We start from the raw sequence: 60,948 nt of genomic DNA, 5'->3' as shown, positions 1-60,948 counted from the left end.
AAATTAAAGTAAACAAAGGTAGAAGGCAACTTCTTTGAGTACGGCCCATACATAGCATAATATTCAGGGTCTAATTTACTATTCCTTACTAGAGACAAACTCTAGAAGTTTCTCAGGTTCAAAGAAAATATAGTTCTGGGAATTAAAGGCTACAACACATCGACAGGGATACTTAAGTAGGAAAGTTCCTTCTATATTAAGCAATCTAGTTTTAAGCTGTAAAAAAGCTTTCCTCCTTTTCTGACCATCCCTGGATAAGTCCGGGAAAATTTGGATCTTCGCGAGTATTGTGATCTTTATTGTGACCCTCATTTAACTGTCTGCCAGATTTTGCACTATATCAAGCCATAAATAATCTGTGTCTGTAACTCGATATTCAGTGCCTATGGCTGCACATGGCCAAGAAATGAATACCTGGGGCTAATATAGCTGGAGATAGTGTTTCAAAAAACGTTGACCACCGGAGGCTGAATATCGGGTGGAATGACTCTATCTACCTTCATATTAACCCCTCAGTTTGTCTACATCTGGCCTCTTTTTTCTCAACATTTCTACTCCTTTTTGCTAGTATTTCATTAATTTTAACATCTACCTGTCGATTGCTTTTTACCTTACTATGCCTTTTCTATACATATTCCACTGAAGTCCCTTCAGATTTCTTCATTTCAGTGCTTTTCATCTATATTTCCCATCCTACTTTCCTCTTCCGGTCTTCACATGCAAAATGCCTTTTCACATTTGAGAGGAATTCCATCCCCTGTATCATTTTGGTCGCTCTTCTTTAAACCTTTTCTAATTTCGTCATATACTTTTTGAGATATGGTGACAAGAATTGAACACAAAACTCAAGGTGAGGTCGCACCATGGAGTGATACAGAGATATTATAATATTCTTGGTCTTATTTACTATCCATGTCCTAATATTTCCTAGTATCCTGTTTATTTTTGTTGGCCACCGCCGCACACTGCATGCATTGATACAACACCCTGATTTTCAACAACAAAACTGCATTGCTATAAAATGATCAGCATCCCTTCAATTATATTGTAATTACTAGTTTCCTGCAGATATACTATTGGTGCTCTAGAAAATTTCCTGATAAACTTCTGTATAAATAGAGCATGTTCATGTGAGAAGGTAAAGCTCAGAGTGTCATTCTTCACATCTTTCTTCTCAGCACTACCGTACCAGAAATCAAGAATGGCATATTGGGGCCGTCAAAGACAATGCTGTCCTCCCAGCCCAGACTGCTATCCCGTCCAGGATCCATGTTGTAGACAAGACCCATGTAATAATCGTAAGTAATGCTTCAGTCTGATAATACTTTAAATTATATCTTTTATGAGCCTTATCTGCTTTATAATCTTCTGAACTCTATAAGTTGAGGGTGACAGTTACCACTTGCATTATTACATACTAGGAAAAAATGCCCATTTCTGAGCGGAATGAAACGGGCGCTAGCAAGGGGCCCCCTCCCTCCGTCCCTCGAAGCTACTTGCCTTGTTCGCTGTGGGCCGTTTCGGCCCTCGAGTGTCAATAGCTCCGCCCTCGACGTCATGACGTTTTGACGCGAGGGCGGTGCAGACACTCCAGGGCACAGCGGATATCTCGGGCGCCTCAACTTCCGTGGAGGCTTCAGAACATTGGGGTTGCCTTTTATATATATAGATATTCCAAGAGAACTTCAAAACATGAATTAACATTGAAAATGTGCCAGGGTATACCAAGCAGTTTGAACTGTAAAAAATTAACATAAAAATAAAATGCAGTTTATAACTATTCAAAAGTTTGGATTTCAGATTTAGTATTCACTTTGTCCAAATTCAAGCTCAAGAAGAGTTAAAGTTCAGGTACATGAGGTTGTTCTCTACTCATATGGACTCACAGTCTAAGTGAGTGTTGTTCACTCCCAGTCATCAATGGCTACCAGTATGTCAGGTTTTCAGACTATCCCTATTGAATATTCATAAAAGAGATTTGCTTAAAATGGAGGTAATACACTAGTGAAAGCCTGACCTGTTGGTGTCCCTCAATTATTGCGGTGAATACCCTAGATCTAAGTTGTAACTGAGTCAATAGAGGGTGAAATGATTTGTCCAAAATCATAGAGAATATGAGTAGGAAAACCTGAAACCATTGATTATCTAGTTATTTTCCTGTTTTTCTATGAAGTGGCTTTTCTATAAATGTTCAGAGAATGTTTCTATTTCTTCCAAATCCTTAGTTGTAGGGTCAGATCGTTAACTATACAGTAAAGAGGGCTTGTGCTAGAAATGCAGGGTCCTGGGCAGAAACTGGGAAAGGGTCCACAAAGCCCACCTTCAGGCTATATTTCCTTCAGATTGTGGGAAGCTCGGGGGCCCTCTGTAGCATAAGAGGCTAGGACAGTTGCTCATGTTACCACCCCAAAAAGCCAGACCTAATCAAAGGTACTTCATAGGCTAACTCTTTTTCTTCTCTTCTTTCTTATTTTCAGTTATTACTCTGTTTTACATCTTTAGTTTCTAGAATTTCCATAATTTATTTGCCTCATTTTCCAGTACTATGTACTGCTCTATATTGGCATAATGCCTTATTAATAGATATGGGGAATAAATCGTATTATTAATGATTACAAACTTTACAGGATTTAACTCATGTCTTTTCAATAGACGCTCCAGGTGGGATAGACTTTCATACAGGAGGTATTTCTTTGTTCCCAGAGCAGTGGCGTAGCCACAGGTGGGCCTGGGTGGGCCAGGGCCCACCCACTTAGGGCTCAGGCCCACCCAACAGTAGCACACGTTTAGTGGTAGCTGGTGGGGATCCCAAGCTTTGCCACCTGAAGAATTCCCCCTGATGGCAATGAAAATGCTACTCTCCATGATACTGGCACCTGCGCATGCTCAGTTTTCAGTGCATGCCTGCTTCAGACACCCAAAGTGGAAAGAAGCTTTTTCCTGCCAGCTGACATATTTTTTTGGTGGTGGTGGAGGGGGGGAGGGAACGCTTGGTGCCCACCCACCTCTTGCCCAGGCCCACCCAAAATGTATTGTCTGGCTACGTCCCTGCCCCAGAGAGATTATAATCTAATTTTCTAGCTAAAGCAAGGGAGGGTTAAGTGAGTCAGCCAAGATCACAAGGAACAAAAGTAGAATTTGAATCCTCCATTTCCATCCTCCATTTCCATGGTTGTCAGCTTTCTGTTCTAATTACAAGGCTATTCGTTCATCATTGACCTCCTTTTTATGTATTTGTAGAAGTTTATCGGTCTTGAATAGTTTTGATTATTAAACAAATATTATCAATGTTAGTAGGAAGTAAAATTGGTAAAAAAAAAAAAAAAAGAAAAAGGTTTCTTTTCAGAGGCCACCTGTATCTGATTTTCTTCTGTTTTATATCCAATAAAGAATTTACAAACAAAAACAAAACAAAAATATAAAGCAGTTGAACAATAGGCAAAAAGGGTAGTGGTAAACAAAGTTCACTCCTACAGAAGAGAGATCATAACTGTATTCAGAATTTGGTACACAAATCATACTGGATATAACTGAAAATTAGAAAATAGAATGAATGCCCGTTTTCAACATTTGTTTTTCTATTCTTAATTTCAGCCTGCAAGCCTGTCCAGTGCTGCCCACAGAATAATCAGTATTCGTATTACCGTTCAGTAGGTATGTAAAATTGCAAATGTGTAGTCTTTTTTTCCAAACGGTATCTAGGTCAGCAGTGGAATGCACAAGTTGGGATATTCACAGTCTTCAGCCAATTTTACCAAGTGCCTGTGGAACATGGAACCTTTATTTAAGTTAGGTGTAGGGCTGTGGAATATACATATGTATTTCTTCAAATGTGCCACTGGAATAATATTATAGAGATATACGTAGAAAACAGAGTGGCATCTTTGGTTGCTTCTACATGAAAACAGCGGTACTTATGCATGTAAGTGCAGATTTTTATAATCTACACATGCTAAGTCCAGTATTTCACAAATTTTCATGTATGAGTCACCATTCAAGGAAGCAATCATCCTGTAGCCTGTACACGTGTATAATGCAGAAACTGAAGTTCAAAATTTGCATGTGTTTGCATTCTAGTTTTTACATGTACATGTGCAACTACTTACAGTACATGAGTAAATACTGCTTCCTCCTTCTAAAATTACCTCCTTTATCTATCGAGCAATTAATTTGCTATATACAATTCAGATTCAAAACTATTTTACTTAAACTTTTAAACATTCTGTTTATTAGGAAGTGAAATTCTTTCATTGAAATTCTTTTTGAAGACAAACACACCCAACAACATTGGTGTTTCTTTAGTAAAATCTGTCTATTTTATAACACTGAACAAAACAAAGAAGTTTGTCCTAGAATGGAAATACACCACTTTCCTCCTTTTTATAGTTTTCCATCATAAGATTAGTTTTTCCTGTGGAATTCAGTGCAAAAAAATTAAAAAAAAGAAAAGAAAAGAAACCTCCAGAAAGAAAATGAAAAAAAAATTCTGATCATTTTTTAATTAATTTATCAAATCAGTAAAATTGATTTTTTTTTTAGTAATTAAAAATAAAATCCCATCAACAATACAGTACCAGTTACTAGCCAAATTCAGAATGGTTAGTTTTTATATAGGTTACCCCTATAAGTCACTGAAACAGGACAACAAAAGAAATGAACTAATATTATTCTTCCCTAACCCTGCCAGTCTAGTTCCTCTAGACAAACAGCAGCACCAGCTCAAAAAATTGTACTTCTCCCTCCCTCTCTGTGGTCCAAAAAAGCACTGATTTTGTATTGGAAGTATTTTGAAAGGGATGGGGAATTCTATACAATTCTGTGCTTTACAGTATGTAGAATTCTCCCCAAAGTGATAAATGCACCTATAAATAAATCATTTCTAAATAACTTAGCTCATCATCATCACAAGACATTTTAGACTTGAGGAAGCCAGTGATTTAATCCTTGACACATTCTTCTCTAGCAGAACCATGAATGAGTTTTTGATATGAGCACTTTTTCTTGAGATTTGGACTTATCAATAACTCATTTTCATTAGTTATGCAGAAGTAATTTTTATTACAGGACACCTAAGTTAATTGAGCAAAAAGGTGCCTATTTTAGACCTATTTAATAAAATCCATAGGAACAATAATCCTATATAATGTAACCAGGTCACCCTTCCAGGTGGAAGCCAGAGTCAACCCTGCTTAGCTTTCACTGGCTTCCCTCCACTTTCCTAGTCAGCCACCATACTTTTGCTTTCTCTCTCACCACCTTGGCAGCTGCTGAGAAACTCAGTCCCACTCCGACAGTAAGAGCAATCCAAGTTCTTTATTGTTACAGATGTCAACCTTATTGAAACACCTCCAACAATCAGCAAACTTCAATTCATTTCCAATTACAGGCTTTTGTTTTAAATCCTCCCCAAACCTCCAGCCGCACTATCTTCACAGCAGATAGTTTTGGAGATTTAGCTGGAACCACCTCCTCTCTCACCTCCTACAGTTTAAGTTCCAAAATGCACATGCCTTTCTGTCTTAAATCCCTTCCCACCTTCCACAGCACTACCTCTTGGGAGCAGACAATATGGTAGCAAGTTGTGCTTTCCAGTTGCTTCCCCACAGCTTCCCCCAACTCCACAACTGGGGCAATGCTGAGGCTACAAAAGCTCTTACCCTGTCTGCACGGGTTAGAGCCAAACCACCCACCTCCATACATTCCTCCCTACCTTCTCCTTCTGTTCCCCATCTCCAGGATCAGACCTCATCTTCCAATCAGTCATTCCTCCCTCCCCCTCCTGGGAATTCAGCTGACCCTGCACTGGCTTCTGGGGAGTGTAGTTTTTCTCCTGCATTACAGCTTTCCCTGGCAGTTTGATCCCTAGAGGGCGCACTGCTCTCTTCGCTGAGCTGAATGACTGGGGATGATGCCGGCTGAAAGAACCACTATCCCTTTTCCCTTGCACCCGCTCTCCGGAGTGCTCACAATAATAAAACGCACCTCCAACATTCTGAAGCTGACTGCATGGCTGAGGCATTCCTGCTCTCTGTATCCATCTCCTGAATTGGCATCACGTACTTCCGGGTTCGTCACAAGCAGAAGTGACCAACCACACGAGGTTTCTCAGCTTCAGAATGTTGGAGGTGCATTCTATTAAATAGGATTGGTCAGGTCCTTGAAGCACAGCCAGAGCTCAGTGTCCTGCACAGTAACGCTCAGACACCAGAGAGAGGGAGGGAGGGGGGCCTGATACCAGAGAGGGGGGGAGGTATCTCTGTCACACACACACACTCTCTCACAATGTCTTTTTCTCTCTCTCACTCTCACACACTGTCTCTCACACACTCTATGTCTCACACTGTATCACATTCACTCTCTGTGTGTCACACAGTCGCTCACACACTCTCTTGGTCTCATACACTCAGTCTCACAGAGAGTCTGTGTCTCACACACACACTCTCTCGCACATACTGTACCTGTGTGAAACACACTCTCTCTCTCACACACATGCAATTGCACACACTCTCATTCTCACACACACTCTCTCTCACAGACACACTCGCACCCAGACTCACTCTCTCTCTCTCTCTCTCACACACACACACTCACACATTCACTCTCTCTCACACACACAGTCACTCTCACATACACTCTCTCAAACACACACACTCCGAGGAAAACCTTGCTAGCGCCCATTTCATTTGTGTCAGAAACGGGCCTTTTTTATTAGTGTCTTTATAAAATACTAGCAGAAGTCCAGCAGTAACAGGGCCTACATTAAAAGTGCAGATATTGTGCCTGCTCGACAACAGTCTAAATATTAGAGCATAGAGTATGCAAGTACACATGTAGACTAGTTTGTAATCAACCTGCATATTTTATGACTCTATCTACACTCCACACAGATTGTGTGTATATTATCCCATATGTGCTCAAATGACTTCATAAAATTACTCCATAAATGTATTTCAGCAAGTGGGCAAAACATGGAAAGGTTTCCAAATTATGAGCGTATCTTATAGAACACAATAAGTTATCCGCAGATCAGGAAACACTTTGACATGAATATGTATGCCTACCATTGGTCTGGCATGACTTAAGTATGTCAATGCAAGCCTTGCTAGTATTCTCTAACTGTATCTTAGTGCACAGATGCCATTATAGAATTGGCACTCAGCATTAGTGTGTCTACCTCAAGGAGTACAGTCATAGAATTGCCTCCTAGATCCCTGAAAACATTTTAGAAAGAACATTACACCCACTGAGTCAGGCTATAAGACTGGACAGGTTAAATATGAGCAGAGAAATAAGTTATTATTTTATAACAATGTCATGTGCTTCACTCATCTTTAATTCTGGCTTTTCTTTAATTTGCTGTAGGTTCATATTCCCAAGACAAATGTTGCCAAGGCCCTGTGAGAAAATGCAAGAAGTGAAGATGCTGTAATGAAAGCTACAAATCAGCAGTGTTGTACCTCCAATTAATCAAAAACCTCTCTCTCTCTCTCTCTCTCTCTCTCTCTCTCTCTCTTAATATCCATTCTTTTGTGAAAACATGACCCTTCCTTATTAAACTTTTTGTGATAATCAAAGCATCTTTGGCTTCACTGTTTTTCTTTTAAATTTAGCCTACAAGCAAAATGTACACTTTCATTTTTTCAAAATTGCCTTATCTTTTGAAAACATCTACAGATGCTAGATAAGTCATTGGCTGGGGCAGTGAAGTTCAAAATTATGAGCTAAAACCCGATAGAGAAAATTAGAAGGGCATTTTTGATATGACATATAAATCCAACTTTGCATGTTTTCCTAAAAATATCCAAAATTCAAGTGGCAAATATAGTGATTATTGAAACAGAAAAAAGCCTTTTTGTTTTGAAAATGGCCATAGTGAAGAATATGAAACACTAAACTCTAGTCTTCACTCAATATCCAAAATAGTGGAATCACTGGTAATTATCACTGAGGAATCAATGTATTTCATTCATTACACAAATTTACATTATTTGGAGAAAAAAAGCCTTAGTTCCCACTGGAAAATTTTCTTAGTGGATCAGAGAGTTCCATAACTCTGTCCACTTCAAGCTATTTTTTATCATTGGCTCTAAAAAAAAAAAACCCTTTAAAATCTTCTTGATTTTTATCTTTTATTTATCTTTTATACTTTCATAATAAAGATTATTATGTGAACATCATACATACTTCTGTGGTACTGAATGGAATACATTGATTCCTCAGTGAAAATTACTAGTCATTCCATTCTCTTAGATGAGTGCAAGAGTCTCCAGAAAAGAGGTGGAAGAGGGTAAGCGTAAAATATGTTTTGAATAAACTGCAAAAGAAAATCCACAGACGTGGAGAACTCAAAAAGTCCCACAGAGAAACTCAACTAACAAAAGGAAGTGGGAATGGAAACCTGGATTCCCAATGTCTGGACCACAATGGTAGTAAAAATAAAATAAAGTTTATTAACCAATAAAATGACTCGACACAACGTTGTGTTTCGGCCTGAAGGCCTATATCGGAAGTCTACAAATAAAAACAAATTATAAAAAACAAAAAAGTAATATAAATAGCTTACAACAATAATTGATGTCTATTTGTATGACATGCATATACTATTGAAAATAATGAACAAACTTGCAATAAAGTATTAAAACATGAATTTATAACTGAAATATGATTTTTATTAAAACAATTGTATTTGTAGAAAAAGATGAATAAAAACTGAAAAATGTAGATAAAAAATATATATATATGACATAAGATAATCAGGGTGTGAAAAGGTAACCATATTTATCTTTGCATTCGAAAATTGAACAATAAAGTGAAGAATTAATTAAAAATTTAAAAAATAATAAAAAAATAATTAAAAGGATAAAGAATAAATCAGAAAAAATACATATCAATTATATAGAGTCTGACTATGAAAACAGAATATCATAGTGAAAAATGAATAAAAATGAAACGAAGGGCTTCTCAAAATCTATTCCTTTTAAGACCGGTTCCTGACACAGAAGGTATTTCAACATTTGGAACTCCCCACGACCTGCCTCTGTCCACTTTAGGACATTAGGGCACCTTTTCCTCAGCATGTCAGTAAGGGTGCTTGACCTCTCCGCAAATCTAGGAATGAATCTGCGATAATATCCTATCAGCCCCAAAAACCCCCTCAATTGTTTTTGGTGTCCTGCGCAAACGCCGTGACCCTCTGAATCCTTGCTCTTAACTCCCTCAGGTATGTACTAACCTCTCTGGGCTCTTCCTCTCTCTACCCATGCCTCCTGAATTATGTCCAGAATGCCCCGCAGCAATCGTCCAAAGACCAATTCAAAGGGGGATACCCCTAGGGATGCTTGGATATTCTCCCTACATGCATATAAAGCATAGGGTAACAACTGGTCCCAATCCTCATATTTCCCCTTCAAGCCTTTCCTCAATATCTGCTTAAGGGTTGTATTAAATCGCTCTACCATCCCGTTTGTCTGGGGATGGTAGGCAGCTGTGGTAATGTGGCTTATGTTAAAAGCTTCCCACAGTTCTCTTAAGTGTCTAGATTTGAAATTGGACCCCTGATCCATAAGCATTTCTCGTGGGAATCCCATTGGAAAAGCTTGACCAATTTGGTCGCTATACCGGTAGCTCATATAATTCTCATTGGGAAGGCCCAGGGAAACCTAGTGGCCCTATCCATGACTACTAAAATGTATGCAGAACCCCTAGGTGTTCTGATGAGGGGGGTCCCACAATGTCCATAGCCATACTTCGCATAGGTTCCCCAATAATAGGCAATGGTACCATAGGTGCCCTGGGAGGGTATCGGTCCACCAACCGCTGACAGGAGGGGCAACTTTGGCAATAATTCTGGACTTCCCTATGTACGCCAGGCCAATAAAAATGCTCCAGCACCTGTTTCAACATACTCTGGGAGCCCTTATGCCCTGCCAAAGGATGATCATGGGCCCCTTTTAGAATAAGGCTCCTAAAGACCCTGGGAATTACCAGCTGGCCTCGCACGGGTCCCCCCCACCGGATTATGTATTCCCCGGTACAACAAACCCTCCACCATCTGAAACCGGGGAAACCCGCCTGAAGGCCCCCCTTCCACTTGTTCCCAGGCCCTTTTTAATACCGGGTCATCTCTCTGCTCCTGGCCAAAAGCGGGAAATCTCTCCACCACCTCTTGTGGCCTCCATGGCATAGCCTCTCCTTCCACTGAACGCACCCCTTGCTTAATGAGCCACTCGTGCACTGGGGTGGGTATGGCAAACAAAAACTGTTCCACTATAATCTCCTCCACAACCTGTTCTGCAGTCTTCTGTTGCGGCTCCAGCCATTTATAGGCTAAGTCTTTCAGTCTCTGGGCAAAAGCCCGGGGCCGCACTTCCCTCACCGTAGTAGTCTCCCTAAACAGTCTCCTATAATGGTCTCTAGTAAGACCTAATCTATTTTTAATGGCCGCCACTACCTGCTCATAATCCATGGAGCTGTCCGCATGCATGGCCCTGTATACAGCCATAGCTTCCCCAGCTAGGCTTCCCGCCAGTCGAACAGCCCACTGTTCTTTCGGCCATTGCACTGCCCTTGCGATCCTCTCAAATATAGCAATAAAGTCATCCACATCATCACCCTCCCGCATTCGTCCCAAAGAAAAGGGTCCAAACGGAGGGGTTCCTACCCCATGGGTAAACCGGCCACTGTACCCGGGGCTGCAACTTTATCCAACAGGCTCCCTATGGCTTGCATCTGACCTTGCACTGCCTGGAGCAGAGGTACATGCTGTTCCTTGGCGGCTTCCACCACTTGCTGCAAGGCCTGTTCAGCCCCCTCCTGCTGCTTCTGAAACTGCGCAGCCATCCAGTGAAGCATTTCTTTCTGCACCATCCTGCCAGTCTGGAATACCCTGAAAAGAAAACCAAAAACACCAAGTGCGATACCACTTTTTTTTTTTCCACTAATTACTAATTTGTACTTCTCTTCTCCCACCACTCCCCTTTTACACGACCCCACCTGGGTTCCTTTGCATGACCTGTATTCCCCCCTTACCTTCACACTTCAATCCAGCATTGATCCCCCTTCAGGTACCTCTTACCTGGGGTAACCGCTGGTCTTCGCTTTGCTAAGGGTGGCCTTGTCAGCTTCACTCCTGCTGCTCTGTGGTAGCTTCAATCGAGTCCCATCTGCGGTGCCACTGTAATCACTGTAATCCCAGTAGCAAACCTTCAGGGGGTGGTAGGCTCCCTTCAGCAGTCCACAAACAAAGTCCTTCCAGACAACACAGCTTTTAGTTCCAAACAGTTTATTTCCCCTCCTCCACAAAATCTCAGTTCAAGGGGGTTAAAGTCCCATTCAGTTTCCAAAACAACGCAACAAGAAAAAAACTTCCCTTTAAATCCAAGTTCTCCCCCAGTTCAACAGCCTGGGTTTCAGTTTTAAAAGTCTTTCCGCTTGGGTGGTTGCAAAATGGCAGTACACCGCCCACAACATAGCTAATTGACTCCTGTGACCACCCACTGCCTTCAGTCCCTGCAACTCTGCCCCAAAGTACAATTACAGTCCATGTCAACTGGCTCCTCCAAACCTGGTGTGCTGGTCCCTCCAGACTCTCCTTCCTTCAAGCACTCCATTAACTCTGCTTCTCTGCTAGGCTGTTGGTTGGAGACCTCCTCCCCTCCCAAGTGGAAGGAATCTTGTACTGATTTCTAACCCAAGGGAATTGAGCTCTGTCATCCCTGCTCCCCCTTCTGGCCCTCGTCTGCCATAGCAGCTGCTCTTTCCAGTCCTTTTCCCCCTCCCTTCTACGTGGGGGCCATACCGGGTTTTGGGACCTACCCCCCGATCCCTTCTCTCATGGCCTTGTGGGGAATGTAGTCTGGCCCCATACCTCCTCCTGACCTGCTTAGACCCTACAACCTCATTACTATATATATATATATATATATATATATTTAAACCGTCTGAAGAAGAAGGCGAGCAAACAAATCAAGTCAGCTCTCTGGGCTTAAGGGCAAGATGCACTAAACTTTAACGACCCTTTAACGAATAAATTTTCAACTGTAGCATGCATTAAAGGCCTTTTTCCGACAAAGCTAGCAGCTAACGAAAACAGAATGCAAACGAGTAACTACCATTGAAATGTGGGCGATACGGAATGCACTAACCATACCGACGATTGCACCGATTCATTTGCCGCAAAATATTTAACTTGAGGTCAGAGCTTTCGTTAAGGCCTGAGCTGTCACTCCCCGCTTCCCCCTGCAGCATACAAATCCAAGCTGACATATTTAAAAGTGAGATTAAATAAAAACGCTACCAATAAAGAACGACAAGGTGGATGCAGTACTTCCTAGGCTTCCCCCTGCATTAACAAAGCAAAACAAAAATCGAACAGGAGGGGGCAAGGGCGCTCATCAGGAGCGTCCTGTATGGATGACCTTGCCCCCCCTGCTCCCCACTTCCCCCTGCTTCCCCCTGCACGAAAACTCCAAATTTTAGCAGTCCCGGCCCCCTCCCTTCCTGTTCCTTTCTCTCTACTCTCCCACAGCTCCGCCTCCCGCCATCCCCCCCTGAGGTCTTCGCCGCCGCTCCCCCCCCCCTCCTCCGGGCTCCCCCTCCACATTACCGGGCCTGCGCAACGTCTCTCACCTCTGTGTGAAGGTGCTGCATGGGCAAGAGGAACAGCAGATCACCGCCAGTCTTCTTCAGGACGTCTCTCTCCTTTCCTGACCTGGGCCCGCCCCATCTGACGTAGGTTACTTATGTCAGACGTGGGAGGGCCCAGGTCAGGGAAGGAGAGAGACATCCTGAAGACTGGCGATCTGATGTTCCTCTTGCCCGTGCAGCGCTTTCACACAGAGGTGAGAGGCGCTGCGTGGGCACGGTAATGCGGAGGGGGGGCCCGGTGGAGGAGGGAGCGGCGGTGATGACCTCAGTGGTGCGGTGGGAGCGGGGCATGGGGCGGAGGATGGCAGGAGGCGGAGCTGTAGGAGAGTACAGAGAAAGGAACAGGAAGGGAGGGGGGCCGAGGCTGCTAAAATTTGGAGTTTTTGTGCAGGTGGAAGCGGGGGGAAGCGGGGATCTGCGGGAGGGGGGCAAGGCCGTCCATACAGGACGCTCCTGATGAGCGCCTTTGCCCCCTCCCGATCCTTTTTTGATTAATGTTTTCAGTTTTCTATTTAATGCAGGGAGAAGTGGGGAGCCACGTGTTTGTGGTTTTTGTTGTTGTTGTTGTTTTGACGTTTGTGGCATGCGCAGAGCAGCCAGCATCACGCTTGGCTGCTCTGCGCATGCTTTAGGGGCCGATTACTGACGAGGATTACGAATCTTTGATACATTCTACTTTTCAATATCGTACCGAACATATGCGACTTGTTTTTTTGGTGCATTCTTCGTTTTTTCAAATTCGTTAAGGACTTTAACGTTTTAGATTTTTTTACGTCTGGTTGATTCATCTTGCCCTAAAAAAGAGGAAGGGCATTGTGTCACAGATCAGCAGTCATGCTGTAAACTGATTGCCAGATAAAAAGACTTGCTAATGTGTCTGTAGGAGATGTGAATAAACAAATCAAGTCAGCTTTCTAGGCTTAAAAAAGAATAATAGTAATAAATTAATAACAATTTATCAAATTAAAAATATAAAGAATACAAAAAAGTGATGAAAAATGATAATATAAAATATAAAATAATAATGAATAAAAATGAAAATCATGAAAAGAAACATTAGGAAAACATGGTTATGTAACAATTAAATGTGTTATAAATAATTTAAAATACTAACCATTTTAAATTAGCAAAGAAAAACAGTTGTTATCAAATCGTTATACTTAGTAAAAACCATATAAAATGTCAGTAATGTTGCAATAGGGGGATATGATATGCGATTGTTGCACTGCCATATATATAACAATGTCATGTACATAAATTTAAATTTAAATGTACGTAAGTTAACACTCCTCATATTCCTAACGATTGTTAATAACATAAAATATATAGAATAATTTTTAAACCTTAAATTTTTGGAATGTAGGTCATTCAAAAAACTTAATGTAGGCACATAACAACAATAGAATATCTAAAGAAAATAAAATTGTGGTTTACAACATAATTCTTATGTTATCCATTATTGTGTGATGATGTATGTAACCACATTAAAATACAAAAATATGCTCATAAGTTATGATCATATCTACTATAATAAAACTCACCCTCAACGTTCTGAGGACACTGACGTCAGTGAAGCCAAGCCACTGACTTCAGTTCCTTCAGGTTCCAAGGTTCATGGTGGTGAAGCCACCGGGCCCCGCCCTCGCGTCAAACGTCATGACATCGAGGGTGGAGCAAACGTTGAGGGTGAGTTTTATTACTGTACCTGTGCTCCGCCCTCGCGTCAAAACGCGATGACGTCGAGGGCGTCCCAGGAAAATCGCCACCCACACAGAGCTATGACAACGCTAACGGCGGCGCACGAACCAGCTACAACCGTGACGAGCAACAGGGCGGCCCAAGAAAATCGCCACTGTTCTCCGAATGTGAGTCATCCCCCCCCCCTAAAAAAAAGCTAGCGCCCGTTTCATTGCTCTGAGAAACGGGCCTTCTTTCCTAGTATAATATAAATGAATAGAACATTTATGGACCTGAAGAAACATTGCATAACATATACATAAATGATTACACAAAGATAAATAAGAGTATCATAAAGTTAATACTCAACTAAAGTTTATACTTAAGTATACATAAAAAATATATATAAAAAATATATGAGAGTAAAATTATCAATATATTATATCATGAAAATAAAAAGACATAAAATGCATTGGATAAAAGAAATATGTATATAGACATTGTGTATATGTGTATGAAATGTGCTCAAGGTGACTGTCATGGAGTATATATGGATTCAAAACCTAAAGAAATGGACGGAAATCGATTTCATTGTTAAGATCATGTGGATTAAATGTGTTTAACTGAAAGATCTGTTTCTGTTCTTCCTATAGTAGGAGTTTGTCAAAGTTTCCTCCCCTCCACTTTTTAGTAAAAGTCTTAAAGACAATGAAGCGTAAATCCGCTTCATACCAGTGTTCAACAAGAGATGCAGATTCTACTTTCCTGTGTGGCGTAGCCAGACCTGACATTTTGGGTGGGCCCAGAGCTAACATGGGTAGGCACTATGTATATAGATTATGAGTAGCCTTTCTTGGGATACATACAGAACATAGCTAGAATGTTTCCTCTAACAGCTTTCCATAGGAAAAATGTATTCAAATTCTGATAACACCTCAATAATAGCAACACAAAATCCCTTCACTGCCAGGTACTTTGTGAAGTAACACTATATCCTGCAAAGAAGCTTCTTAGAGCCTATGCTGCAAACCTTAACACCAATTCTGAATAAGAATACCAGTAACAGTACCTTTAAAAAGGCAGCAGTGAATATGCACAACAGCAATACACATCCCATTGGAATAGCCAGACAAGTCAGACTCATAGATCCTCACACAAACCACATGGCAGCAGAATCTCTCACCTGCTTGATCACAGGTAGAACACAGACCAACCTTATCAATTACAAAATAAAGGACCAAAAATTAAAATTTGTCCTGTAGTCCTTCCTTTCCCTACCCCCCTCCCATCCATCCCAGTGGACCAGCATCAGCCCTCCCCTACTCTCCCCATCCATCCACATAGCACAGCATCAGCCTTTCCCTTCCTCACCATCCTTCCCCTAGCAAGGCATCAGCCCTATCCTACCCCCACCCCTCCCTATAGCCTCAGCCCTGCCCTACTTCTACCCATCCCCTGCCCTTCCCATTCTCACCCTCCCCCGCCCTGAAGCACACCAGCATTAAATATAAAACATTTTGGGTTTTTTAATGTCCTTTGCACTGTAGAGTCCACCCCTACCCAGAAACCTGCCTACATTAAATACAAAACTTGTTTTTAATTTTAACCTGGGCACTGTAGAGCCCACCCCACCCAGAAACTCCCCTGCTGTTGATGCATCTCCTGTGTTCTATGATACGTGTTTTAATTACTCTAATTGTTTTGCACAAGTACAAAAGAGGACATGGGCATTGAATGACATAAATTACTGAAGCAGTATTGCAGTCAGATGTGTGTTTCAGAGAGAAGGTTTTACTCCTGATGGGATGAGTGAAAACATTAGCCTCAAGGCACAAATTACAGACACTGCAGAGTCCACACTTCCTGTGTCCTAAATGTGGAGTGTCAGGTGTAGTTATGTTTTCAGACTCAATAAAGCTCTTTTACTAAGCAGCGCTAAAAAGTGGCCAGCGCTATCCCCAGCGTGGGTTCTTCCTGTGCACAGAGGTCACTTTTAGTACATTTCCATTATTCCTATTAATGGCATGTGCTAATTTCCCTATTAGCTTGTGGTCATTAGCATATGAGCATTTACCAACACCTATTTTCTAGGCAGCAAGAGCACAACCGCTAACCACGCACTAAACACTTAGCTCACAGTGATGTAACTACATTAACTCAGTGGCGTAGCAAGGGGGGGCGGGGGGCGGTCCACCCCGGTTGTCAACTCAAGGGGGTGCTCCCTGCCAGCTCCCCCCCCCCCTCCGGGTGCAGCACGATGACACCCGCCACCTTGGCGCATCAACACCCCAAGACCCCTCAGCTCCATCCAACCAGCTCCCACACCCTACCTTTAAAGAAATCTCGGAAGCCGAGGCAAGGCACAGAGGAGCTGATGCAACTTCCTATTTCCGCAAGGGCGGAACAGACAGAGTGAGGGAAGGCCCGATGAGACGATCCACACTTCTTTTACATGCAGGCGCGAGGCGCTGCGCCTCGCCTCGGCTTCCGAAATTTCTTTAAAGGTAGGGTGCGGGAGCTGGTTGGACGGAGTTGAGGAGGGTAGGCACTGGGTCGTTCACTCCTCAGTCTTCTTTCAGAAATTGTGCTATTCCCCTGAGTAATGCATTTTTAAATGTGCCTATTCATAGTAAAGTCAGATACATTCTTAAGTGAAGAGTGATGTCATTAATGGTCATGGTGGCACTTACTAGTACAAATAATAATAGATATGAGAACAGCTTTTAAGTATGTTCTAGGACAGTACACTATCATTAATCACTCATCACCCTTACACCCCCTTATTCTCCCCCCTACACACACCACAAACATCACTCACAGACACATCTCCCACATAGCCCAAAAATACACACATGTTGAAACATATGCCATTTATACAAAAGTTACCCCACTTATCATGCACACAAACATCTTCACACACAATCTACCAAATTTTTTTTAAATACCCTCAAATGTCCTCCACACTCTCCAAGGAGCACGTATCTTGAATGGATGGATGTACAATCCCGTCAGAATTGTGTGTAGATAAGTGCCCCTTTTCCTTGCGTTTAAGAGATAATGGGTTGCGAGCTTGTTGAGGGATTTGTTGGACACATGAGATAAAAAAAAGAAGAAAATACTAAAAAAGAGTCAGAATTATTATTAAAACAAGTAATCACAGAGGTTTTTAAGAGCCTATGACAGAGTGAAGCTGGAAGGAGAGTAATGTCATATACAGCTCTTTGATAAGAAGCCATATTCCCAGCACTAACTGAGGCTCATTTTCCTCTGTGACAAAGGATCCCTAAACATGTTTTGTATATTTGATCACTATCGTGGATATAGAGTGTAAACCTTCATATTAGTAGGACATAACAAATAGCAGTCCCAATTTAAAGAAATAGGATCACTGAATATCAGGCATAAAAATAAACCAATATGAGGCCGCCAGGAAAATGAATATCACTCTATTATTAATTAGGTCAGAAACTAGAGATTCTATAACCAATATTCTCTTATGAAATTATTTTAAAAAAAATCATTTTCACTCATCAGTCTTCTTTCAGAAATTAACTGTGCTATTCCCCTGAGTAATGCATTTTAAATGTGCCTATTCATAGTTAAGCCAGATACATGTGAAGAGTGATGTCATTAATGGTCATGGTGGCACTTACTAGTACAAATAATAATAGATATGAGAACAGCTTTTAAGTATGTTCTAGGACAGTACACTATCATTAATCACTCATTATTGCTATTCTTGTCACATAATTAGAAAGGAATAAACATATGAGGAAACATAGTAGAATTGGCACTTATGACTAGATAGGTAACTTCCAGTAGCTTTTGAATAGCAGAACTAATCTTACACCTAGAAAGAGGGTGCATATTTGTAAATAAGGGTATTACCTTCAAGAAAGGACAAAGTTGAAAGTTAGTAACAGGAGAAGGCAATCTGTTTTTAAAGGAAAACAACTTCTATGTGTTACCATGACATCCTTATGATAGTAAAAAAAAAACTTTCCTGCAGAGAGACCATTTCAGAAATGTTAATAAGAGAACCTTTTTGAAAATTACCGAAGGGGATTATACACATACACGTACATCCATAGGAGCCGACTTTTTAAAATGATTGGGGGTGCTCAATTTTTTTTTTTTTAGAGGTGGTGCATTCCTCCTCTCTCCTGAGTTCCAGGGCCCCCTCCCCGCCCGTCTGTCCATCCCTCCCTCCCTCCGAGTTCCAGAGCCCCCTCCCCGCGTTCGCCCCTCCATCCCTCCCTCCCTCCATCCGTCCAAATTTTAAAATCCATCTTCTTACCTTGTCGAGGTGTTAAGGTGCCAGCTGCACGTAGTGAAAAGCGTGCATGCTTGCGCTTCAGCCTTCCTTCGTCTGTCTCTGAGATCTGGTCCCCCCAAGCGGAAACAGGAAATGAGGGCGGGACCAGAACTGAGAGACAGATGAAGGAAGGCTGAAGCGCGAGCATGCATGCTTTTCACTACTTGCAGCTGGTGCCTTAACACCCCGACGAGGTAAGAAGATGGATTTTAAAATTTGGACGGCGGAAGGATGGAGGGGCGAACGCGGGGGGGGAGCGGCTCTGGAACTCGGAGGGAGGGAGGGATGGACAGAAGGGGGGGGCCCTGGAACTCGGAGGGAGGGACTTTGAGAACTTCCAGTCAGCAAAATATTGGGGGTGTTCGAGCACCCACAGCACCCACGGAGTCAGTGCCTATGCGTACATCTACACATTACAACATACAAATCTGCATATTTTCAGTACTATGTACATAAACCCCCAACCCTTCCCAATGCTCATTTTGGCTAAAGTTATCCCCCGGATTCTATAAAGGTTGCCCAAGTTTGGCATGGATTCCATCTCCACACAGAAACTAATTATTAAATGAGACTTAACAATCAATTCTTGGCATTAATTAGCACTAATTAGGACTTACGCACAGATCTGCCTTTGTGTTAATCTATAGATAGTGTGCACCCAAATTGTCATGTGCGCAATTCAATGGGGCATGGGCAGGGGAGGGGCATGGGCAGGTTGGGGTGTTCCCAAAATTTAGGCACAGTATTATAAAATATGGTCATTTAAATGCCAAACTAACATTAGTCTTGTGCCACCATTTATTCCAGGTTTCAGCAAGCATAAGCATAAGCTGTGCAGTGGACATGAATAATTGAACAGAATGTATGAGCCAAATAGTCTTTTTCCATAGTCAACTACTATGTTACTAGGTTATATCTGGTCCCCAGGTTCTTCAGCCAGTGCCCAGCAGGCAGGTAGGCATCTGCATGGCCTCCTCAGAAAGGATTGTCTTCAGAATAGGGTGTTTTGAGCTGTGGCCTCTTTCAGAGGGCAAGTGCTTCCCTGTTCCCCTTATCTCCTCTATCCCTAGCAGGGGTATCCATAAGTGGTGATCATGATGGTAAATTAGGAAATTTTGGGGCTTGTCTGAATATTATACCTGAATATCGCAGGTATGCATGGTATCCAGCTATCAGATTGCAAATGTCATGCAGTGAAGCTCTGCTTCATAACTACCAGCTACTGCTCCGAATTCAGATAGACCAGTCAACTTCAATTTTCATAGAATGACAAAGGAAACTTCACAGGTATCAAGTTCAAAAACACCTAATTGTAGATAAATGATCATTCTAATAAGCTGAAGTCTATCATTCAGAAAGTCTACCCACAACTGTATAATCAGGAGCACTCCCTATAACAACCTTTTGGTAGATGTGCTACTGAAAATTGATCCCTTTCTGTTAGCTTGCTGTCTAATCAAAGTTCAAATTCTTCTCTTTTCTCTAATTGATACATTGACCACGCAATATTCAAAGTGATGTTATAGTGCAGGAAGTGCTCCTGCCTGCTTAAATTGCTTGGAGCCACCTTACCTCCAATATTCAGTGGCACAAGCTTAGAGGTGGGGACTGCCTGGAAGGAGGGGGACTGCTTTGGGAGGAGGGAATAGGAAAAAAAACTCTGCAGATACTGGTTGATATTCAGCCGGAAACTAAATAACAGCCATATGTGGGTTCTGGTTGAATGTTGATCAGGACCTGCATATGTTCCGGTAGCTGCAACTGCTTTGTTCTTCTTTTGTAGGTATGTTTAGAAGATCTTTCTTATTTGTATGGATTTCCTTTCCAATTTTATGTATTGTGATTTTTATTGTGACCCTCATTAACCTGTCTGCCAGATTTTGCACTATATCAAGCCAAAAATAATCTCTAACTGTAACTCGATATTCAGTGCCTGTGGCTGCACATGGCCAAGAAATGAATACCTGGGGCTAATATAGCTGGAGATAGCGTTTCAAAAAATGTTGACCACCGGAGGCTGAATATCGGGTGGAATGACTCTATCTACCTTCATATTAACCCCTCAGTTTGTCTACATCTGGCCTCTTTTTTCTCAACATTTCTACTCCTTTTTGCTAGTATTTCATTAATTTTAACATACCTGTCGATTGCCTTTTATCTTAATATGCCTTTCCTATACATATTCCACAGAAGTTCCTTGAGATTTCTTCATTTCAATGCTTTTCATCTATATTCCCCATCCTACTTTCCCCTTCCGGTCTTCACATGCAAAATACCTTTTCACATTTGAGAGGAATTCCATCCCCTGTATCATTTTGGTCACTCTTCTTTAAACCTTTTCTAATTTCGTTATATAATTTTTGAGAAATGGTGACCAGAATTGAACACAATACTCAAGGTGAGGTCGCACCATGGAGTGATACGGAGACATTATAATATTCTTGGTCTTATTTACCATCCATTGAACCTGCCAAGGAGTGGGAAAGTGCAGGTATAAATGTAACAAATAAATAAATAAATAAATACAGAGACATTATAATATTCTTCGTCTTATTTACCATCCATGTCCTAATAATTCCTAGTATCCTGTTTGCTTTTTTGGGCCACTGCCGCACACTGCATGCATTGATACAACATCCTGATTTTCAACAACAAAACTGCATTGCTAAAATATGATCAGCATCCCTTCAATTATATTGTAATTACTAGTTTCCTGCAGAAATACTATTGGTGCTCTAGAAAACTTCCTGATAAACTCCTGTATAAATAGAGCATGTTCATGTGAGGAGGTAAAGCTCAGAGTGTCATTCTTCACATCTTTCTTCTCAGCACTACCGTACCAGAAATCAAGAATGGCATATTGGGGCCGTCAACGACAATGCTGTCCTCCCAGCCCAGACTGCTATCCCGTCCAGGATCCATGTTGTAGACAAGACCCATGTAATAATCGTAAGTAATGCTTCAGTCTGATAATACTTTAAATTGTATCTTTTATGAGCGTTATCTGCTTTATAATCTTCTGAACTCTATGAGTTGAGGGTGACAGTTACCACTTGCATTATTACATATATTCCAAAAGAACTTAAAGAAACATGAATTAACAGTGAAAATGTGCCAGGGTATACCAAGCAGTTTGAACTGTAAAAAATTAACATAAAAATAAAATGTAGTTTATAACTATTCAAAAGTTTGGATTTCAGATTTAGTATTCACTTTTTCCAAATTCAAGCTCAAGAAGAGTTAAAGTTCGGGTACATGAGGTTGTTCTCTACTCATACGGACTCAGTCTAAGTGAGTGTTGTTCACTCCCAGTCATCAATGGCTACCAATGGGTCAGGTTTTCAGACTATCCCTATTGAATATGCATAAGGGAGATTTGCATAAATTGAGGTAATACACTAGTGAAAGCCTGACCTATTGGTGGCCCTCAATTACTGTGGTGAATACCCTAGATCTAAGTTGTATCTGAGGCAATAGAGGGTGAAGTGATTTGTCTAAAATCATAGAGAATATGAGTGGGAAAACCTGAAACCCTTGATTATCTAGTTATTTTCCTGTTTTTTTATGAAGTGGCTTCTCTATAAATGTTCAGAGAATGTTTCTATTTCTTCCAAGTCCTTAGTTAAAGGGTCAGATTGGTAAATATACAGTAAAGAGGGCTTGTGGTAGAAATGCAGGGCCCTGGGCAGAAACTGGGAAAGGGTCCCCCAAATCCCACCTTCAGGCTATATTTCCTTCAGCTTGTGGGAAGCTCGGGGGCTCTCTGTAGCATAAGAGGCTAGGACAATTGCTGATGTTACCACCCCAAAAAGCCAGACCTAATCAAAAGTACTTCATAGGCTAACTCTTTTTCTTCTCTTCTTTCTTAATTTTACATGTTTAGTTTCTAGAATTTCCATAATTTATTTGCCTCATTTCCCAGTACTTTGTACTGCTCTATATAGGCATAATGCCTTATTAATAGATATGGGGAATAAGTCATATTATTAATGATTACAAACATAACTGGATTTAACTCACGCCTTTTCAATAGATGCTCCAGGTGGGATAGATTTCCATACAGGAGGCATTGGAGCTGACTCTATGGGTGCTGTGGGTGCTTGAGCACCCCTAATATTGAGAAAATTCCTTGTATGTGTCCAGAGAGGGGTCATTTCCATTGGGCTTAGCACCCCCAATAATTTTGAAAAGTTGGCTCCTATGACAGGAGGTATTTCTTTGTTCCCAGAGAGATTATAATCTAATTTTCTAGCTGAGGCAAGGGAGGTTTAAGTGAGTCACCCAAGATCACAAGGAACAAAAGTAGAATTTGAATCCTCCATTTCCATGGTTGTCAGCTTTCTGTTCTAATCACAAGGCTATTCCTTCATCATTGACCTTCTTTTTATGTATTTGTAGAAGTTTATAGGACTTGAATGGTTTTGATTATTAAACAAATATCATCAATGTTAGTAGGAAGTAAAATTGGTAAAAAGAAAAAAGAAAAAATGTTTCTTTTCAGAGGCCACCTGTATCTGATTTTGTTCTGTTTTATATCCAATAAAGAATTTACAAAACAAAACAAAAAAATAAAGCAGTTGAACAATAGGCAAAAAGGGTAGTGGTAAACAAATTTCACTCCCACAGAAGAGAGATCATAACTGTGTTCAGAATTTGGTACACAAATCATACTGGATATAACTGAAAATTAGAAAATAGAATGAATGCCCGTTTTCAACATTTGTTTTTCTATTCTTAATTTCAGCCTGCAAGCCTGTCCAGTGCTGCCCACAGAATAATCAGTATTCGTATTACCGTTCCGTAGGTATGTAAAATTGCAAATGTGTAGTCTTTTTTTCCAAACGATATCTAGGTCAGCAGTGGAATGCACAAGTTGGGATATTCATAGTCTTCAGCCAATTTTACCAAGTGCCTGTGGAACATGGAACCTTTATTTAAGTTAGGTGTAGGGCTGTGGAATACACATATGTATTTCTTCAAATGTGCCACTGGAATAATATTATAGAGATATACGTAGAAAACAGAGTGGCGTCTTTGGTTGCTTCTACATGAAAACAGCGGTACTTATGCATGTAAGTGCAGATTTTTATAATCTACACATGCTAAGTCCAGTATTTCACAAATTTTCATGTATGAGTCACCATTCAAGGAAGCAATCATCCTGTGGCCTGTACACATGTATAATGCAGAAACTGAAGTTCAAAATTTGCATGTGTTTGCATTCTAGTTTTTACATGTACATGTGCAACTACTTACATGAGTAAATACTGCTGCCTCCTTCTAAAATTACCTCCTTTATCTATCGAGCAATTAATTTGCTATATACAATTCAGTTTCAAAACTATTTTACTTAAACTTTTAAACATTCTGTTTATTAGGAAGTGAAATTCTTTCATTGAAATTCTTTTTGAAGACAAACACACCCAACAACATTGGTGTTTCTTTAGTAAAATCTGTCTATTTTATAACACTGAACAAAACAAAGAAGTTTGTCCTAGAATGGAAATACACCACTTTCCTCCTTTTTATAGTTTTCCATCATAAGATTAGTTTTTCCTGTGGAATTCAGTGCAAAAAAAGAAAAGAAAAGAAACCTCCAGAAAGAAAATGAAAAAATTTCTGATCATTTTTTAATTAATTTATCAAATCAGTAAAATTGATTTTTTTTTTTAGTAATTAAAAATAAAATCCCATCAACAATACAGTACCAGTTACTAGCCAAATTCAGAATGGTTAGTTTTTTGATATAGGTTACCCCTATAAGTCACTGAAACAGGACAACAAAAGAAATGAACTGTGTCCTTCTTCTCTTTCCCAACCCACACTTTCCACACCATTCAAGCTATTTTTTCCTTTGCCTACCCCATTTTGCCCTCTCTCGCTCATACATACACACACACACACACACAAACAATATAATACAATACAATACAGATTTCAATGACCACTTAATCCCAACAGAGAGATCCGAGGCAATTTACAGACAAAACTTAACCAATATAAGAGTGCCCGCAGGCTAAACCTGAGGACATATAATATGGTCAAGCCTACGTTAGTGAGCAGAAGTAGTTTGATTTATGTGGCCAAAGGGGGGTTTGGAGGAAGGGAATTGGCTAAGGAAAATGGGGAGGGTTGAATATATGTGATATTGGGGCTAATATCTCTTTGGAGATGTGGTATTGGGTATCAAGGGGTCAAATGAGATGTGGGGAGGGAGCACTTGGAAGCTGTTCGGGTTAAAATGACAAAGTAGTTTGTTCCTGGGGTATTGGAATTGCTGGGAATGAAGGTGTGGGCAGAGTTGGGTCAAGGGGCTTATGGAATAAAATATTTCAGCAGGAAGATGTTTTGTGGAAAAGGCAGGAGCTGTGAGGGACTGTTCTTTCGCAGCAGGAGAGTGGAAGAATCTCCCTTGGTAAGTTAGTGGGTTGGGTTGGGCAGTTGTATCAATCCTTTAGAAACTGGATATTTGTTTTGGGGCACCACCATGAGTGTGTAAATTACCCTGCAGCACCACAAGTCATGTAATTACTAAGAAAACAATGTGCCAGGCATTTGAGTTCTCATAGGTGGCTAGTTCAATACTGGCTAGCTACAAGGTGGGGTGGAAAATATATTATGATATCTGTTAAGTAGTTTATATTTGTACTGATTACCTGCTAACATGTTTATTGCACAAGAAAGCTATGGCCAAAAAGGTCTTGTCATGACCTAGACATGTTAGTTTCTTAATTGGGGCAGGGTTATTTTTGTTTGTTTGTGTGGTGATGCAGCAAAGAGATAGTGCAAGTGCCAATGTTATCATTGGGAGATATGATTGAGGTTTACAAAACATTGAGTGGTGTAGAATAAGTAGAATGATTTGATTTTTTCCTCATTCAAAAAATTCAAAGACTAAGGGACACTCAAATGAAGTAACATGGAAATACTTTTAAAACAAATAGGTGGAAATATTTTTCACTCAATAAATTGTTAAGCTCTGGAACTTTTTGCTGGAGGATGTAGTAACAGCGGTTAGCATATATGGGTTTAAAAAAGGTTTGGACAAGTTCCTGGAATAAAAGTCCATAGTCTTTTATTGAGATAGACATGGGGAGCTAGTGTTTGCCTTGGGATTAGTAGCATGGAATGTTGCTGCTATTTGGGTTTCTGTCAGGTACTTGTGACCTGGATTGGCCACTGTTGGAAACATGATACTGGGCTAGATGGACCATTGGTCTCACCCAGTATGGCTATTCTTATGTTCTTATTTTCTTATGCACCTTAGTAGCCATATGTAAATTATTCAAACTTTTGTCAAAAAGAAAAGTTTTTAATTTCTTACAAAAGAATAGATAATTTCATTCTAGTTTAATGGCATGGAGGGGCATAATCGAACGTGAACGCCTATCTCCATGTTCGTCTATTTCCGAAAATGGGTACGTGAAGAGGCGGGACAGACCATATTTTCAAAAAAATGGACATTTTTCAGCTGGGCGTTTGTTTTTTTTTTTTTTTTTGCGATAATAAAAACACCCAGCTCAAAAACGTCCTAATCCAAGCCATTTGGTCATGGGAAGGGCCACGATTCGTAGTACACTCGCCCCCCCTGACATGCCATCTCCCGATTTGGGTCGCAATATAGGCGTTTTTCTCTTTCGATTATAAGCAGGATAGTAAGCTATTCCAACAAGTGCTGCTAGATATGAGAACAAATAATTAAACAATTGCGTATAGTGCAAACCTTTACTAGAAGAATACAATAACAAGTATTGGGTCTGCATGCGAGAAGAACACCTATACAGTGGCCTTTCTGACAAATTAACCACATTACCCCTCCTCTCTCTCTTTCTGCCCAGCCTTACCACTCTCCTTCTTTCCTTTCTCTTTCTCCTCATCTCTCCACCACTTTTTCTTTTCTACAGTTTTTCGTTCATTTCCTCAGTCCATCTCCACCACACATTCTTCCTCACAAACCAGTCCCAGTTCTAAACACTATCCAACCCCCCCTTTCCCCCAGCCACTCTCTCTTCCATTCTTGGTTGTCCCTACTAATATTCTTCCCTAACCCTGCCAGTCTAGTTCCTCTAGACAAACAGCAGCACCAGCTCAAAAAATTGTACTTCTCCCTCCCTCTCTGTGGTCCAAAAAAGCACTGATTTTGTATTGGAAGTATTTTGAAAGGGATGGGGAATTCTATACAATTCTGTGCTTTACAGTATGTAAAATTCTCCCCAAAGTGATAAATGCACCTATAAATAAATCATTTCTAAATAACTTAGCTCATCATCACATGACATTTTAGACTTGAGGAAGCCAGTGATTTAATCCTTGACACATTCATCTCTAGCAGAACCATGAATGAGTTTTAGATATGAGCACTTTTTCTTGAGATTTGGACTTATCAATAACTCATTTTCATTAGTTATGCAGAAGTAATTTTTATTACAGGACACCTAAGTTAATTGAGCAAAAAGGTGCCTATTTTAGACCTATTTAATAAAATCCATAGGAACAATAATCCTATATAATGTAACCAGGTCACCCTTCCAGGTGGAAGCCAGGGTCAACCCTGCTTAGCTTTCACTGGCTTCCCTCCACTTTCCTAGTCAGCCACCATACTTTTGCTCTCTCTCTTGCCACCTTGGCAGCTGCTGAGAAACTCAGTCCCACTCCGACAGTAAGAGCAATCCAAGTTCTTTATTGTTACAGATGTCAACCTTATTGAAACACCTCCAACAATCAGCAAACTTCAATTCATTTCCAATTACAGGCTTTTGTTTTAAATCCTCCCCAAACCTCCAGCCGCACTATCTTCACAGCAGATAGTTTTGGAGATTTAGCTGGAACCACCTCCTCTCTCACCTCCTACAGTTTAAGTTTCAAAATGCACATGCCTTTCTGTCTTAAATCCCTTCCCACCTTCCACAGCACTACCTCTTGGGAGCAGACAATATGGTAGCAAGTTGTGCTTTCCAGTTGCTTCCCCACAGCTTCCCCCAACTCCACAACTGGGGCAATGCTGAGGCTACAAAAGCTCTCACCCTGTCTGCACGGGTTAGAGCCAAACCACCCACCTCCATACATTCCTCCTTCTGTTCCCCATCTCCAGGATCAGACCTCATCTCCCAATCAGTCATTCCTCCCTCCCCCTCCTGGGAATTCAGCTGACCCTGCAATGGCTTCTGGGGAGTGTAGTTTTTCTCCTGCATTACAGCTTTCCCTAGCAGTTTGATCCCTAGAGGGCGCACTGCTCTCCTAGCTGAGCTGAATGACTGGGGATGATGCCGGCTGAAAGAACCACTATCCCCTTTCCCTTGCACCCGCCCTCCGGAGTGCTCACAATAATAAAATGCACCTCCAACATTCTGAAGCTGACTGCATGGCTGAGGCATTCCTGCTCTCTGTATCCATCTCCTGAATTGACATCACGTACTTCCGGGTTCGTCACAAGCAGAAGTGACCAACCACACGAGGTTTCTCAGCTTCAGAATGTTGGAGGTGCATTCTATTAAATAGGATTGGTCAGGTCCTTGAAGCACAGCCAGAGCTCAGTGTCCTGCACAGTAACGCTCAGACACCAGAGAGAGGGAGGGAGGGGGGCCTGACACCAGAGAGGGGGGGAGGTATCTCTGTCACACACACACACTCTCTCACAATGTCTTTTTCTCTCTCTCTCTCTCTCACACACATACACTCACACATTCACTCTCTCTCTCACACACACAGTCACTCTCACATACACTCTCTCAAACACACACACTCCGAGGAAAACCTTGCTAGCGCCCATTTCATTTGTGTCAGAAATGGGCCTTTTTTATTAGTGTCTTTATAAAATACTAGCAGAAGTCCAGCAGTGACAGGGCCTACGTTGAAAGTGCAGATATTGTGCCTGCTCAACAACAGTCTGAATGTTAGTGCATAGAGTATGCAAGTACACATGTAGACTAGTTTGTAATCAACCTGCATATTTTATGACTCTATCTACACTCCACACAGATTGTGTGTATATTGTCCCATATGTGCTCAAATGACTTCATAAAATTACTCCATAAATGTATTTCAGCAAGTGGGCAAAACATGGAAAGGTTTCCAAATTATGAGCGTATCTTATAGAACACAATAAGTTATCCGCAGATCAGGAAACACTTTGACATGAATATGTATGCCTACCATTGGTCTGGCATGACTTAAGTATGTCAATGCAAGCCTTGCTAGTATTCTCTAACTGTATCTTAGTGCACAGATGCCATTATAGAATTGGCACTCAGCATTAGTGTGTCTACCTCAAGGAGTAAAGTCATAGAATTGCCTCCTAGATCCCTGAAAACATTTTAGAAAGATCATTACACCCATTGAGTCAGGCTATAAGACTGGACAGGTTAAATATGAGCAGAGAAATAAGTTATTATTTTATAACAATGTCATGTGCTTCACTCATCTTTAATTCTGGCTTTTCTTTAATTTGCTGTAGGTTCATATTCCCAAGACAAATGTTGCCAAGGCCCTGTGAGAAAATGCAAGAAGTGAAGATGCTGTAATGAAAGCTACAAATCAGCAGTGTTGTACTTCCAATTAATCAAAAACCTCTCTCTCTCTCTCTCTCTCTCTCTCTCTTAATATCCATTCTTTTGTGAAAACATGACCCTTCCTTATTAAACTTTTTGTGATAATCAAAGCATCTTTGGCTTCACTGTTTTTCTTTTAATTTAGCCTACAAGCAAAATGTACACTTTCATTTTTTCAAAATTGCCTTATCTTTTGAAAACATCTACAGATGCTAGATAAGTCATTGGCTGGGGCAGTGAAGTTCAAAATTATGAGCTAAAACCCGATAGAGAAAATTAGAAGGGCATTTTTGATATGACATATAAATCCAACTTTGCATGTTTTCCTAAAAATATCCAAAATTCAAGTGGCAAATATAGTGATTATTGAAACAGAAAAAAGCCTTTTTGTTTTGAAAATGGCCATAGTGAAGAATATGTTACACTAAACTCTAGTCTTCACTCAATATCCAAAATAGTGGAATCACTGGTAATTATCACTGAGGAATCAATGTATTTCATTCTTTACACAAATTTACATTATTTGGAGAAAAAAAGCCTTAGTTCCCACTGGAAAATTTTCTTAGTGGATCAGAGAGTTCCATAACTCTGTCCACTTCAAGCTATTTTTTATCATTGGCTCTAAAAAAAAACCCTTTAAAATCTTCTTGATTTTTATCTTTTATTTATCTTTTATACTTTCATAATAAAGATTATTATGTGAACATCATACATACTTCTGTGGTACTGAATGGAATACATTGATTCCTCAGTGAAAATTACTAGTCATTCCATTCTCTTAGATGAGTGCAAGAGTCTCCAGAAAAGAGGTGGAAGAGGGTAAGCGTAAAATATGTTTTGAATAAACTGCAAAAGAAAATCCACAGACGTGGAGAACTCAAAAAGTCCCACAGAGAAACTCAACTAACAAAAGGAAGTGGGAATGGAAACCTGGATTCCCAATGTCTGGACCACAATGGTAGTAAAAATAAAATAAAGTTTATTAACCAATAAAATGACTCGACACAACGTTGTGTTTCGGCCAGAAGGCCTATATCGGGAGTCTACAAATAAAAACAAATTATAAAAAACAAAAAAGCAATATAAATAGCTTACAACAATAAATGATGTCTATTTGTATGACATGCATATACTATTGAAAATAATGAACAAACTTGCAATAAAGTATTAAAACATGAATTTGTAACTGAAATATGATTTTTATTAAAACAATTGTATTTGTAGAAAAAGATGAATAAAAACTGAAAAATGTAGATAAAAAATATATATATATGACATAAGATAATCAGGGTGTGAAAAGGTAACCATATTTATCTTTGCATTCGAAAATTGAACAATAAAGTGAAGAATTAATTAAAAATTTAAAAAATAATAAAAAAAATAATTAAAAGGATAAAGAATAAATCAGAAAAAATACATATCAATTATATAGAGTCTGACTATGAAAACAGAATATCATAGTGAAAAATGAATAAAAATGAAATGAATAAAATAAAATAAAAAATTAAGTAAATAAAAAATATAAATCATAAATCAAAAATTATAATAAAATATGTGTATGTTATGCCAAACAATAATAAGAAAGAGAACTGACCTGTATTTTCTAGTCGAAATTGAAAATCCAAAAGTAGGCACTATTCAATTGTGATGGTCTAGAGAAATAAAATAAGCTGTCTGTGTAAATTTAAAAGAACAAGAACAAGTGGCAGGGAACACAAACAGATTAGCAACTAATGGTGAAAATATATATATGTATTGTAATCACTGTAATCCCGGTAGCAAACCTTCAGGGGGTGGTAGGCTCCCTTCAGCAGTCCACAAACAAAGTCCTTCCAGACAACACAGCTTTTAGTTCCAAACAGTTTATTTCCCCTCCTCCACAAAATCTCAGTTCAAGGGGGTTAAAGTCCCATTCAGTTTCCAAAACAATGCAACAAGAAAAAAACTTCCCTTTAAATCCAAGTTCTCCCCCAGTTCAACAGCCTGGGTTTCAGTTTTAAAAGTCTTTCCGCTTGGGTGGTTGCAGAATGGCAGTACACCGCCCACAACACAGCTAATTGACTCCTGTGACCACCCACTGCCTTCAGTCCCTGCAACTCTGCCCCAAAGTACAATTACAGCCCATGTCAACTGGCTCCTCCAAACCTGGTGTGCTGGTCCCTCCAGACTCTCCTTCCTCCAAGCACTCCATTAACTCTGCTTCTCTGCTAGGCTGTTGGTTGGAGACCTCCTCCCCCTCCCAAGTGGAAGGAATCTTGTACTGATTTCTAACCCAAGGGAATTGAGCTCTGTCATCCCTGCTCCCCCTTCTGGCCCTCGTCTGCCATAGCAGCTGCTCTTTCCAGTCCTTTTCCCCCTCCCTTCCACGTGGGGGCCATACCGGGTTTTGGGACCTACCACCCCAATCCCTTCTCTCATGGCCTTGTGGGGAATGTAGTCTGGCCTCATACCTCCTCCTGACCTGCTTAGACCCTCCAACCTCATTACACCCCCCCCCCCCCCCCCCCCGTCAAATAATTGCGACTCCCTGCTTCCTCCAGGCTACTTGCTGGGGAGTTCTCAATTCGGGACAGGGCGTCAGCGTTCCCGTGAAGCCTCCCCGCCCTATGCTGTATTTCAAAGGAAAAAGCTTGTAACGCTAAATACCAGCGGGTGAGCCTGGCATTCTGCCCCTGCATTTGTTGGAGCTATTTCAGAGGTGCGTGGTCAGTAATCAAAACAAAAGGATTGCCCTGCAGATAGTATTTCAGAGTTTCTATAGCCCACTTTATAGCCAAACACTCCTTCTCTATAACAGCGTAATGCTGCTCTGCCGGGTGCAGTTTCCTACTCAGAAAAAGGACAGGGTGCTCCTCCCCTTCAAACTCTTGGGATAACACAGCCCCCAAGCCCGTCTCTGAGGCGTCTGTTTGTAACAGGAAGGGCTTCTCAAAATCTATTCCTTTTAAGACCGGTTCCTGACACAGGAGGTATTTCAACATTTGGAACTCCCCACGACCTGCCTCTGTCCACCTTAGGACATTAGGGCACCTTTTCCTCAGCATGTCAGTAAGGGTGCTTGACCTCTCCGCAAATCTAGGAATGAATCTGCGATAATATCCTATCAGCCCCAAAAACCCCCTCAATTGTTTTTTGGTGTGGGGCAGCAGAAAATCACGCACTCCCTGCACTTTATCTCTTAGGGGTTTGATAACTCCCCCTCCCACAATGTATCCCAAGTATTTTACCTCTTTACTAGCAAACACGCACTTCTTTGGGCTCACTGTTAGGCCTGCCCGCCTGAGGGATTCTAGCACAGTTTTGACTTTGGGCAAATGGGACTCCCAATCGGAGCTAAAAATGACAATATCATCCATATACGCGGCTGCGTAGTCCGAATGCCACCTCAGCAACTGATCAGCCAATCGTTGGCAGCATGCCGCTGCCCCATTTAACCCAAATGGCATTCATCTAAATTGGAATAACCCTATAGGGGTGCCAAAGGCTGTTTTAGGCTTAGCCTCCTCTGTTAGCGGCACTTGCCAATACCCTTTCGTAAGATCTAAGGTAGTTAAATACTGAGCACACCCCAGTTTGTCCAGCAAGTCATCTATCCGGGGCATGGGATAAGCATCAAACTGGGATATGGCATTCACCCTTCGGAAATCTATACAAAACCTTTGAGACCCATCACTCTTTGGTACCAATACCACTGGACTGGACCAGGGACTAACTGATTCCACTATGATACCTAAGTCCATCATTTCCTGTACCTGCCTTATAATTTCCTTCCTCTTAAATTCGGGTGTTCTATGGGGCCTCTGCCTTACAATCCTACCAGGCTCGGTGATGATATCATGGGCCACCAAATGGGTTTCCCCAGGTAGGGGATTGATAACATCCTGAAACGCCTCTATCATTTCCCTTACCCGTTGCCTCTGCCCATGGGATAGAGACTCGGCAATAACAGGTTTCCCCCCCTCCTGTACATCACTTAGTTGAGGACCCAACTCCTCTTCAGGGACCACCACAAACCCTTCTCTCTCTATCCACGGTTTCAATATATTTACATGGTAGGTCTGAATCCTACCTTTCACATGCCTTACCCAATATGTCCATGGGCCTACTCTGGCTGTCACCACGCAGGGTCCCTTTCACTGAGAAGTAAACTTATGGGGGTCTGAGGCCACCATGATGAGCACTTTATCTCCCACTTGAAATTTCCTTACTTTTGTGCCCCGGTCATAATACCCTTTCTGGCTCTCTTGGCTCTGCCCCAGGGTGTCCTGCGCAAACGCCGTGACCCTCTGAATCCTTGCTCTTAACTCCCTCAGGTATGTACTAACCTCTCTGGGCACTTCCTCTCTCTCTACCCATGCCTCCTGAATTATGTCCAGAATGCCCCGCGGCAATCGTCCAAAGACCAATTCAAAGGGGGATACCCCTAGGGATGCTTGGATATTCTCCCTACATGCATATAAAGCATAGGGTAACAACTGGTCCCAATCCTCATATTTCCCCTTCAAGCCTTTCCTCAATATCTGCTTAAGGGTTGTATTAAATCGCTCTACCATCCCGTTTGTCTGGGGATGGTAGGCAGCTGTGGTAATGTGGCGTATGTTAAAAGCTTCCCACAGTTCTCTTAAGTGTCTAGATTTAAAATTGGACCCCTGATCCATAAGCATTTCTCGTGGGAATCCCATTGGAAAAGCTTGACCAATTTGGTCGCTATACCAGTAGCTCATATAATTCTCATTGGGAAGGCCCAGGGAAACCTAGTGGCCCTATCCATGACTACTAAAATGTATGCAGAACCCCTAGGTGTTCTGATGAGGGGGGTCCCACAATGTCCATAGCCATACTTCGCATAGGTTCCCCAATAATAGGCAATGGTACCATAGGTGCCCTGGGAGGGTATCGGTCCACCAACCGCTGACAGGAGGGGCAACTTTGGCAATAATTCTGGACTTCCCTATGTACGCCAGGCCAATAAAAACGCTCCAGCACCTGGGAGCCCTTATGCCCTGCCAAAGGATGATCATGGGCCCCTTTTAGAATAAGGCTCCTAAAGACCCTGGGAATTACCAGCTGGCCTCGCACGGGTCCCCCCACCGGATCATGTATTTCCCGGTACAACAATCCCTCCACCACCCGAAACCGGGGAAACCCGCCTGAAGGCCCCCCTTCCACTTGTTCCCAGGCCCTTTTTAATACCGGGTCATCTCTCTGCTCCTGGCCAAAAGCGGGAAATCTCTCCACCACCTCTTGTGGCCTCCATGGCATTGCCTCTCCTTCCACTGAACGCACCCCTTGCTTAATGAGCCACTCGTGCACTGGGGTGGGTATGGCAAACAAAAACTGTTCCACTATAATCTCCTCCACAACCTGTTCTGCAGTCTTCTGTTGCGGCTCCAGCCATTTATAGGCTAAGTCTTTCAGTCTCTGGGCAAAAGCCCGGGGCCGCACTTCCCTCACCGTAGTAGTCTCCCTAAACAGTCTCCTATAATGGTCTCTAGTAAGACCTAATCTATTTTTAATGGCCGCCACTACCTGCTCATAATCCATGGAGCTGTCCGCAGGCATGGCCCTGTATACAGCCAGAGCTTCCCCAGCTAGGCTTCCCGCCAGTCGAACAGCCCACTGTTCTTTCGGCCATTGCACTGCCCTTGCGATCCTCTCAAATATAGCAATAAAGTCATCCACATCATCACCCTCCTGCATTCGTCCTAAAGAAAAGGGTCCAAACGGAGGGGTTCCTACCCCATGGGTAAACCGGCCACTGTACCTGGGGCTGCAACTTTATCCAACAGGCTCCCTATGGCTTGCATCTGACCTTGCACTGCCTGGAGCAGAGGTACATGCTGTTCCTTGGCGGCTTCCACCACTTGCTGCAAGGCCTGTTGAGCCCCCTCCTGCTGCTTCTGAAACTGCGCAGCCATCCAGTGAAGCATTTCTTTCTGCTCCATCCTGCCAGTCTGGAATACCCTGAAAAGAAAACCAAAAACACCAAGTGCGATACCACTTTTTTTTTCCCACTAATTACTAATTTGTACTTCTCTTCTCCCACCACTCCCCTTTTGCACGACCCCGCCTGGGTTCCTTTGCATGACCTGTGTTCCCCCCTTAGCTTCACACTTCAATCCAGCATTGATCCCCCTTCAGGTACCTCTTACCTGGGGTAACCGCTGGTCTTCGCTTTGCTAAGGGTGGCCTTGTAAGCTTCACTCCTGCTGCTCTGTGGTAGCTTCAATCGAGTCCCATCTGCGGTGCCACTGTAATCACTGTAATCCCAGTAGCAAACCTTCAGGGGGTGGTAGGCTCCCTTCAGCAGTCCACAAACAAAGTCCTTCCAGACAACACAGCTTTTAGTTCCAAACAGTTTATTTCCCCTCCTCCACAAAATCTCAGTTCAAGGGGGTTAAAGTCCCATTCAGTTTCCAAAACAATGCAACAAGAAAAAAACTTCCCTTTAAATCCAAGTTCTCCCCCAGTTCAACAGCCTGGGTTTCAGTTTTAAAAGTCTTTCCGCTTGGGTGGTTGCAGAATGGCAGTACACCGCCCACAACACAGCTAATTGACTCCTGTGACCACCCACTGCCTTCAGTCCCTGCAACTCTGCCCCAAAGTACAATTAGAGCCCATGTCAACTGGCTCCTCCAAACCTGGTGTGCTGGTCCCTTCAGACTCTCCTTCCTTCAAGCACTCCATTAACTCTGCTTCTCTGCTAGGCTGTTGGTTGGAGATCTCCTCCCCCTCCCAAGTGGAAGGAATATTGTACTGATTTCTAACCCAAGGGAATTGAGCTTTGTCATCCCTGCTCCCCCTTCTGGCCTTCGTCTGCCATAGCAGCTGCTCTTTCCAGTCCTTTTCCCCCTCCCTTCCACGTGGGGGCCATACCGGGTTTTGGGACCTACCCCCCGATCCCTTCTCTCATGGCCTTGTGGGGAATGTAGTCTGGCCCCATACCTCCTCCTGACCTGCTTAGACCCTACAACCTCATTACTATATATATATATATATATATATATATTTAATCTGTCTGGAGAAGAAGGCGAGCAAACAAATCAAGTCAGCTCTCTGGGCTTAAGGGCAAGATGCACTAAGCTTTAACGACCCTTTAACGAAGAAATTTTCAACTGTAGCATGCATTAAAGGTCTTTTTCCGACGAAGCTAGCAGCTAACGAAAACAGAATGAAAACGAGTAACTACCATTGAAATGTGGGCGATACGGAATGCACTAACCATACCGACGATTGCACCGATTCATTTGCCGCAAAATATTTAACTTGAGGTCAGAGCTGTCGTTAAGGCCTGAGCTGTCACTCCCCGCTTCCCCCTGCAGCATACAAATCCAAGCTGGCATATTTAAAAGTGAGATTAAATAAAAACGCTACCAATAAAGAACGGCAAGGTGGATGCAGTACTTCCTAGGTTTCCCCCTGCATTAACAAAGCAAAACAAAAATCGAACAGGAGGGGGCAAGGGCGCTCATCAGGAGCGTCCTGTATGGATGACCTTGCCCCCCCTGCTCCCCACTTCCCCCTGCTTCCCCCTGCACGAAAACTCCAAATTTTAGCAGTCCCGGCCCCCTCCCTTCCTGTTCCTTTCTCTCTACTCTCCCACAGCTCCGCCTCCCGCCATCCCCCCCTGAGGTCTTCGCCGCCGCTCCCCCCCCCCCTCCTCCGGGCTCCCCCTCCACATTACCGGGTCTGCGCAACGTCTCTCACCTCTGTGTGAAGGTGCTGCATGGGCAAGAGGAACAGCAGATCACCGCCAGTCTTCTTCAGGACGTCTCTCTCCTTTCCTGACCTGGGCCCACCCCCGTCTGACGTAGGTTACTTACGTCAGACGGGGGAGGGCCCAGGTCAGGGAAGGAGAGAGACATCCTGAAGACTGGCGATCTGATGTTCCTCTTGCCCGTGCAGCGCTTTCACACAGAGGTGAGAGGCGCTGCACGGGCACGGTAATGCGGAGGGGGGGCCCGGTGTAGGGGGGAGCGGCGGCGATGACTTCAGGGGTGCGGTGGGGGCGGGGCATGGGGCGGAGGTTGGCAGGAGGCGGAGCTGTAGGAGAGTACAGAGAAAGGAACAGGAAGGGAGGGGGGCCGAGGCTGCTAAAATTTGGAGTTTTCGTGCAGGTGGAAGCGGGGGGAAGCGGGGATCAGCGGGAGGGGGGCAAGGCCGTCCATACAGGACGCTCCTGATGAGCGCCTTTGCCCCCTCCCGATCCTTTTTTTATTAATGTTTTCAGTTTTCTATTTAATGCAGGGAGAAGTGGGGAGCCACGTGTTTGTGGTTTTTGTTGTTGTTGTTGTTTTGATGTTTGTGGCATGCGCAGAGCAGCCAGCATCACGCTTGGCTGCTCTGCGCATGCTTTAGGGGCCAATTACTGACGGGGATTACGAATCTTTGATACATTGTACTTTTCAATATCGTACCGAACATATGCGACTTGTTTTTTTGGTGCATTCTTCGTTTTTTCAAATTCGTTAAGGACTTTAACGTTTTAGATTTTTTTTACGTTTGGTTGATGCATCTTGCCCTAAAAAAGAGGAATGGCACTGTGTCACAGATCAGCAGTCATGCTGTAAACTGATTGCCAGATAAAAAGACTTGCTAATCAGGGGCGTATCTGGACTCCGGCGGTAGGGGGGGCCAGAGCCAGAGGGAGGGGGCACATTTTAGCCCCCCCCCGCCGCCGCCGCCGCCGCGCCCCCACCGCCGAGCCCCCACCGCCACCAATGACTCTCTCCACCCCCCTCCCGCCGCCAACCCTCCCCCGCTGCCGTTCTTACTTTTGCTGGCGGGGGACCCCAACCCCCGCCAGCCGAGGTCTGCTTCCACCTGCCGCTGCCGTAAAAACTTCTTCTTCAGCTGGCGGGGGACCCCAAACCCCCACCAGCCGCCCCGCGGTGTTTAAAATTCATCTTCGGCCTCCGTGGCCGTGCTGCTGTGATAGGCGCTGTTGAAATCCACTTCGGAGTCTGACGTCGTAGCACGTACAACGTACAACGACGTCAGACTCCGAAGTGGATTTCAACAGCGCCTATCACAGCAGCACGGCCACGGAGGCCGAAGATGAATTTTAAACACCGCGGGGCGGCTGGCGGGGGTTTGGGGTCCCCCGCCGGCTGAAGAAGAAGTTTTTACGGCAGCGGCAGGTGGAAGCAGACCTCGGCTGGCGGGGGTTGGGGTCCCCCGCCAGCAAAAGTAAGAACGGCAGCGGGGGAGGGTTGATGGCGGTAGGGGGGTCCAGGGCAAAATCTGCGGGGGCCCAGGCCCCTGAGGCCCCACGCAGATACGCCCCTGTTGCTAATGTGTCTGTAGGAGATGTGAATAAACAAAGCAAGTCAGCTCTCTAGGCTTAAAAAAGAATATAAAAAGTAAAAAAATAATAATAATAGTAATAAATTAATAACAATTTATCAAATTAAAAATATAAAGAATACAAAAAAGTGATGAAAAATGATAATATAAAATATAAAAATAATAATGAATAAAAATGAAAATCATGAAAAGAAACATTAGGAAAACATGGTTATGTAACAGAATTAAATGTGTTATAAATAATTTAAAATACTAACCATTTTAAATTAGCAAAGAAAAACAGTTGTTATCAATCGTTATACTTAGTAAAAACCATATAAAATGTCAGTAATGTTGCAATAGGGGAATATGATATGCGATTGTTGCACTGTCATATATATAACAATGTCATGTACATAAATTTAAATTTAAATGTACATAAGTTAACACTCCTCATATTCCTAACGATTGTTAATAACATAAAGTATATAGAATAATTTTTAAACCTTACATTTTTGGAATGTAGGTCATTCAAAAAACTTAATGTAGGCACATAACAACAATAGAATATCTAAAGAAAATAAAATTGCGGTTTACAACATAATTCTTATGTTATCCATTATTGTGTGATGATGTATGTAACCACATTAAAATACAAAAATATATTCATAAGTTATGATCATATCTACTATAATAAAACTCACCCTCAACGTTCTGAGGACACTGACGTCAGTGAAGCCAAGCCACTGACTTCAGTTCCTTCAGGTTCCAAGGTTCGTGGTGGTGAAGCCACCGGGCCCCACCCTCGCGTCAAACGTCATGACATCGAGGGTGGAGCAAACGTTGAGGGTGAGTTTTATTACTGTACCTGTGCTCCGCCCTCGCGTCAAAATGCGATGACGTCGAAGGCGTCCCAGGAAAATCGCCACCCACACAGAGCTATGACAACGCTAACAGCGGCGGCGCACGAACCAGCTACAACTGCGATGAGCAACAGGGCGGCCCAAGAAAATCGCCACTGTTCTCCAAATGTGAGTCATCCCCCCCCCCCAAAAAAAAAAGCTAGCGCCCGTTTCATTGCTCTGAGAAACGGGCCTTCTTTCCTAGTATAATATAAATGAATAGAACATTTATGGACCTGAAGAAACATTGCATAACATATACATAAATGATTACACAAAGATAAATAAGAGTATCATAAAGTTAATACTCAACTAAAGTTTATACTTAAGTATACATAAAAAATAGTATTCTACATTTGTACACGTCCTTTTGGAGAGGAGTAAAACCAGGTTGTTCCGTTTTTCAAAAATTTTTTAAAAGAGAGAAGACCCAAGAGAGTTCCTTCTTATTACCTTCCTTGGAGTACACATCCCAAGCCATACTCTCTGAGGTTTTAAAGACCCCTGAGGCAGGCCTCCGGGCCGAAACACGGCCATGTCGGGTCACTTTTAATGTTAATTACGTCATTTTTTATGTGAATAAATAAACTAATTGGTATCCTCGTCCACTCTCCTCACTTTTGTTTTTATACATTAAATACAAAACTTGTTTTTTATTTTAACCTGGGCACTGTAGAGCCCACCTCACCCAGAAACTCGCCTTTATTAAAATTTATTGTTGGTGGGTTTCTGGGTGAAGGTGGGCCCTTCACTGAGGAGCATGGGGGGGGGGGGGGGGGAATGCATGGCAGGCAACCTGAGAATATCAACAGCCCATACTCATTTTGCATGGTGATCCTACCTAGTATTTATTTCCTTCGTTGAGTGTGGGGTTGATCGATATAAACTCATTCAAAATCCTCCCTAATTACTCTGTTGCCCATGCCTTCCTGCTGGATCCACCAGCACATGACCCCTTCACACTTCAGTCGCCACCAGTATAGCGCACATAATTAGGGTTGGGCTTTTATATAACTTTCACACACCTAAGAGGTGGTACCAAGGCAGTGGTGTGCTGGTAAAAGTTTAACAACAGGCTCTCTCCCCGGGTATAGCCTGCAATGTTTTTGTTGGTGGGGCGCAGAGGCCCCACTCTACCTCTGCGCCCCCCCCCCCAAATTGCAAGGCTGGCTAAACCCAGGGAGAGAGCCTGGGAGGGGGCAATGCATTACTCTCTCCAGAAAAAAAGAAAGATTTTGAATGCTCCCAGGTTCCAATCTAATTCATGTTTAATGTGGGATAAAATCCCAAAAATAAATAAATAGATAGATAGAAACTCTGAATGTTGAGCACCTGATTCTCATCATATGATGTCTGTTTTAGTGGACCTTTTACCAGGAGAAAAAAAATCTCTGCAAGTATATAACACATGCTAGGTTGTCCCTGTAACCAGCCCCTCCCTCCAAATGACACACTAATTACGATTTATAACAAATTACTACTCTACCTTTAAAAAGTTATACTTTCTCTAGTACATCCTTATGCTGCAGCAGCTGGCTGGTATGTCTTAAAATATAAATAAAATTAAATAAAAATGCTGTCCTACAATTAAGCACAATGTGGTTGCAGCAGCTCTTATCCAATCCGATCTGCTCCAGATCCCTCCAGCCTCCATCCCCCATCCCAGAATCACACTTTTTGTGGCTCCTCCGGCTCCGTACTCTCTGGTGGCGCTGCAGGTCCCTCTCTCCTGATGATCTGCTCTCTCTGACAATAATAGCAGATCGGGAGGGGACCCTCCACCAGAGACACCTTCCATCTGGCGTCTGTTTCAGCACTGCAGCACAGCCAAGAGGACCAGGCCACGTGAAAAAGCTGCGATCAGGGGGGCACAGAGACCACCACTGGCACTACCGGCAACAAGTCAAAAAAGAGCGCAAGTGAGCACACACTCGGCCACTGCGCGTCGCGCGATCAGTTTTTTTTTTAAAGCAGTGCTGCTGGTATACGTTGGCAGGGGACAGGCTACTTCAGCCAATCCCAGGGGCCTTCCTTCAGCTTGTCCCACCCCGGAGGGTTGAAGAAAGGCCCCAGGATTGGCTGTTCCCTGCCATTCTGACCCAGATTTAAAAATTAAGCAAGTCACAGGTAGGAGAGCTGCTGTTTTTGCTGCCAGTGCCAGCTGCCTACATTTATGTAGCTGCGCAGCGGCAGAACTGACATGCGACTGCAGTCTATCTAGCACCTAGAAGATCCTCCTGATTGGAGGATTAGGAGAAAGTGGGTGGGCCTGAACCGAGGCCCACCCAGGCCCACCCGTAGCTACGCCCCTGCTGTTGATGCATCTCCTGTGTTCTATGATACGTGTTTTAATTACTCTAATTGTTTTGCACAAGTACAAAAGAGGACATGGGCATTGAATGACATAAATTACTGAAGCAGTATTGCAGTCAGATGTGTGTTTCAGAGAGAAGGTTTTACTCCTGATGGGATGAGTGAAAACATTAGCCTCAAGGCACAAATTACAGACACTGCAGAGTCCACACTTCCTGTGTCCTAAATGTGGAGTGTCAGGTGTAGTTATGTTTTCAGACTCTATAAAGCTCTTTTACTAAGCAGCGCTAAAAAGTGGCCAGCGCTATCCCCAGCGTGGGTTCTTCCTATGAACAGAGGTCACTTTTAGTACATTTGCATTATTCCTATTAATGGCATGTGCTAATTTCCCTATTAGCTTGTGGTCATTAGCATATGAGCATTTACCAACACCTATTTTCTAGGCAGCAAGAGCACAAGCGCTAACCACGCACTAAACACTTAGCTCACAGTGATGTAACTACATTAACTCAGTGGCGTAGCAAGGGGGGCGGGGGGCGGTCCACCCCGGGTGTCAACTCAAGGGGGTGCTCCCTGCCAGCTCCCCCCCCTCCGGGTGCAGCACGATGACACCCCCCACCTTGGCGCATCAACACCCCAAGATCCCTCAGCTCCATCCAACCAGCTCCCACACCCTACCTTTAAAGAAATCTCGGAAGCCGAGGCGAGGCGCAGAGGAGCTGATGCAACTTCCTATTTCCGCAAGGGCGGAACAGACAGAGTGAGGGAAGGCCCGATGAGACGATCCACACTTCTTTTACATGCAGGCGCGAGGCGCTGCGCCTCGCCTCAGCTTCCAAGATTTCTTTAAAGGTAGGGTGCGGGAGCTGGTTGGATGGAGTTGAGGAGGGTAGGCACTGGGTCGTTCACTCCTCAGTCTTCTTTCAGAAATTGTGCTATTCCCCTGAGTAATGCATTTTTAAATGTGCCTATTCATAGTTAAGCCAGATACATTCTTAAGTGAAGAGTGATGTCATTAATGGTCATGGTGGCACTTACTAGTACAAATAATAATAGATATGAGAACAGCATTTAAGTATGTTCTAGGACAGTACACTATCATTAATCACTCATTATTGCTATTCTTGTCACATAATTAGAAAGGAATAAACATATGAGGAAACATAGTAGAATTGGCACTTATGACTAGATAGGTAACTTCCAGTAGCTTTTGAATAGCAGAACTAATCTTACACCTAGAAAGAGGGTGCATATTTGTAAATAAGGGTATTACCTTCAAGAAAGGACAAAGTTGAAAGTTAGTAACAGGAAAAGGCAATCTGTTTTTAAAGGAAAACAACTTCTATTTGTTACCATGACATCCTTATGATAGTACAAAAAAAAAAACTTTCCTGCAGAGAGACCATTTCAGAAATGTTAATAAGAGAACCTTTTTGAAAATTACCGAAGGGGATTATACACATACACGTACATCCATAGGAGCCGACTTTTTTTTAGAGGTGGTGCATTCCCCCTCTCTCCTGAGTTCCAGGGCCCCCTCCCCGCCCGTCTGTCCATCCCTCCCTCCCTCCCTCCGAGTTCCAGAGCCCCCTCCCCGCGTTCGCCCCTCCATCCCTCCCTCCCTCCATCCGTCCAAATTTTAAAATCCATCTTCTTACCTTGTCGAGGTGTTAAGGCGCCAGCTGCACGTAGTGAAAAGCGTGCATGCTCGCGCTTCAGCCTTCCTTCGTCTGTCTCTGAGATCTGGTCCCCCCAAGCGGAAACAGGAAATGAGGGCGGGACCAGAACTGAGAGACAGACGAAGGAAGGCTGAAGCGCGAGCATGCACGCTTTTCACTACTTGCAGCTGGCGCCTTAACACCCCGACGAGGTAAGAAGATGGATTTTAAAATTTGGATGGTGGAAGGATGGAGGGGTGAACGCGGGGGGGAGCGGCTCTGGAACTCGGAGGGAGGGAGGGAGGGAGGGAGGGATGGACAGACGGGGGGGGCCTGGAACTCGGAGGGAGGGACTTTGGGAACTTCCAGTCAGCAAAATATTGGGGGTGCTCGAGCACCCACAGCACCCACGGAGTCAGTGCCTATGCATACATCTACACATTACAACATACAAACCTGCATATTTTCAGTACTATGTACATAAACCCCCAACCCTTCCCAATGCTCATTTTGGCTAAAGTTATCCCCCGGATTCTATAAAGGTTGCCCAAGTTTGGCATGGATTCCATCTCCACACAGAAACTAATTATTAAATGAGACTTAACAATCAATTCTTGGCATTAATTAGCACTAATTAGGACTTACGCACAGATCTGCCTTTGTGTTAGTCTATAATAGTGTGCACCCAAATTGTCATGTGCGCAATTCAATGGGGCATGGGCAGGGGAGGGGCATGGGCAGGTTGGGGTGTTCCCAAAATGTAGGCGCAGTATTATAAAATATGGTCATTTAAATGCCAAACTAACATTAGTCTTGTGCCACCATTTGCTCCAGGTTTCAGCAAGCATAAGCATAAGCTGTGCAGTGGACATGAATAATTGAACAGAATGTATGAGCCAAATAGTCTTTTTCCATAGTCAACTACTATGTTACTAGGTTATATCTGGTCCCCAGGTTCTTCAGCCAGTGCCCAGCAGGCAGGTAGGCATCTGCATGGCCTCCTCAGAAAGGATCATCTTCAGAATAGGGTGTTTTGAGCTGTGGCCTCTTTCAGAGGGCAGGTGCTTCCCTGTTCACCATATCTCCTCTATCCCTAGCAGGGGTATCCATAAGTGGTGATCATGATGGTAAATTAGGAAATTTTGGGGCTTGTCTGAATATTATACCTGAATATCGCAGGTATGCATGGTATCCAGCTATCAGATTGCAAATGTCATGCAGTGAAGCTCTGCTTCATAACTACCAGCTACTGCTCCGAATTCAGATAGACCAGTCAACTTCAATTTTCATAGAATGACAAAGGAAAATTCACAGGTATCAAGTTCAAAAACACCTAATTGTAGATAAATGATCATTCTAATAAGCTGAAGTCTATCATTCAGAATGTCTACCCACAACTATATAATCAGGAGCACTCCCTATAACAACCTTTTGGTAGATGTGCTGCTGAAAATTGATCCCTTTCTGTTAGCTTGCTGTCTAATCAAAGTTCAAATTCTTCTCTTTTCTCTAATTGATACATTGACCACGCAATATTCAAAGTGATGTTATAGTGCAGGAAGTGCTCCTACCTGCTTAAATTGCTTGGAGCCACCTTACCTCCAATATTCAGTGGCACAAGCTTAGAGGTGGGGACTGCCTGGAAGGAGGGGGACTGCTTTGGGAGGAGGGAATAGGAAAAAAAACTCTGCAGATACTGGTTGATATTCAGCCGGAAACTACATAACAGCCATATGTGGGTTCTGGATGAATGTTGATCAGGACCTGCATGTGTTCCGGTAGCTGCAACTGCTTTGTTGTTCTTTTGTAGGTATATTTAGAAGATCTTTCTTAGTTGTATGGATTTCCTTTCCAGTTTTATGTATTGTGATTTTTATTGTGACCCTCATTAACCTGTCTGCCAGATGTTGCACTATATCAAGCCAAAAATAATCTTTGACTGTAACTCGATATTCAGTGCCTGTGGCTGCACATGGCCAAGAAATGAATACCTGGGGCTAATATAGCTGGAGATAGCATTTCAAAAAACGACCACCGGAGGCTGGATATCGGGTGGAACGACTCTATCTACCTTCATATTAACTCCTCAGTTTGTCTACATCTGGCCTCTTTTTTCTCAACATTTCTAATCCTTTTTGCTAGTATTTCATTAATTTTAACATACCTGTCGATTGCTTTTTATATTAATATGTCTTTTCTATACATATTCCACAGAAGTTCCTTGAGATTTCTTCATTTCAATGCTTTTCATCTATATTCCCCATCCTTTTTCCCCCTTCCGGTCTTCACATGCAAAATGCCTTTTCACATTTGAGAGGAATTCCATCCCCTGTATCATTTTGGTCGCTCTTCTTTCAACCTTTTCTAATTCCGTTATATAATTTTTGAGAAATGGTGACCAGAATTGAACACAATACTCAAGGTGAGGTCGCACCATGGAGTGATACAGAGACATTATAATATTCTTGGTCTTATTTACCATCCATTGAACCCGCCGAGGAGTGGGAAAGTGCAGGTATAAATGTAACAAATAAATAAATACAGAGACATTATAATATTCTTGGTCTTATTTACCATCCATGTCCTAGTATCCTGTTTGCTTTTTTGGGCCACTGCCACACACTGCATGCATTGATACAACATCCTGATTTTCAACAACAAAACTGCATTGCTAAAAAATGATCAGCATCCCTTCAATTATATTGTAATTACTGGTTTCCTGCAGAAATACTATTGGTGCTCAAGAAAACTTCCTGTTAAACTCCTGTATAAATAGAGCATGTTCATGTGAGGAGGTAAAGCTCAGAGTGTCATTCTTCACATCTTTCTTCTCAGCACTACCGTACCAGAAATCAAGAATGGCATATTGGGGCCGTCAACGACAATGCTGTCCTCCCAGCCCAGACTGCTATCCCGTCCAGGATCCATGTTGTAGACAAGACCCATGTAATAATCGTAAGTAATGCTTCAGTCTGATAATACTTTAAATTGTATCTTTTATGATCCTTATCTGCTTTATAATCTTCTGAACTCTATAAGTTGAAAGTGACAGTTACCACTTGCATTATTACATATATTCCAAAAGAACTTCAAAACATGAATTAACAGTGAAAATGTGCCAGGGTATACCAAGCAGTTTGAACTGTAAAAAATAAAATGCAGTTTATAACTATTCAAAAGTTTGGATTTCAGATTTAGTATTCACATTTTCCAAATTCAAGCTCAAGAAGAGTTAAAGTTCAGGTACATGAGGTTGTTATCTACTCACATGGGCTCAAAGTCTGAGTGTTGTTCACTCCCAGTCATCAATGGCTACCAATGTTGGGTCAGGTTTTCAGACTATCCCTATTGAATATGCATAAGGGAGATTTGCATAAATTGAGGTAATACACTAGTGAAAGCCTGACCTGTTGGTGACCCTCAATTACTGTGGTGAATACCCCAGATCTAAGTTGTATCTGAGGCAATAGAGGGTGAAGTGATTTGTCCAAAATCATAGAGAATATGAGTGGGAAAACCTGAAACCCTTGATTATCTAGTTATTTTCCTGTTTTTCTATGAAGTGGCTTCTCTATAAATGTTCAGAGAATGTTTCTATTTCTTCCAAGTCCTTAGTTATAGGGTCAGATCGTTAAATATACAGTAAAGAGGGCTTGTGCTAGAAATGCAGGGCCCAGGGCAGAAACTGGGAAAGGGTCCCCCAAATCCCACCTTCAGGCTATATTTCCTTCAGCTTGTGGGAAGCTCGGGGGCCCTCTGTAGCATAAGAGGCTAGGACAGTTGCTCATGTTACCACCCCAAAAAGCCAGACCTAATCAAAGGTACTTCATAGGCTAACTCTTTTTCTTCTCTTCTTTCTTAATTTTACATCTTTAGTTTCTAGAATTTCCATAATTTATTTGCCTCATTTTCCAGTACTTTGTACTGCTCTATATTGGCATAATGCCTTATTAATAGATATGGGGAATAAGTCATATTACTAATGATTACAAACATAACTGGATTTAACTCACGCCTTTTCAATAGATGCTCCAGGTGGGATAGACTTCCATACAGGAGGCATTGGAGCTGACTCTGTGGGTGCTGTGGGTGCTTGAGCACCCCTAATATTGAGAAAATTCCTTGTATGTGTCCAGGGAGGGGTCATTTCTGTTGGGCTTAGCACCCCCAATAATTTTGAAAAGTTGGCTTCTATGACAGGAGGTATTTCTTTGTTCCCAGAGAGATTATAATCTAATTTTCTAGCTGAGGCAAGGGAGGGTTAAGTGAGTCACCCAAGATCACAAGGAACAAAAGTAGAATTTGAATCCTCCATTTCCATGGTTGTCAGCTTTCTGTTCTAATCACAAGGCTATTCCTTCATCATTGACCTTCTTTTTATGTATTTGTAGAAGTTTATAGGACTTGAATGATTTTGATTATTAAACAAATATCATCAATGTTAGTAGGAAGTAAAATTGGTAAAAAAAAAAAAAATGTTTCTTTTCAGAGGCCACCTGTATCTGATTTTGTTCTGTTTTATATCCAATAAAGAATTTACAAAACAAAACAAAAAAATAAAGCAGTTGAACAATAGGCAAAAAGGGTAGTGGTAAAGAAAGTTCACTCCCACAGAAGAGAGATCATAACTGTATTCAGAATTTGGTTCACAAATCATACTGGATATAACTGAAAATTAGAAAATAGAATGAATGCCCATTTTCAACATTTGTTTTTCTATTCTTAATTTCAGCCTGCAAGCCTGTCCAGTGCTGCCCACAGAATAATCAGTATTCGTATTACCGTTCCGTAGGTATGTAAAATTGCAAATGTGTAGTCTTTTTTTTCCAAACGGTATCTAGGTCAGCAGTGGAATGCACAAGTTGGGATATTCATAGTCTTCAGCCAATTTTACCAAGTGCCTGTGGAACATGGAACCTTTATTTAAGTTAGGTGTAGGGCTGTGGAATATACATATGTATTTTTTCAAATGTGCCATCAGAACAATATTACAAAGATATACATAGAAAACAGAGTGGCATCTTTGGTTGCTTCTACATGAAAACAGCAGTACTTATGCATGTAAGTGCAGATTTTTATAATCTACACATGCTAAGTCCAGTATTTCACAAATTTTCATGTATGAGTCACCATTCAAGGAAGCAATCATCCTGTGGCCTGTACACGTGTATAATGCAGAAACTGAAGTTCAACATTTGCATATGTTTGCATTCTAGTTTTTACATCTGCTGCCTCCTTCTAAAATTACTTCCTTTATCTATCGAGCTCTTAATATGCTATATACAATTCAGATTCAAAACTATTTTATTTAAACTTTTAAACATTCTGTTTATTAGGAAGTGAAATTCTTTAATTGAAACTCTTTTTGAAGACACACATGCCCAACAACATTGGTGTTTCTTTAGTAAAATCTGTCTAAAACAAAGAAGTTTGTCCTCGAATGGAAATACGCCACTTTCCTCCTTTTTATAGTTTTCCAACATAAGATTAGTTTTTCCTGTGGAATTCTTTGCAAAAAATTAAAAAAATAAAACCTCCAGAAAGAAAATGAAAAAAAAAAATTCTGCACACAAAATTTTTTAATTTATCAAATCAGTGAAATTGCTTTTTTAGTAACTAAAAATATAATCCCATCAGCAATACAGTACTAGTTATTAGCCAAATTCAGAATGGTTAGTTTTTTGATATAGGTTACCCCTATAAGTCACTGAAACAGGATACCAAAAGAAATTAACTGTGTCCTTCTTCTCTTTCCCAACCCACACTTTCCACACCATTCAAGTTATTTTTTCCTTTGCCTACCCCATTTTGCCCTCTCTCGCTCATACATACACACACACACACACAATATAATACAATACAGATTTCAATGACCACTTAATCCCAACAGAGAGATCTGAGGCAGTTTACAGTCAAAACGTAACCAATATAAGAGTGCCCGTAGGCTAAACCTGAGTACATATAATATGGCCGAGCTGCGTTAGTGAGCAGAAGTAATTTGATTTATGTGGCCAAAGGGGGGTTTTGAGGAAGGGAATTGGCTAAGGAAAATAGGGAGGGTTGAATATTGAGCCTTGTATCTCTTTGGAGTTGTGGTATTGGGTATCAAGGGGTCAAGTGAGATGTGGGGAGGGAGCACTTGGAAGCTGTTCGGGTTAAAATGACAAGTTAGTTTGTTCCTGGGGTATTGGGATTGGTGAGGATGAAGGTTTGGACAGGGTTGAGTCAAGGGGCTTTTGGTAGGAAATATTTCAGCAGGAAGATGTTTTGTGGAAAGGGCAGGAGCTGTGAGGGGCTGTTCTTTCGCAGCAGGAGAGTGGAAGAAGCTCCCTTAGTAAGATAGGGGGTTGGGTTGTCCAGTTGTGGGTAATCAATCCTTTAGAGACTGGATGTTTATTTTGGGGCACCACCATGACTGTGTACATTACCCTGCAGCACCACGAGTCATGTAATTACTAAGAATACAATGTGCCAGGCATTTGACTTCTCATAGGTGGCTAGTTCAATACTGGCTAGCTACAAGGTGGGATGAAAAATATATTATGATATCTGTTAAGTAGTTTATATTTGTACTGATAACCTGCTAACATGTTTATTGGACAAGAAAGTTATGGCCAAAAAGGTCTTGTCATGACCTGGACGTGTTAGTTTCTTAATTGGGGCAGGGTTAAATTTGTTTGTGTGGTGATGCAGCAAAGAGATAGTGCAAGTGCCAATGTTATCATTGGGAGATGTGATTGAGGTTTGTAAAATATTGAGTGGTGTAGAATGAGTAGAAGTGATTTGATCTTTTACTCTTTCAAAAAGTTCAAAGACTAAAGGACACTCAAATGAAGTTGCTTGGAAATACTTTAAAAACAAATAGGAGGAAATATTTTTCACTCAATGAATAGTTAAGCTCTGGAACTTTTTGCCGGAGGATGTAGCAACAGCTGTTAGCATATATGGGTTTAAAAAAGGCTTGGACAAGTTCCTGGAAGAAAAGTCCATAGTCTTTTATTGAGATAGACATGTGGAGCTGCTGTTTGCCTTGGGATTAGTAGCATGGAGTGTTGCTACTATTTGGGTTTCTGTCAGGTACTTGTGACCTGGATTGGCCACTGTTGGAAACATAATATTAGGCTAGATGGACTATTGGTCTGACCCAGTATGACTATTCTTATGTTCTTATTTTCTTATGTACTTTAGTAGCCATACGTAAATTATACAAAATTTTGTCAAACAGGAAAGCTTTTAATTTCTTATAAAAGAATAGATAATTTCATTCTACGTAAACTATTCCAATCAAGTGCTGCTAGATATGAGAACAAATAAATAAACAACTGCGTATAGTGCAAACCTTTAGTAGAAGGATACGATAAGAAGAATTGGTTCTGCATGAGAGAAAACACCTATACAGTGGCCTTTCTGACAAATTAACCACATCAACCCCTCTATCTCTTTCTGCCAAGCCTTACCACTCTCCTTCCCTTTCTCTTTCTCCTCATCTCTCCACCACTTTTTATTTTCTACAGTTATTAATTCATTTCATCAGTCCATCTCCGCCACACATTCTTCCTCACCAACCAGTCCCAATCAATCTCTTTCTAAACACCATCCAAAAAACCTCCTTTTCCCCCAGCCACTCTCTCTTCCATTCTTGGTTGTCCCTACTGATATTCTTCCCTAACCCTGCCAGTCTAGTTCCTCTAGACAAACAGCAGCTCAAAAAATTGTACTTCTCCCTCCCTCTCTGTGGTCCAGAAAAGCACTGATTTTGTATTAGAAGTTAAGTATTTTCAAGGGATGGGGAATTCTATACAATTCTGTGCTTTACAGTATGTAAAATTCCCCCCAAATTGATAAATGCACTTATAAATAAATAATTTCTAAATAACTTAGCTCATCATCACATGACATTTCAGACTTGAGGAAAACAGTGATTTAATCCTTGGCACATTCTTCTCTAGCAGAACCACAAATGAGTTTTTGATATGAGCACTTTTTCTTGAGATTTGGACTTATCAACAACTCATTTTCATTAGTTATGCAGAAGTAATTTTTATTACAGGACACCTAAGTTAATTGAGCAAAAAGGTACCTATTTTATACCTATTTAATAAAATCCATAGGAACGTCTTTATAAAATACTAGCAGAAATCCAGCAGTAACAGGGCCTACATTAAAAGTGCAGATATTGTGCCTGCTCGACAACAGTCTAAATATTAGAGCATAGAGTATGCAAGTACACATGTAGACTAGTTTGTAATCAACCTGCATATTTTATGACTCTATCTACACTCCACACAGATTGTGTATATATTGTCCCATATGTGCTGAAATGACTTCATAAAATTATTCCATAAATGTATTTCAGCAAGTGGGCAAAACATGGAAAGGTTTCCAAATTATGAGCGTATCTTATAGAACACAATAAGTTATCCGCAGATCAGGAATCACATAGACATGAATATGTATGCCTACCATTGGTCTGGCATGACTTAAGTATGTCAATGCAGGCCTAGCTAGTATTCTCTAACTGTATCTTGGTGCACAGATGCCATTATAGAATTGGCACTCAGCATTAGTGTGTCTACCTCAAGGAGCACAGTCATAGAATTGCCTCATAGATCCCTGAAAACATTTTAGAAAGAACATTACACCCACTGAGTCAGGCTATAAGACTGGACAGGTTAAATATGAGCAGAGAAATAAGTTATTATTTTTATAACAATGTCATGTGCTTCACTCATCTTTAATTCTGGCTTTTCTTTAATTTGCTGTAGGTTCATATTCCCAAAACAAATGTTGCCAAGGCCCTGTGAGAAAATGCAAGAAGTGAAGATGCTGTAATGAAAGCTACAAATCAGCAGTGTTGTACTTCCAATTAATCAAAAACATCTCTCTCTCTCTCTCTCTCTCTCTCTCTCTCTCTCTCTCTCTCTCTCTCTCTCTCTTTCTCTCTCTTAATATCCATTCTTTTGTGAAAACATTACCCTTCCTTATTAAACTTTTTGTGATGATCAAAGCATCTTTAGCTTCACTGTTTTTCTTTTAAATTTAGCCTACAAGCAAAATGTACACTTTCATTTTTTTCAAAATTGCCTTTTCTTTAGAAATAAATCTACAGCTGCTAGATAACTCATAGGCTGGGGCAGAGAAGCTCAAAAGTATGAGCTAAAACCTGACAGAGAAAATTAGAAGGGCATTTTTGATATGACAAATAAATCCAACTTTGCATGTTTTCCTAAAAATATCCAAAATTCAAGTGGCGAATATAGTGATTTTTGAAACAGAAAAAAGCCTTTTTGTTTTGAAAATGGCCATAGGGAAGAATATGTTACACTAAACTCTAGTCTTCACTCAATATCCAAAATAGTGGAATCACTGGTAATTATCACTGAGGAATCAAAGTATTTCATTCGTTACACAAATTTACATTATTTGGAGAAAAAAAGCCCTAGTTCCCACTGGAAAATTTTCTTAGTGGATCAGAGAGTTCCATAACTCTGTCCACTTCCAGCTATTTTTTATACTTTCATAATAAAGATTCTTCTGTGAACATCATACATACTTCTGTGGTACTAAATGGAATGCATTGATTCCTCAGTGAAAATTACAAGTCATTCCACTCTCTTAGATAAGTGCAAGAGTCTCTAGAAGAGAAGTGGAAGAGGGTAAGCGTAGAATATGTTTTGAATAAACTGCAAAAGAGAATCCACAGACGTGGAGAACTCAAAAGGTCCCACGGAGAAACTCAACTGACAAAAGGAAGTGGGAATGGAAACCTGGATTCCCAAAGTCTGGACCACAATGGTAGTAAAAATAAAGTTTATTAACCAATAAAATGACTCGACACAACGTTGTGTTTCGGCCAGAAAGCCTATATCGGGAGTCTACAAATAAAAACAAAGTATAAAAACAAAAAAGTAATATAATTAGCTTACAACAATAATTGATGTCTATTTGTATGACATACATATACCATTGAAAATAATGAACAAACTTGCAATAAAGTATTAAAACATGAATATGTAACAGAGATATGATTTTTAATAAAACAATTGTATTTGTAGAAAAAGATGAATAAACACTGAAAAATGTAGATCATAAAATATATTTATGACATAAGAATCACGGTGTGAAAAGGTAACCATATTTATCTTTACATAAGAAAACTGGACAATAAAGTGAAGAATTAATTAAAAATTTTAAAAAATAATTAAAAGGATAAAGAATAAATCAGAAAAAATACATATCAATTATATAGAGTCTGACTATGAAAACAGAATATCATAGTGAAAAAATGAATAAAAATGAAATGAATAAAATAAAATAAAAAATTAAGTAAATAAAAAATATAAATCATAAATCAAAATTTATAAAAAATATGTATATGTTATGCCAAACAATAATAAGAAAGAGAACTGACCTGTATTTTGTAGTCAAAATTGAAAATCCCAAAACAGGCAATATTCAATTGTGATGGTCTAGAGAAATAAAATAAGCTGTCTGTGTAAATTTAAAAGAACAAGAACAAGTGGCAGGGAACACAAACAGATGATTAAAAGACTTGTATGCAGCATTATAAGCAGGATAACAGTAACTCAGAAACAATAATGTGGTAAACTATGTAAGCGGTTTTTTTTATGCTAATCCATCTGAAGAAGAATGCCAGCAAATAAATCAAGTCAGCTCTCTGAGTTTAAAAAAGAGGAAGGGCACTGTGTCACAGATTGGCAGTCCTGCTTTAAACTGATTGCCAGATAAAAAGACAAAGACTTGCTAATGTGTCTGTAGAAATGTGAATAAACAAATCAAGTCAGCTCTCTAGGCTTAAAAAAGAAGGGCAGTGTGTTACAAATCAGCAGTAATACTGTAAACTGACTGCTAGATGAAATGACAAAGGCCCAGATGCACTAAAATTAAGGAGCCTTTAATGAGCCAATAATGATCCATTAAGGAGCAAGTAGTAAACCCTAGCATAAACCAAACTTCATTTCCCAATCACTGTAGCAGCTAAGGAAAATGGAATGCAAATCATTAAAATGAGCTGCAGTACCATTGCAAGGCTATTATAATGATATGCACTAACATTTACCAATTCCCCTTATGGTGGAAACCCTAAGGTGAGGTCTGCACCTCTCCTTAGGCAGGGGCTGCTGTGGGAAAGGAAAAAAAAACAAGCTGCTTGTCTGTGCTTAACACTGATGTCCTTCAAGGACGTCCCTGACGAGCACTGTTTTTTTTTCCCTTCTGACACCCCCCCACCCGAGGTCACCGCCACTGCCGCTCTCCCTCCCCCTGCATTGAAAGAGCTTTCCGTAGCCCTGCCCCCCCAGAGGCCGCTGCTGCCGCTCTCCGTCTCTTGAAATGACAGCTTCCCCGCCTATATAAGTTACTTACGTCAGAAGAGGGTGGGCCAAGGAGGAAAGAAGGGAATCAGCTATTGCCTGCTGCGGCCAGTGCAGCGCCTTCACACGGGGGTGAGAGGCCCTGTGAGGGCCCAGTGGCAGACGGAGGGGCGAGGGTTGAGGGGAGAGCGCCAGCGATGACCTCAGGGGGGGAGGCGTGGGCGGGGCCACGGGGGTGCAGAGGATGGCAGGGAAGCTGTCATTTCAAGAGAGGGGGAGCGGCAGCAGCGGCCTCTGGGGGGGGGCATTTCTGCGGAAAGCTCTTTCAATGCAGGGGGAGGGGGAGCGGCGGTGACCTTGGGCGGGGGGGGAAGGCCGTCTATAAAGGCCTCCCATAAAGGACGTCCATAGGCATGCTCTACCGGCCGATTCTCCGACCGTTTTACGAGGGATTAGAGAATGCAAGTGAGCTGCAATGAGCAGCTCATTTGCATTCCCTTTCTTTGATGCATTGCCGTTCCCTACCGATTCGCTATGGAATTTGGTAGGGAACAGCTCTAACGACGACTTTAGTGCATCTGGCTCAAAGACTTTAAAGTGTTCTGTAGAACAGAAACCTTATTCAGGGCCAGATGCACTAAACTTAACAAGCCATTAACGAGCAAGTAATAAACCCTGGCATGCACTAAAGACTTTTTTCCAACAACGGTAGCAGCTAATGAAAACGGAATGCAGATGAGCAAATTGTATAGAAACCCTATTGTAATGAGATGCACTAACCTTTTCCAATTGCCTTAACGCTGGAAAATCTAACAAGAGGTCTGTACCTCTCGTTGGGGCTGCGCGGGATTGAAAAACTGCTACAAAAGTAAAAAAACTAAAAATCGGGGGGAAAAAAAGTCAAGTGCTCGTCAGTGCAATAATAAAAATGTCTATTTTGGCCGTCATTCCCCCCCCCCCCCTCAAGATGCCATGCTGCTTACCCCCCAAGATGCCATGCTGCTCACCCCCTCCGATGCACCTCGATCCAGAGGACAGTGCAGTTGAGGACGCCCGTCCAAAAAACGCGCATTTTGGCCGCCTTTCCTCCCCTGCAATAATAAAAACGTCTTTTTTGGCAGTGCTTCACTAAGCTGAGAGACCTGGAAGTCTTTGAACCAATCACAGCGCATTTAGCTCAGTTAAATGCGTTGTGATTGACTCAGGGACTTCAAGGTCTCAGCTGAGTGAAGCACTGCCAAAAAAGACATTTTTATTATTAAGGGGGCCAAAATGGATGGTTTTTTTTGGATGGGCACCCATTTTGGCCGCCTTCCCCCCCTCCTTGCAATAATAAAAACATCTTTTTTGGTAGTGCTTCACTCAGCTGAGACCTGGAAGTCCCTGAGCTAATCACAACGCGTTTAGCCAAGCTAAACGTGCTGTGATTGGCTCAGAGACTTCCAGGTCTCTCAGCTGAGTGAAGCACTGCCAAAAAAGACGTTTTAATTACACTGGTCTACAAAAAAAAACTTTTATTCTGTAACAAGAACAAAACATACATTTTCTGGAAGATAATTCCTCCCTGAATCCAGATCTCATTTCAGAATTTCTGTATCAGCCTCAGTTTTCATGTGATAATGGTTTTTGTAAATGCTTGTGTCGGCGTATGTAGCTTGCAGGGGGTAGTGACGGCCAAAATGGACGTTTTTTTTAGATGGGCATCCTCAACTGCACTGTCCTCTGTCGAGCCACATCGGAGGGGTTGAGCAGCGCGACGTCTTCAGGCGGCACAGGGAGGCATATTTGGCATGTGCAGAGCAGCCAGCATAACACATGGCTGCTCTGCGCATGCTCGACCGGCCAACTGGCCGACTGTTTCACGACGGAATAGAGAATGCAAGCGAGCTACAGCGAGCAGCTCATTTGCATTCCTATTCTTTGGTGCATGCCCGTTCCTTACCGATTCACTAAGGGAATCGGTAAGGAAAGGGTTTTAACGAGTCTTTAGTGCATCTTGCCCTTAGATGGTAAATATAGAATTTGGTTATACAATCAAACTTACCTTCAAAAAGACCATTAGTGCTCTTTGCTAGATCGCAGATGAATCAGTCCGATCGATATTGTTGAAAAACAGCTGATGACACTGAACTCCTTTATAAGAAAAAAGTGCGGGAAAAATGGTTGGGGTGACATAATAATGACATATACTCTGGCAATTGGAGCCAAGAAATTGTATTTAAATTTAGTAACCGAAACATTTCAGAATGATTATGTAATTAAAAATTTGTTTTGGGAATTAAAAAAAATAATAAAAAGGTTTTAAAGAAAGTAACATAGTAATGTGGAGGGGCATAATCGAACGTCGCCGGCCAAATAGATCACCGGCGATCTATGTTGGCGGCGGCGCTACAACTGGCCGGAACCGTATTATCGAAAAAATGGCTGGCCATCTTTTTGTTCGATAATACGGTTTAGCCCAGCTAAATGCCTTGGATGTCGCCGGGTTTGAGATGGCCAATTTTGTTTTTCAGCGATAATGGAAAAAAATGCCAGCCATCTCCAACACAGCGAAATCCAAGGCATTTGGTCATGAGAGGAACCAGCATTTGTAGTGCACTGGTCCCCCTCATATGCCAGGACACCAACTGGGCACCCTAGGGGTCAGTGCGATGGAGTTCAGAAACAGCTCCCACATGCATAGCTCCTTTACTTTGGGTGCTGAGCCCCCCAACCCCCCAACCCCCCTCCCCAAAACCCACTACCCACAAATGTACAACACTACCGTAGCTCTTAGGGGTGAAGGGGGCAACTACATGTGGGTACAGTGGGTTTTGGAGGGCTCCCATTACCAGCACAAGTGTTACAGGTTTCCGAGCACTCTACCAAAACCCTCATCCACACCCTTGTCACTTCTCGTTTAGACTACTGCAATCTGCTTCTTGCTGGCCTCCCACTTAGTCACTTCTCCCCTCTCCAATCGGTTCAAAACTCTGCTGCCCGTCTCGTCTTCAGCCAGGGTCGCTTTACTCATACTACCCCTCTCCTCAAGTCGCTTCACTGGCTCCCTATCTGATTTCGTATCCTGTTCAAACTTCTTCTACTAACCTATAAATGTACTCACTCTGCTGCTCCCCAGTATCTCTCCACACTCGTCCTTCCCTACACCCCTTCCCGTGCACTCCACTCCATGGATAAATCCTTCTTATCTGTTCCCTTCTCCACTACTGCCAACTCCAGACTTCGTGCCTTCTGTCTCGCTGCACCCTACGCCTGGAATAAACTTGGCCCCATCCTTGGCCACCTTTAAATCTAGACTGAAAGCCCACCTCTTTAACATTGCTTTTGACTCGTAACCACTTGTAACCACTCGCCTCCACCTACCCTCCTCTCCTCCTTCCTGTACACATTAATTGATTTGATTTGCTTACTTTATTTTTTGTCTATTAGATTGTAAGCTCTTTGAGCAGGGACTGTCTTTCTTCTATGTTTGTGCAGCGCTGCGTACACCTTGTAGCGCTATAGAAATGCTAAATAGTAGTATTAGTAGTAGTACAAGTAGGGGGGATGGGCCTGGGTCCGCCTGCCTTAAGTGCACTGTGGTACCCACTAAAAGTGCTCCAGGGACCTGCATACACGCAGGCCTCTAGGACGTTGCTGCTGTATAACCTTGGCACACCAGTTGACACCTGAAGACTAATCTCTTTGAAAAAGTCCTTTATTTGAATAAGCACATTTACTCACAGTTAACTGCAGATCAGAGGTTGTGCCCCACTGGCAAAGAGTCTCCCTGGTACTGAGATTATGCCCTCTTTCAGCCACATTCAAGGTAAGAACTAAGTTCTCTAATGTGGGTAACACATGAAAGGGATCTAAAACTGCCTTACAAAAATGGCCACTACCTCATGGACTACCGGAAACACAACAGGGCACACTTTGACCCAGTTAGCAGGGGGAAAAGCACCATGGGAGTAGAGCCCACTACCCTACACCCACCACAATGCATTGCTGATGTGACTCTGCAGTGCACTTAACAGAAAAGGTGTCACACTCACCCGAGAGCCAAATCACAACCAGGGAAAGGCTGTCAGAGGATAGAACACATTCTGCTGTCATGGAGGTGGGTACGGCATTTGAAGCTGGCATACAAGCTGGCAAAAAAGGTTTTTATTTTTATTTTTTTAGTATGGGAGGGGGTTGTGACCACTGGGGGAGTATGGGGAGGTCATAGTAACATAGTAGATGATGGCAGAAAAAGACCTGCACGGTCCAACCAGTCTGCCCAAGAAGATAAATTCATATGTGCTACTTTTTATTATTTGTACTGTCCTCTTCAGTGCACAGACTGTATAAGTCTGGCCAGCCCTATCCCCGCCTCCCAACCACCAACCCCGCCTCCCAACCACCAGCTCTGGCACAGACCATATAAGCCTGCCCAGCACTATCCCTGCCACCCACCACCGGCTCTGGCACAGACCGTATAAGTCTGCCCAGCACTATCCCCGCCTCCCAACCACCAACCCCGCCTCCCAACCACCAGCTCTGGCACAGACCGTATAAGTCTGCCCAGCACTATCCCTGCCACCCACCATTGGCTCTGGCACAGACCTTATAAGTCTGCCCAGCACTATCCCCGCCGCCCAACCACCAGCCCCGGCACAGACCGTATAAGTCTGCCCAGCACTAGTCCCGCCTCCCAACCACCAGCCCCAGCACAGACCGTATATGTCTGCCCACACTAGCCCCGCCTCCCAACCACCAGCTCTGCCACCCATTCTAGGCTAAGCTCCTGAGGATCCCTTTCTTCTGCACAGGATTCCTTTATGTTTATCCCACGCATGTTTGAATTCCGTTACCGTTTTCATCTCCACCACCTCCCGCGGGAGGGCATTCCAAGCATCCACCACCCTCTCCGTGAAAAAATACTACCTGACATTCTTCTTGAGTCTGCCCCCCTTCAATCTCATTTCATGCCCTCTCGTTCTACCGCCTTCCCATCTCCGGAAAAGGTTCGTTTGCGGATTAATACCTTTCAAATATTTGAACGTCTGTATCATATCACCCCTGTTCCTCCTTTCCTCCAGGGTATACATGTTCAGGTCCGCAAGTCTCTCCTCATACGTCTTGTAACGCAAACCCCATACCATCCTCGTAGCTTTTCTTTGCACCGCTTCAATTCTTTTTACATCCTTAGCAAGATACGGCCTCCAAAACTGAACACAATACTCCAGGTGGGGCCTCACCAACGACTTGTACAGCGGCATCAACACCTCTTTTCTTCTGCTGGTCACACCTCTCTCTATACAGCCTAGTAACCTTCTAGCTACGGCCACCGCCTTGTCACACTGTTTCATCGCCTTCAGATCCTCAGATACTATCACCCCAAGATCCCTCTCCCCATCCGTACCTAGCAGACTCTCACCGCCTAACACATACGCCTCTCTTGGATTTCTACTCCCTAAGTGCATCACTTTGCATTTCTTCGCATTGAATTTTAATTGCCAAACCTTAGACCATTCTTCTAGCTTTTTCAGATCCTTTTTCATGTTTTCCATTCCCTCCGGGGTGTCCACTGTGTTACAAATCTTAGTATCATCCGCAAAAAGGCAAACTTTACCTTCTAACCCTTCGGCAATGTCACTCACAAATATATTGAACAGAATCGGCCCCAGCACCGATCCCTGAGGCACTCCACTACTCACCTTTCCCTCCTCCGAGTGAACTCCATTCACCACCACCCTCTGGCGCCTGTCCATCAACCAGTTCCTAATCCAGTTCACCACTTTGGGTCCTATCTTCAGCCCATCCAGTTTATTTAAGAGCCTCCTGTGGGGAACCGTGTCAAAAGCCTTGTTGAAATCTAAGTAGATTATGTCTATAGCACTTCCACGGTTCAATTCTCCAGTCACCCAATCAAAGAATTCAATGAGATTTGTTTGGCACAATTTCCCTTTGGTAAAACCATGTTGTCTCGGATCTTGCAACTCATTTTCTTCCAGGAAATTCACTATCCTTTCCTTCAGCATCGCTTCCATTACTTTTCCAATAATCGAAGTGAGGCTTACCGGCCTGTAGTTTCCAGCTTCTTCCCTATCACCACTTTTGTGAAGAGGGACCACCTCCGCCGTTCTCCAATCCCTCGGAACCTCTCCCATTTCTAAGGATTTATTAAACAAATCTTTAAGAGGACCCGCCAGAACCTCTCTGAGCTCCCTCAATATCCTGGGGTGAATCCCATCCGGTCCCATGGCTTTGTCCACCTTTAGTTTTTCTAGTTGTTGATACACACTCTCT

General features: G+C 42.3%; 3 long non-coding RNA genes across 3 annotated transcripts; all 3 read left to right on the top strand.

Moving 5' to 3' along the window:
- Positions 1-1,130: 1,130 nt before the first annotated feature.
- On the top strand, positions 1,131-7,577 carry LOC115470276. The gene is made up of 3 exons (XR_003942157.1): positions 1,131-1,298; positions 3,595-3,654; positions 7,363-7,577. It is a non-coding gene; the product is annotated as an uncharacterized LOC115470276 (long non-coding RNA).
- Positions 7,578-21,422: 13,845 nt separating this feature from the next.
- On the top strand, positions 21,423-29,297 carry LOC115470278. The gene is made up of 3 exons (XR_003942159.1): positions 21,423-21,586; positions 23,382-23,441; positions 29,091-29,297. It is a non-coding gene; the product is annotated as an uncharacterized LOC115470278 (long non-coding RNA).
- A 16,836-nt stretch (positions 29,298-46,133) lies between these two features.
- LOC115470277 lies at positions 46,134-52,274 on the top strand. Its single transcript, XR_003942158.1, has 3 exons — positions 46,134-46,297; positions 48,075-48,134; positions 52,108-52,274. It is a non-coding gene; the product is annotated as an uncharacterized LOC115470277 (long non-coding RNA).
- Positions 52,275-60,948: the final 8,674 nt, after the last annotated feature.

This window comes from Microcaecilia unicolor, chromosome 5, assembly GCF_901765095.1.
Source record: "Microcaecilia unicolor chromosome 5, aMicUni1.1, whole genome shotgun sequence".
NCBI lineage: Eukaryota > Metazoa > Chordata > Amphibia > Gymnophiona > Siphonopidae > Microcaecilia > Microcaecilia unicolor.
Note: the sequence above shows the minus strand (reverse complement) of the source record. Positions and strands in the feature narration are given on the sequence as shown.